The sequence below is a fragment of the Miscanthus floridulus genome, chromosome 1, assembly GCF_019320115.1.
Source record: "Miscanthus floridulus cultivar M001 chromosome 1, ASM1932011v1, whole genome shotgun sequence".
Classification (NCBI taxonomy): domain Eukaryota; kingdom Viridiplantae; phylum Streptophyta; class Magnoliopsida; order Poales; family Poaceae; genus Miscanthus; species Miscanthus floridulus.
Window position 1 is genome coordinate 40,917,780 of NC_089580.1, and position 57,468 is coordinate 40,975,247.

Below are 57,468 nucleotides of genomic sequence, written 5' to 3' on the forward strand. Positions count from 1 at the left end.
CCACTACCACTAGGCACTAGCTAGGTTAGCCACACACCTATATAATTAACAACACTAGAGAAAAAGATAGTATATGGCTGTTGCCTCCAACATGTTCCTTAACTTTTCGACGAGATAGATCAGCTAGCCGGCCTACAACCATGCATCGGCATCTAGCTAAGAAGCCTTTTCCGATGCACCTATACCATTATTACCATGTAATCCACATTTTACAACTAATCTAGCTTGTGATCCAGATATTCTTGATACGATTTTCAATGCACTAATTAACCTATTTTAGATTATATGAAAAGCTATCTACAACTTAGAAGTTTACAATAAAAAACTATAATAATAAGCCAGTTTCCATAATCTGAAGTGGATCTACATAGAACCTAATAAACTTTTAGATATCAAAGATCCAACCGCTATCTCTAGTAGAAGTAGATCATCCAGTAGTAGTTGACCTGACTCTAAGTAGCTCATGCATGTATGTATGCAATATGGATGCATGGCTTGTGGTCGATCGATCCAATCTTGCAGATGTCATGAATCAACTAGCCAACAACTAGAAAAGCTAATAAGATAGCCAAGGAACGCGCAGAAAGGAAGGGCAGGGACCAGCCTATCGATGTCCATCATCACTCACCATCAAACTAACTGCATGTTAAAAGTGTTGATCCAATCTTGCAGATCGCAGTTAGCCAATAACAGCCATGATGGAATGTCACTAAAGGCGAGTGCCAAGCAATATATGGGCAGCCATCATATCCTGTCCATGCATGCATACCATAAAGTTCGTTTCTATTTTTTCTTAAGAGCAGCCATGATGTGCCATAAAGTGATCTTTACAGATTTGTATAAAGTCTGATTCAACATTATGCACACAGTCCTTATAAGGTCTCGTTTGGTACGTCTTTGCTTCACTAATGAACACCCTTTTTTTTTCTTCGGCTGTTCGGCTCCACGAGCAGTTCCTTTGCCACTTTTCCCTTCTTTAGCTCTCTCTCTAAGCTAGTCGTCGGCCTCCGAGATGGTGAGGGTGTTGACTAACTCCAATGCCATGTGCAAGGCCCGCTGTTGTTGAGCTTCTCCTCAACGAGCTCCACCATTAGCCAATCATGCAAATAAAGCAGCATCATATTCGTGTGTTTCTTATGAAGAATTGAGGCATTTTTTTCTTCTGTCTAGGCCTCGTTTGGATCCATAGATTTAAATCCATTCTAATAATCATAGCTTAGACATAGATTAATTAAGCTAATATAGTCGTACGTGGAATATATTTGTATACTATTGTTGAACATATGGGAGACATACTTATGTGTTGCACTTCTACAGCAGCGGAGTGAGCCAAAGAACGTCTTATAAATTCGATGCAGAGTAGAAACAAAGCATGAGGATCTATAGAATCAATTTTCATCTCCCAACCCAAGAATTTAAGATAGACTTATATCTAAATGTTAGAAAGTTATGGATTGCCAAATTTCAAGCCAAATAGGTTGATCTATTAAGGATATTCTAATTTCTCTAAAATGAAAGGATCCAAACGACCCCTTATTTACTTTGGTTCTTGATTTGAATTTTAGCAGAGGATTAGTGCTACTGATTAACCTAGTCTAATGCATTTCTATGGATACGATGTCTGTTTTTTGAGTTTGTTTTGGTACGTTTCTGAATTTCTCCTCCAAAAATCTTTGATATTTTTAGGACTTAATTTGTGAATAGTTGTATTTTCTCGATGCATTTTGGCCAGAGTTTGCTCTCCCCATCTCCCAAATGTCAACCGAAAATATCAATGTGGTTTGGTAGGGTTTTCATTTGCAGACAATTGTTTCCGCCGTAGTGCATGGTTTTGGAGACCCTGCATCCAAGACCTTGAGGTTCTCCTCTTCCTTTTCCCCTTGCTACAGTTGTCCAGGGCGAAAAGTAGGCGACGCGCGTTTTCGGCGGCGATTTCGCCGGCCCCTTTCCTCTTCGGTGGCCGAGGAGGCGTCGGAGAGGGGAATGGGCCAGGGAATCGCCGTGCGGCTGTATATAGGGTAGGTGGGAGTCTACCTAGGTCCAGGGTTTGCTCGCCATCTACTGATAGCAGAGCTAGGGTTCGTCGGGGGGGGGGGTGTTCTTCTGCGGCATGCTTTTCCGGGCGGCGTTGGCGAGACGGAGGAGTCGACGACGCTGGAGAATAACTTCTCCCCACATCTCCTTCGTCCCGGCGGCGTTCTTCTCCGGCGCCTATGGCAACGTCGGGGAGTTCTGTACAGGAGTCCGGGGCTGGCGCTTCATCGTCTTTTCCAGGTGATGTTGTTGTTAGCCTTCTTTTGCAAGGATGTGGAGCTATATGTGGGTGTTGTGGTTGCTGGCCGGCCGGATCTAGCTCAATCCTCGCTCGGCGGCGGCGGTCGCTGGTGGCGTGCTCAGATCCGGGAGCTAGAGAAGTTGGGGTGCGGCCCCGGTCGATGGGTGGTCGCCGACGGCTTCATCCCGTTTCCCATGACGGGTGTCTACTTCGACTCCTTTCAAAGCCAGCGTGTGATGGGACTTTTCCAGCTCATGGTGGTGTTCGACTTCTTCTTCGCCAGCGGCGGCCGACGGCAGGGTGGTCGATCATGGATGGTTCGTGAAGCATCCAGGGCAATCGATGTAATTTTTTCTTGTTTAGGGTTCTTCGTGAAGATTGGCTAGGACAGTTGTCTCTGTATCCTATATGTACGTGTCTGTCTTTGTATGCACCCATGTGTGTTTTCCTTAATTAGAAATACAGATACGTATTATAAAAAAAGGGTTATTTAGATTCATGCCATTATAATTTTCGATGTTTGGAGAAACGACGTTACTATTCGTCTATTTTGAAGTATGTCATTACAATTCTTTGTTTCCCGCAAATATGCCACATAATACGTATGGACACGGCCTGGGCCCAGCTGCAAGCGTATACGAAGACGTATACTTCATCACGGCCTCTCTCTCATGTCACTAACACACGGGCCCTACATGTCATCTTCTTCTTCCTTGCCTCCTCATCTTCTCTTGCTGAGCGCGTTGGTGGCGATGGCGAGAAGTAGCAGCAGCACGCGGGTGAGCAGAGCTCGCGGCCTGGGCGGCGTGCGGAGGACGCGGCCGGCGCGGAGCGGGCGAACTGGGCGGCGCACGGAGCACGTAGTTGGGCTCGCGAGCTGCTTCAGCGGGCGTCCGAGTGCGCGAGCGGGAGCGGGGGTGCCGGTGGTGAGGCGCGAGCGGCCGTGGGCCATGTCTGCTGGCGTCTAGGAGAGGCCTAGCCGGAGCTCCTACCGGCCATGGCGTCGGTGTGGGAGGCCAGGCTCAAGGGGCTGCACATTTAGGCCAGCTGCTCGCCTGCCTCCTCACCGGCGCCGTCGACGTGCCCGTACCCATGCTTGGGCCAGCATCGGCGTGCTCCGAGGCGTGCTCATGTAGGCCATGCTCACCTTCGCGCGGCCATGGTGGAGCGGAGCTCCAGGCGCACGCGCTCGCCGTTGCCATGGCCAGCCGGGGGTGAGGCCGACCACCATCTGCGCGACAGCAGCCCCCCGGCCCCTGCACGCGAGTGGCAGGCGGAGGCATCGAGCACCCTGTCGAAGTACTCCTGTAGGTCATTCATAGCGTACAGCGACGACGAGATGCGCTGCTCCACCTTGATCCGCTAGAACTCAGCCATCTCGACGCCCTGCGTCGCGGCGGCGACCGGCTCCTCCGTGGTTCCAGCGTCTGGGACAGCGCCGTCGATGGCCATAAAGCTGTCCAGCGCCGGGAACTGGCCGAACGCTGAGTCAAACATCCATGAATCAAACTCCTCGGCGCCCGCGGTGGCGAACTCCGGCCGGTACACCTCTCCGGCGTCCAGTGCGCCGATCCGCCGTGCTGCATGGCCATGGTGTCGTCGTGCTGGAGCTGGAGCTGGAGTTGCTGCTGCTGCTAGAGCCACCACCACAAGCACTATTCGTGCTATTGCTATTGCTATTGCTTGTGGTGCGAGAAGGGGAGTTCGACGCCTGCTGCTTGGCGGCGGCGGTGGCGGCTACGGAGGAGCTCGCTGCGGCGGCCTTGACCTTCTTGATCTTCTTGTGGTGGAGGAGCCCACGGATGCGGACGGCGAGCGGGCAGTCGGGAGAGATGCGCGGCGCGAAGTTGGTGCGGGCATCGCTGCCGCGGAGGAGGCGGGCGGCCTCGTCGTAGGCCTTGGCCACGGCCTCGGCGGTCTCGAAGGTGCCGAGTCACATGCGGATCTTCTATGTGGTGTCCTTGATCTCCGCCACCCACCGACCCGAGGGGCGCTGCCGAACGCCGACGAACTTGCTATGGTTGTTGCTGCCCTTCTTCCGGCCCCGTGGCTTGGACGACTTGGCCTGCGCCACCACCTCCTACTGGTAGTAGTAGTAGTAGCTGCTCTGCTCACCCCCATGCTGCTGCTGCTGCTCGGCCACGTGCTGCTGCTTCTTCTCGGCATCGTCATCGACGCGGTCAGCAAGGGGAGATGAGGAGGGAAGAAAGAAGAAGATGACATGTGGGGCCCGCGTGTCAGTGATAGGAGAGAGAGGTCGTAATGAAGTATACGTCTTCATATACGCCTGTAGCAGGGCCTAGGCTGTGTCCATACGTATTATGTGGTATATTTGTAGGAAACGAAGAATTGTAATGACATGTTTTAAAATAGATGAATAATAATGGCGTTTCTCCAAACATCGAAAATTATAATGGCATAAATCCAAATAAGCCCCCCCACACACACAAAAAAAAAGGAGCCCATATGGCGTGGCCCATGGGGGCGCCACCCTCCTGAGCCTAACGAGCCAAAAGGCCGAACGCCCTTGAGCCCCAATTTTGCTCTGGCTGGCCACCATAGGCTAACAACAATTTTGCGAAAAATGACCCTTTATTTTACTAATTTCTGCATACGCCAAAAAGGTACACTGTACTACAACAGATTAGTACAATTTATGTTTTAAAAAGTTTCTTCATCCTGCAGATTCTTTCTGCATCTTTCTTGGAGGCATTATTTTAGCTTCACTTTTTTCCAAAAAAAAAAGAAACTATGTACCTTATGTATATCTATTTTTTGTCTAGACCTCCAAAATGCAATGACAACACTGTTATTTGCACTCTAGTCCTTGAGTTTTAAACAAAATTATGATGCATAATGTTTACCTATGCAAATATTTTTTGGGTGAATTAAGAGTTTGTATCGCAGTGTGAAATACCGCACTGATTTGATTTTATCTCATGGAAATTAAGTCTCCGTACCCTATGTTTTCTGGAAATCCACCACGTTCCATATGTTTGAGAAATAGCAATCCCACTGAGACATGCAATTTTTATGTTGTTTTAAATATTCCAAAGTCTCCTCAATTAAGCCACTTAGCGCTGCAAAGGCCAAATGTGCTTAATTCGTCAAGCAGAATGATACGCAAATTCCTCTAAGTAATTATCTTACCAATTCGATATAATATATAACAAAAGGTTTGAAAACCTTTGTATATTGAGCATGCACATAGTAACATCATAGCTACTATTGCATGATGTACACCGTGTTTATGACAAAAGTAATTATCATGAACATACCCAATAACAACTCTAGAATAATGATCTTCACCAATATTTTTTTTGTTATTACCTTTAAAATATTGGTCCCGTAGTTTAAGCGCCCTATTCGCTTGGCTTATAAGCCATACTTTTTCAGCCAACGAATAGTATTTTTCTCTCACAACAAATCAGCCAACGATACTTTCAGTCATGGCTTATCAGCCAAGCGAACAGGGCAAAGGTCTACGCTATGTTTGTTTTACAGGAATGCTATACAACACATGTGTGTTTCTTGGTTTGTTGGCACATGGATTTTGTGTCCGTCGGATCGTCTCGCGCGCGTCTGCTGGACGTTGGATGTGGTCTGCTGTCTTTGCCTCTGACCTGTGGACCTAGATGTTGGCGCTAGTTTTGATTTTTGGGAGTCGCGCCCGATTCAGTGGCGTCTGTCCCCCACCCCCCCCACCCCCACCCCATTTCCATTCAGGACTTTTTCCATTTCATTTCGGCTTCTTCCAGGCGACTCCAGGCGACGCGCCGCTCTCCTTGGGCGGCCGACCGGCGAGCTTTCCCTCCCAATCTCCCAGTGACCCAGTCCTAGATCTGCTGCTCCTCTATCTCCTCCGGCTCCCTGGCAGCCTCCCACCACGTGTGGAGCACCGGCTGCGGTGGCATTGGCGCTGGTGCATCCCCTTCTCCTTCCCTTCAGCACCACAGTGGCCCCCAATGGAGGAGCGGCGCACGCGCTGCAGCGGCAGGGGAGCAGCGTGCGCGGGGTAGCGGCGGTGGAGCAGTGCACCCTAGCGGTCGTCCCTTGTATGTGCTCGCTACATCTCCTTCCTGTTTGCTGCTCTTTTGCTCATGTGTGTACTCGATCCAATTTCTTAATGCGGCGTAGATTGTGTGGATCCATATGGTGAGGGCATGCACATGGATGGAGATTTGTGTGGGTGAGGTTCGAATGCGTCTAGGGTTTGTGCTATATTTTACTAGAGCGATTTTTGGTGAAGTTTTTTTGCAAATGGGGTGGTGTTCTGTTAGTCCTTATTAATTAGGGTTTGGTGTTAATTAGGGTTTGGTTTGATGGATTGTTCTAGTATTTGATGGGGTATTTGTGGTTGATTGAGGACAGGTAGTGGGGATTTGTTTAAAAACGAAAGGTCATAGGGGAGGAGACAACAAGATATAGTGACGGGGAGGGACAGCTTGATAGGGATTGTATCTTTCAAGTAAACAATCATGTACTGCTACTTACACTCATACCAAATGGTGCTTTTGCATATCCTGGTGGGGGCTTACATCAAATTCCTGGGGAATGCACAATCTGATGGGATGTAAGGTAAAATCGTTTAGTGGTAGTCAAAATTAAATGGACATGTTTAGTTTTGCTATGCTATTTACCTGTCATTGTTTGAGATCTTGTGCTTTCTTTCTTGATATACGCAACATGTTCCTATTTGGTGCCCATAGCTTAGGCCTGCAGTAATATTGTATTTGTTAGCCTAGCACTGCCTATGGGTTGCCGACTTGTTTCAGCTCATATGCTGCGGTGTTGTTTGCTACTTATCAGCCTGGTGGCTGTTGTGTGGATAGCCTACTGGGTACGTTGCGAGCCTTGCTGATTTCTGGCCTATGAGGCTATGATTGGCTATACAATATAAGTTATTAAATGTTTAGGTGCTGCTCTCATTTGTGTGCTTTCTTCCCAGTAGGTTCAGCCTTCCTGTTCCCTTTGACACATAAGTTTTGGTTGGCTCTGAGCTGCAATTTGTGTGTTGCTTACCACTAAGTCCAGTTCGTTCGTTCCCTTTGAGTTCATAATTTCAGTTTACCTGTGAATTTCTATATTGTCAGACTGTCAAGATTTATGTTGCTTTCTTTGATATCTTTGGTTGCTTCCTGGAGGTTGTTTGCCAATTTACAAGTTCATGTATGGCTTGCCTTCCATTCTTTTTTTGTTCATTTCAGATTCAGATACTAATTCTGATTTACAGTGAGTTATTCGATAACTTGATGAGTTTAAAATTTTCTTTTTGTATGGTACTGAACTTCCATCAGAGTACGGTTCTATGTTCAACACAGACCCCATCAGAGTGAGTTATTCTTTTTTTGCTCCTCCTACCTTCAATTTTTTTTCATTTGGCTTTTGTTTTTTAGTGTGGATTTACTTGATCATCTGGATACAAAACAAAACCTTTATGTAGCCTGCGCTTGTGTTGTGTTTAGGCCTGGCCAGTGCCTGGTGCTTGAGTCGATAGAATGTGTGTTTGTGATTTGCAAGTTTGGATTGACGAAGCAGCAGCTTGGTGTGCATGGCCACCTATGATTTGCAAGTTGTTTATTTAGCTCCTAATATTTACGCATTGCGATTCATTTCTCCGTGTCGTATTCACACCCCTGTGATCTGTTGGCGATTTTTGTGTGACATTTTTGTGGATTTTTCATGGAATATAGATCCTGCTTTCTACCACATTTGTCCGTGGAATATAGATTTGTGATTGGTTTTATTGTTGTACATCAAGCTTGTTGATGGCTAGTTGACATCCTAAATTTTTAACTGAATTTAGGTGCAGAGATCCAAGGCTTGGAGGAGGGTATCCACTGAAGGCTGTCAGCAAGGTAATAATATTGTTAAGCCTGCTTGTTGTGTGCTCGAGTGAAGCTTTTATTTTGATTTCATTGTTTCTGATCCCATGTTGAAATCAAAATAGTGAAACTTTATTTTGATTTCATTGTTTCTGATCCCATGTTGCAGTGAAGTTTTTGGCTCTGCTTGTGTTTTTCTCTTTTGTTGCTGATGATCAGTTGATGCTTATTGGTTTGTAGTAGTTTAATTCTTCTGGTTGGTACTTGGTAGTAGTAGTTCAATTTTCATGTATATTACTGTAATGTTGGTCATAGTCTAATTTTATTAGTAGTGAGTCCTATCTCGTCGTAGCTTAATATTTCCCTGCATATGGTGAACTTTTTTGGAGGATGGATTTCATGTGGATATCTAGTAATTATTGTAGCAAGTCCTATCATTTCTGTCTCTTGTATGTTTGTATGTACGGTCAAAATAATTATTTTAAGAAAAGTGCTCCAGTAATCCCTTCTCAAAAATTAGAACTGACCCTAAAGCATGCTTAATTGATTGGTTTATTTTGAATTACCTCCTGAGCCTGGCCCAGTCCCTTGCAATCCAATTCTTCACTTTCTCTTAGTTGTGGGGCACGATGGCTTGATCTGTGGATCAGACATGGCTGATAACCATGGTGATTCAATTTGGGACTAGAGCACTGAAAATTTGTTGGCCTACGAGGACAGTTTGTTGGACACCACCAGCAGATGACACTCTATGGTGGACAAAATCCATACTTCTGTTCACCTTTTGCCTATATGGATTTCATTCTTAAACTTCCTTTTACTTTGCCACTCAGTGCTCATTTGAGGCTGTGGTTCCAAGACTATTAGCTTATTGCAATCTGTGTGAATGAGTCAGTGACATTAGGATGTGTGCGCTAGAAACTCTGCCACCTGCATACCTCTGCACTCGCCAAAGAAAGCTGTCAACTTTTTTTTGGGGGGGTGGGGTGGGGGTGGTGAGGACCACAATGGGTTAGTGAGGATGGTTTCATTGTCGTACATCAAGCTTGTTGATGGCTAGTTGACATCCTAATTTTTAACTAAATTCAGGTGCAGAGATCCAAGGCTTGGAGGAGGGTACCCACTGAAGGCTGTCAGTAAGGTAATAATATTGTTAAGCCTGCATGTTGTGTGCTCGAGTGAAGTTTTTATTTTGATTTCATTGTTTCTGATCCCATGTTGAAATCAAAATAGTGAAACCTTGTTTTCTCTGTTCTTTACTCTGAATTTTAAACCGGGTATCTGTATTGGCAAGTGTTGGGTGATTGGGATCAGTTAACTTGTGTCATATTTGGTAGGGTTTCTATAGAGGTCACGAGCATATTGGCATATGCAATTTGAGTCTTATTTCTAAGCCTTGATTCTCATTCAGAATTGAATGCAAGACTTAAAGTTATTTTATTGGTTGCACAGGATATTTTTAACTTGTTATTTTATTGTATAATAGTCGTTTCCTGATATTAAAAAAACTGTCAACAAGAAAGAAATTTTAATTGATATATTGATGCCTGCTACTTTTTTGAACCATGAAGCTGTGACTGCTTAATTATGGAGGTAGAATGATGATGAACTAGTTATCTTGGTTATTTTTATCATACAGTGTTTAGCAATAGCTGAGGGTATATATGTTTGATTGTTTAGTGTGCTGACGCAAACTTTATAGTTTAACCTATAACCTCTGCATTAGTTCTCTCTTTTTTTGGCTGAATGGAGTATCAAAGAAATGTTTGTATTTTATGACAGATTTTGCTCTGTGAGGTCTGAATGAGTAGGTTCGTGTTTGTTTTGGATTTGTGGCTATGTTGACTGTTAACCAATCCGAGTGTCTTGCCATCGAAACTTGGTTTGTTGCCTGAAATTTGTGGAGCAATCAGAATAGCATATCATGGTATGAATAATACTGATGAACACATAATCATGTCCTATTAAGCATCCAGCAAGAACACATCTTGGTAGCCTACTGAAGTGAACCTTAAGCTATCAAAATCACGCCTCATTGGGTATTGTATTTCCTAAGATAGCACAAGGTGATGTAAAAACTGAAAGACTATTGGAATTTGTATCTCTTTATATGATTCTATTAGCATTGGAATCTAGATTGGTTTCAAACATTTTGCTTGAGTATCATTGTTTATCACACTAGATTATAACCTATTAGTGCAATAGTGCAATTATGGAATGTTGTTTTAGCAAAAATTTGTGATCTGTGATGAAATAAAAGATAGATCAAGTAATTTGATAGGTGATTGGGCCTTACAAAATTAGTCCTTTATCTTCCTTGTTCCCTTCCAATGCTTGTGATACGGGGACAAACCAATGTTGTGTGGTTAGTTTCTCACATTTGCCAATTTCTTACTCTGTTTGAACATGGTGGTGATACGGATTCCATCCTACTGTCATGGCCTTTCTAGCAGAAGAGGTTCTTTGATGATCTGTTTAGTTATCACATTTGACTGTAGTTACTTTTTCACTGCACAATACAACAAATTGTGCACTTAAGTCTGAAAAATGATTACAAGTTGGAGTAATGCATTCAAAGCGCTGGAGATTGGAAAAAAATTATAAGTTCAATACCAGTTGATGTTATCTATCCAAATAGTTGCCGTGATTAAGGACATGCTTGTTGAATATGAGAACATGCTTGTTGATGGTTGAATATGAGAAGGCTGCAATGAAACTATGCTGGACATGTAACTTGTGCTCCTTTTCCTAGAAGAATTCGCTATGGTTGAATATGAGAAGGCTGCCATGGTATTACTAACTCAGTTGTAATGGCTACACTTACCTTCTCATTAGTTCACTATGAGTAGTAATAGGAATAGAGGACATGGGGAGATTTGTGATGATTCTGTGCCGATAGTTTTTTCTAGTCTGAACCTGTAGTGTTAGCACAAAGTAGTGTAGAGCTAGTTCAGTTGTAATCCTGTACTTATGTTATTTCTTTATTTGTTCTGTAAGCTTCCAATATGTTGACTATAGCTTTAATATTTTCATCTTTGATCAGTTTGAGTTTAGATGGACATGCGCATGCGGACCTCATTCATGTCCCCCTGTTATTCAATCGTCAGCTCCTCGCGTTGAAAGGGAACCTATTTTAGTAGAGTTGCCTTTGAAAGACGACGATGTCTGTGCTATCTACTTGGTTGTCTTAGATATCAGAAAAGAGGACTGATGACGAAGCTGCTTTAGAGGCTGCCATGGAGACACTAAGGGTGCTACCTTGTATGCATGTCTTCCACTAAGATATGCATTTTTGAGTGACTTGGTAGCGATAAGTCGTGCCCTCTGTGCCGATATTGGTATCCTAGTGTAAACGATGGTGATGATGTTGAGTTGTAGTTTGGTTAGTTGATATTATAAGTATTGGTTTTTTTATGAATACCAGCTATTGCTGGCTTGTAATTATTATATTGAACTATGATATATAATATATTTGGCTCTAGTTATTCCAGTGATCTTAGTTCATTTTTTGTCCTAAAATTCATGTCATTGAGTTGTTTGGAGTTTCAGGTTATTTTTTAGGAAGGCTCTCAGTTATTTTTATTTGTTCTGTAAGCGTCCAATTACTTTTCGAGCTAGTTGTTTTGATTCTTCTTTTATTGGCTGCAGCTAGCAATGAGGTCATTAACCAATTTTTTTGTTATGTTATGTAGCCATGGATGATGATGAGTTTCTTTCTGATGCTGATTCTGGAAATGGTGAGAGTGAGGATGACTTTGCTATGAACTCTAAAGAAGACAACAACTCTGATTCTATGAATGTTGGCGAGGTACTAAGTTCACTTGATTTTGTTTTGTTTGTGCACCTTGTGTATTATAATAATATGATATATGTTGTTGCCTTTTTTAGGATCGAAACCCCACAGATGATGATATTGATACTGCTAGAGATGCTGAAGACTTTCAAGCATGTGCATGAAGCCTTATCTGGAGTATGTTCTGAAATTTAGTGTGGTGAAGATTCCTGTATTTAAATTGTAGCGCAATTGTCTGATATAGACTAGTTAAAAAATTCTTAGGCCTAGGGAAAATCATTTTTATGTTAATATTTTGTCTAGTACTTGACGTCTAGTTATCTAGGTACTATTGTTCTCTTTAAGGCAGAACAGTTGGAAGAATGATAATATATTTACACCCTATCTTTTGTAGTGTGATGTAAGCCATTTATTTGTTTTTTCTTATAGTTTGCTAAGTTTGTTGGCAACAAAGGGAAATCAAGACGGTCTGGCGTCCATACGCGTTCTGGAAAGGTAAATTCAGTACCTAACTAATCTTCTTTTTTGTTTGTCACCATGTTTACTGAATTCAGTAGCTTAACTAGAATTTTTATATTATTTTTTTGCATCGGTTTTCAGATTAACAGAACTGTCAGAGGTAGGGGTAAAGGGAAATCAAGTGCTGCTGCAAGTACATCAGAGAGAGCATCCTCTAGGTTCAATAGTAAGTATTTTGGAGAGATAATTGTCAAATTGGATGAGCATAAGAAGAAGATTATTCGGGATCAGGGTTTCGGTATCTTGCTAGAGTATGATGGTTGTTCTGCACCTAGAGGCTTTGTGCAGTGGATAGCAGATCAAGTTGATTTGAATTGCTGTGACATAGTTGTTGGAGGGAAAGTGATCCCCATTTTCTATAGAGGCAGTTCATCTTTTCTTGGGCCTTCCAATAGGTGGTGAAGACATTAGGGAAAATCATAATGACTCTACAAAGACCAAGTTTCTTTCTAAAATCGATGAGGCTTCTCTGCCCCTGATCAAGACCTTTGGCGAGAAGTTGTTAGGTGACACTTTGTCAGATGATGATGTGTTTCGGTACTTTATGGTTGTTGCTCTAGTCCACTTTTCTGTGTGCAAACTCTAAGTACTCTTCCTAGCCCATAGTACCTTGGTGCTTTGATTGATGTATCTAAGGTGAAAGAATGGGATTGTTGCAAGTTTGTGTTTGAATGGCTGTTTGCTTCAATTTCAAACTACAGAAAGAAGAATAGAAGCACTATTGGTGGCTGTAGATACTTTCTTGCTGTAAGTGTTTTTGTGTTGCTCCTTTCTTCTCTGTATTCTATTGTTTGTCGTGGATATGTACCCTATTTTAGTGATGTCTTTGAAATCTTTTGTAGGCTTATTATCTTGATTTTGTCAACTTTGGAAAACGTAATGAGCTCCCCCCAAATCTACCAAGGATCCTCTGTTCGAAGGGCTCGATGATTAACACATATGCTTCTTATGATCGTGTGTCTGGTGAGAAGTATGGAAAGCGCCCAGTAAGTGTTGTCTAGTTATATCACCGCCAAACTATGTGATGATTTCATTGTTTTTTAGTTCTCTTGTTGTATTACATGTTGTATTACATGACACATACATCTCTTGTTGTTTTTGAGATCACTGGCTGACTTGAATACATTTTGTGTAGGTGAAATCCATTGAGGACACTTGCTATGCAGAAGCATACCTACCGGCAGATGCTCATGATTCCTTTAGGAATACTCTGGATAAACATTGTGATTTTATCCAGTATAGAGGTAGGTGCCTTGTCCAGTATGTTTATGAGTATTCTTCTATATTGAAAAATACATGATTCATATGGTACTATTAACTTGACATTACAGGACAAAGATGCTATGTGCTGAGCTTTTCAAAAACCACTTGACAAGCCTTGGCTATAGGAGTCCCTGGCACACTTGTTGCCAAAATGTTCAAGTACATACATGAGCGTTATTGTCATGCCAGCTGACCCACCTGCTGAGGCTCAGAATTCTAATGCCAGAGTGGCTTCTCCAGCACATGATAATGCTGATGATGGAGGTGTTGATGCTGTGCCTGCTGAAGATGAAGCCCCAATGCCTTCTCCAGCAGATGGTATTGTTCCGGAAGATGTCTTGGATCCGAGAATGGCTGCTGTTAGAGGTAAAACTAGCTGTGAAAGAAGTTGATGCTGCTACTGGTATATGATGGCATTGTGGAAGATGTCCATCTCAAGGAAGAAGCTTCTATGACTGAGAAAATGGAATCAGATGGCTTATACAATGCTTCTGGTACTAAGTATTGTGCTGCTTCTTAGCCAACTGAGATTCTTCCTTCGACTAACTCATCTGGTCATGGTAGATGAAGTGTTCTAGTTTCATTTGTTTCAGCATTGAATTAACTTTTGTATATCTTGTTCATACTCTTTATGCATATTTTTCATGTGCAGAATCAGGTGCAATGAATCAGAAGAGGAAAAAATGCATCATCCCTAGTCAACTAAAATTCTTCCTTCCAATGACTCACCGGCTCTAGGTAGATGAAGTGTTCTGTAACATTGGTTCAACATTTAGTTAACTTTTGTATCTCTTGCTCATATATATATTTTTGTATATTTCAGGTGCAGCTTCAGGTACAAGGAATAGCAAGAGGAAAAGCAAAGCATCCCAATCTTCAAGTCCTGACAGTGTAGGCTCTATGAGTCGATGAAGACTCTCTACAAGGCTTCGCAAATCCCCCCTCAGTCGCACAAAGGTTGATAATGCTAGAATTGGAGGTACGGCGGACAATCCTGTAATTGTTGAGGAAGTCCTAGTGCAAACTTCTAAAGGTGCAAGTAAACAGTCTGAAGCTTCATCTAAAAGTGAGTATGTGTTTGTCAATGTTGTTTTTATTTTTGATGGATGACACTAGAAGCTGAATGCTTATCCATGTGATAGTGTGCTCTGGTCTTCTCTTATGTCTTATCCTGCAAGACAGTACTAAGGCAGTGATCAAGTAAAGGAAATATCCTACTGACTGGACTTGTTACATCTATTTTCCATTATTCAGGAAGGCAAAACAACTAGTGGAGGTGCTGCTCCCCCTCGATTCCTATGGTTCAGGAAGGTGAAGCAACTAGTGCAGCAGCTGCTGCCCCCTCGATGAGTACGGTTGAGAAGGCCCCAGGTTTGTTCTGCTAATGAAAAAGATGCTTAACAAATCTATGATATATGAACTAGGCACATGTTTGAGCATGGTCTCTGTGTAGGACAATCAGGAGAAGCGCCTAGTCCAAAGAATCCTATTGGTTATCTGAGTGGTCATGGTCTTTGTGGAGTGAAGAATGCCCAAGCTGCTTCAAGTGCTATTCCTCATGTTTCAGATCAAAAAAGTATCCCCTGTAGTTCAAAAGAAATTGAATTGGATGAAAATACAACTCCTGCTCTGGATCTTAATGGTTAGTACCTATTTTGTAGATTGCATTCTCTTTAGCAGTAAATTGCACTTTTGAAATTCTTAACGGTTAGCAACTTTTTAGATTGCACTTTTATTAGCAGTAAATTTCACAATTGAAATAAAGCAATTATGGTATTTGACATGTGCAATATCCTTTGTTGTCACCTGTAATTTTCAATCTTCTTTATCCATTTTCTTTTTTATTAACCAGGAAAAGCAGCTGTTGAGAAACCTTGTATAAAGAATAAGGCTCCTTACTTTAATAGTCCTAGCATTCCATCTTTTAGAATGTTTGAATCTAAGGATGATTTGGGAAATTATGTTGAAGACCCTAAACTTGTGGCGTCCTGTTGGTCCATTATCAGGTGCTAGTACAGCTTATCCTATTGATCGAGTGATATCTAGGATTCGACGTGTTGTATCCAATGACATGCATGAAAAAGTCAATTCTGTGGTAATATGTTTGTAACTTGTTTTTTTAATTCGTGGTTGTAATATGTTTGTCTTATTCACTATACTATAGCACCTGATTTATTTTCACTTTTTGATAGGTTCAATCTAAGAGCAGCTTCTACTTCCAATTTAGCCCTGGACCAGAAAATTAGACTTTTATTGATTGGATGAGTTCTAATCCATTTGGTCCAAGCGGTAGCGTGAGCAATCATGAAACTGTTGAGACTGAGAGAAATGACAATGTTGAAACTGTAAGCTTGTTCATTAGATTGGATCAATTTTGTATTGTGACATATCTTGTGATCTCTTTTATGTAACTAATATCGTAGTATTTCTTGATTAGGATCTTGTGCGTATGGAGTCTTTACCTTTTACTAAGACTCCTGAAGAATCAATTGCTCCTGTTCCTCTAGCTGAAATCAGCCCTTCTGGAGTACACAATTGTTAGTAGTTGGGGCTGCTCTCAATCATGTAATAGCTAGTACAAGTAGTTGTAGTAGTATCCATGCTCTAGTGTACCATAGCGGTACTAGTGCTGTATATATTGACAATAAAGGCAATAGAAGCATTTCTATTGTCCCCTTCTTTATACCTCTTAGCCGTGTTTGTTTGTGTGCTTGTTTGTTAGATATTTGGAGAATAGAATGAAATAGTCTGAACCCTATTATGTCAATTTTTAGTTTATGATTTTCAAACAACTTTATGTTTTTTCTTGATTTTGCAGGCACCTACACCTCTTCCTATCCTATCGAGGTGGGACTTCTATTTCTGCAAAAAGTATGGGAAGCAATGGTTTATCAGACGACTCCTGAGTCCTTTTCAAACCAAGGTCCTTGGTACTCTTCTAGTGCAAAGTTGGTTGTTCATCGTCCTAGGAGGACAAGTGATCCCAAGCAAATACAAGTTGAGCCCTTATATGATGCCTCATTCGAAGATAATAGTCTCCAGACTTGAAACTGACATATATGAGGTTGTTTTGAAGATGGCAGAAACTGAACATTCCAAGTAAGTGTTCAATGTTTACAACGTCCTTAGCGTTTTCACCACTCTTGAGTACACTTGAATCAAGTAATTATGAAATGTTTTCATTTGTTTTAGTCTTGCTAGTAATCGATTATGGGCAAGTGGTTGTGAAATTAAGTGCACTTGCAAGTTCTCTTAAGCCTCAAGGAAATGGTCCATTACTTTGTAGTGAATGCTTTGTGCAGATTGTTATTCCATAGGAAACACCCTAAGAATTCTTACAAGCATTATTTATTCTCTAAAGTTGGTGTAAGTGTCATTTGTTTCTCTTTTTTTCTCAATTACATGTGGTAACTATATCAAATAAAATAATATTGACCAATCTGTTTTTGTAGGACTATTTTATTGGAAATCACGGACCCTAATGATAGCAAGGAGAAGGAGCTATATGATAATGCAGTGAAATGCTTTAAGGGTGCTGGTCGTGCAAGGTCATTAGCATATAGCCAATATGTGAGTAACACATCCTTTTAGTTTTTTAAGCTTTAGCACATATGTTGTGTGCATTATAGTTGTGCTAATAATCTCTTCTTTTTCATTTTGTGTTATTTTGTCAGCTTTATTTTCCAATTCTCTTCCATGATTGGTGGTATGTGGTTGTTGTGTATATCACTCGAAGATTGATTGTAATATTGGATTCCTGTACTCTACATTTTGGAGCAGACTCACATTTCCATAAAGCTGTCCGTGATGAATTTGTAAGTAGCAGCAACACATGGATTCACATCATTTTGTTTGAATGCAATGTGAAATTTTATTCACATAAGGAAAAAAATATATCTACACCGTAATTATTTTCTCTACCTGCTTTTAGATACCAAACTTGACCACAGTCTGGAGTGAAGTTGTTCAAATTGACTTTGGGTTCCATGGATATGAAGTTATCTATGCAGATGTACCTCAACTAGACTAAGAAGTAGGTAGTGTATAGTCTTTTTATTTTTTTAGATCATATTCATTTTGTGTGGTGCTTATAATATTCTGTCTTGTCTTTCTCATATCTTGTTTCAGCTTTAGCAATGATAGTGGTATCTTTGCGATGAAGAATCTAGAGCTTTGGGAGCTAAATGTCTATTTGATGGACAAGTTTTCTGAAGCTGATATTGGGCATCTTCGTATCAAGTACGTCAATGACATGATTTTCAATGAATACAATAGTTCTGATGATGGTAGATCTAAAGTGATGAAATATGATGCTGAGGTAGTACTAGTTGCAATGTCACTTTGTGTATTGTTCCATCATGTACTCAATTGATTTTTGTTTCTAATATCTTTTTTCTCAGGTCTACGAACAAGTACTATAAGAGAGCATGACCTGCGTGTTGTGTTTGGATCTTGTGTTTAGGTTCCTGTCATGTAGTGTGTAGGTTCATGTTATGAGTGCATGGTACTTTATAAAGAAGCAGCTATGTTGATGAGAATAGTTGGTGCTCAAATGGTTGTAAATATTAATCTACAGTCAAGAGGTTAAACTAAAGTGAATGATAATATTTGGTACTATTTGCATCTGCAACAAGATGCATGTTTTGTTTGGATGTTTGATGTTAACTGTTTGTTTACCATTATACTAAGTTTATGTCTTTTGCTGGCTTGAAAGTACATAGTTGTTTTCCATGCATTCCAGACTTGCTTTCTCTGTTAGTGTGTCTTTGTTGTCCTCTATGTGTTAGTGTAGTAACATTTGATAGCAAAGACAAGGACAAGCATGAGGTTTGTGGAGGTTCCTCTTGTTCTTCTAAAGATGACGGTCTGATCCGGTTAGTGTGTGCTTTCTCTATTTTTATGTGCTACTCGTTTGTTATTCTATTATTGAGCACAGAAGTATTGCTTGTTACATCATCTGCATTTGTTGGTGTGATATGTGCTGCTCATTTTGTTCCACACCAGGCACCAAACCATCAAGGGCGTTTGGATTGCCAAGGCTGTTGGGATCGAGCCACTGTTTGGGAACATTTCAGTGGAGAAATGGCTGCAAGTACAACTTTCACCTCTCCTCGCTCTCTCTCGTCCGTCCCCTCCAGGTCCAGCACATCTTTCTCATCAAATTGTGTTTTCCATGTTCGACATTACTAATTGACTATTGTGGTCCTCCCCCTATAGTATGTTATTGTGTTCTCTTGTGCATTGTGCTTTACCATGACTCATCATGTGCTGATGGGTTGCCAAATTACAATTTGCAAGTACCTAATTTTCTATGTACTATGGCATTTAACCTATCAAGAAGAAACTGGACTGTGTTTAGCAATTAATAGTACTTGGATTGATTCACATGCAACATTAGTGCCGTTGTTAATTCTCCTGTAAGGAACTAAGGATCTTTGAGACTCAGGACTACTATACTATGAATAATGTTGCCAATAATATGCCATGTGGGTGATTAATGCATTTGGTTGCTTGGAGCTATACATGTCCCTTCGCCAGATTAGTCACTAGTTTACCACTCTGCTTGCTTGAATACAAGCAACTCATTTGAGCATCCATTATTTTTAGTGTAGTTAATTTGGTTTGAATTAATCATACCTGTTCTCTGTGTTGGGCAAAGATTTCCTCCGCGTCAACTTAAACTATACATAGTCAGTCATTTATAGTTTTCACAGATTTGGAATTTCTTATGTTTTAGGTTTACCACTGATGGGCAACTGATTACTATGGTTTTGCTAATGTTATCTATCGCTTATATACTAATATTTTATTCTTTTAGGATGATACAACTTTCGAGAAGCAGAGTGCTCTGTTTGCTCTTGCAGTTTTCAGACATTGTTATGATAAATTTGTGAGTTTCTATTTCACATATTACTACTTTACTAAAAGTTAAAATTTTGGTGAGCAGGGAGATATTTAATTATTATATGATCTACAGGTGGTGTCATGACATTAGGCGAGAACATGCTGCTAATAGGCCTCTTTTGAGAACATTATTTCAGGTGATACTTCTCTTACAGTGAGACACTGTATTCCTTTTCTCCCATGTTTAGTCACTTATTATCATTTGTCTCTTTATTAAGGTCTTGATGCATTTATTCAGCCCTCGCAAGACGACACTGCTACTTGTTATCCGTGATAAAACAAAGGTTTATATAGTTCCAGGGACTAAGTCTAGTTTCTTTCTCTATTTCTGTAGTTTGATATTTTCAGTTTGTTTGACTTTTCTCGTGCTCTGATTTTTTCATGTATTTGCAGACTCCACTGGAGTACCTAACACAAGCTCTCAAGGAGGATATTGAGAAGGTGGTAATGCTTTATTTTCTGCTTACCTGCTTTCCTCTTTGTCATGTCGCAATGCTCATCAATCACTGTCTTTTGTTATCAGATATGGGACTCTATTCAGAAACCAGAAGCTTACAAGGAAGCAAGCGCTTAGTGATTTCTTCAATGTCGGTGCATCAGTTTTCTGAAAGTAAGGCTTTCATGCATCAACTGACTCATATTTTCTACAATATAAAGGCTGGAGGTCACCTGCTCTATCGAGTTATGAAGAGAAAGAAGAACTATTTAAGGAGTAGGTAGACTGGACATACAATAACTCTATTTTTCTCTCTTCAGTGTATTCCCGTTCCCTTCTCTTCTCTATTGGATGCAATTGCATTTGTTATGAAATTTTCATCTTTAGTGGAACTTATGAGTTCAGATTTATGCATGCCTTATTTCACTTAATGATACAGAAGACATTTTACTAGTACTATGTCATATATTTTTTTCCTTGCGAGTTGGACAACTAAGGCAGAGGTTTTATCATTCAATTGCACCAGGTGGTCTTGCAGCTGATAGAAGAGGTGTGGTACCTGCTTTGGGCTTCTGTCTCAGTGCACTGAAGATTTGGAAAGTAATACAGTGAAAATAAGGACCTTAACCTTCCTGCTCACAAGGTTATTGTGCCATTATTTGCCATCAATGCTACAAAACTAAAGTAGTAATAATTTGTGTGTGTGGACATGTCGACACTCTATATTTGAAATGTCACTTTTCTTGTATTTTGTCTAGGTCATGGTTGCTACTTGTTCGATGTGAAGAGATTGCAAATGAAAAGCTCAAAAACTTTTTGTCCAATAAGGTGACAATGTTCTTATGTCATTCTGTGTTATTGTATTTGTTTGATTGGCTGAATGGGAATTATTCTGCTCTGTAGGGTTGGTTGGAGCTAGATGCAGCTATAAAATCTGGTCTGTCCACCAAGCTTCGGAATGAGGCTCAGTGCTATTCTCGACTCTTATCTATCAGAGTGGGTGATCTAACTAATTAGCATCATAGATTTTCTCATAGGAAGTTAAGATAAACACAAGTGGCTGCCATGAATCTGTGTGTTCAAAACCTGAATTTGCTAGATTTAACTACTTGCTTCAGTTCATTCTCTTGAGTCTATGGTAACCTGCCCACAATCTTGCTCTGTTTTGAGGCTCTCAGTCCTCTGTTACATACCTGCCCTTCCATGCACCAGTCACCTTGAATTCTGAATCTGAATACCACCTGGTGTTGTGCTCCTACCATTTATGTTTTGTCTTTATGTGGTTGTTGCAATCATTGATTTCTTTAGGTAAGGTTTTGCAAGTTAGGATACTTTGAACTGTGAAGTTGTTGCACTAGGACAACAACTGTGAAGTTGTTAGGATACTTTCACTTGTCTTTCTATGGTTGTTGAGTTGTTTGTTGTGATTTGTGCCAACACACACCTATTTTTTGTCCTTGTCCTTCCATATAAAAAAATTGTCTCTTATGATTTGTGCTAACACATCTTGAAATCTGTTAATTGTGATTTGTGTCAACACACACCTCTTTTTTATCCTTGTCCTTCCATAGAAAAAAATTGTCTCTTTGTGATGTGTGCTAACACATCATGAAATCTGTTATTTGTGATTTGTGTCAACACAGACCCCACAAAGTCAGCTCCTCCTACCTTGAAATATTCTCTCGTGTGTTGGTTAGGCCACTACTGTCCTAGGTCCTAGATCGCTTGGCATGTTTTATATTCTGTAAGTCTATATGGTGGGGGTAGATAAGTGGAAGGAAACTGGTAAGTATTAGCTATCTATAGAAGTTGAAAGTGGTATGTTACTATTATTACCTGCTACTGATGAAAACAAGACAAATATAAAATTTCGGTTATACAATTGCAATCACCGATAATATAAATTACAGATATTGGGCACTGTAATTGTAGTTCTTAGCATGTGTAATTTTAGATCTAGGCATAATTTAATTTAATGTTTGTAACATCCTACTCATTACTTAAATTACATAAATATATTAGCTACTTAAATTTTGCTTCTATCTGCTGATCATCGTGAATTGCTGCATGTCTTTGATCATCGTGTCCTTAGTGTGTTGTGGCTTGAGAATCAGCGCTACCATTTGATGTTTCCTTCCTCTTCTTTCTTTTTGGCTTCACCGGGGAGCCTACAAAACATTATTAGTTCATATAAATAAGAATTTTTGCATTTAGATTCAAATTCTATTTGTATGTACTTAAATTCTATTTGTATGTCCTGAAATTTTATACCTACACTGTCTGTGCCATTTATTTTCTTCTTTTTCTTCTTTTCTGCTGCCACTAGTTTCTTCTTTATTTCTTCTATATGTGTCTTCATTCTGATAGGTTTAGGTGGCCTTCCCTTTCTCTAAATTCTTTCTGGATCATCTATTTCAGTCTGTGGATCTCCAGCTTGTGCTGCTATAGTTTCTCCTTCTTCATTTCCTTGCTGGTCATTTTGTGCTTCACCTGTTTGCTGAGCAGATAAGATTCTATCTAAATTGATTTTCATCTTGTCGAATTCTGCCATAAGGTATTCCATGGCTTTCTCATTTTTGATCCTTTTGAATTGAGTATTGTTGATCTCCTGGATAATATGTTAATCTCAACAATGAGCTTGTTGCAACTGTTTCTTCTTCTTGTCTTTCAACATGTACCTTCATATCATTTTTTTCTCCACCTTGTCTAAGAAGTATTTATCTGGAATTGTGCTGATTTCCTTTTCAAGTGACTATTTTTAGGATATGAGAGCAGAGTATCCCATCTTTGCTGAATTTTGCACATATGCAGGTTAATTCTTCTTCGCCTTCTGTTAGGTCAGTGTTTACTGTATATCTCCTGAACCTATGAACCTTCCTGAATCTGGTTACTTTTTTTGCCACACCTCAAATGTTTTCCCATCTTCAGTTTCCCTATAGTTCAGCCTTGATGTTGCCTTCAGTTGTAGCTAGAACTTTTTGAATATATTTCTGTTGTATAGCTGTTGTGCCTGCTGCTCTATTCTATAGCCTGAATATAAATTCCTTTGGCCTTTTCTACTTGCTATAGCTGTCCTCTAGCCTTTCTGCTCGATTTATGGTATCAACAATCCGATTGTACTCTTTTAGAAAGCTGATGATACTATAGGTTGGCCCTATATAGTCTTTGAACCTCGCATTTGTTGCCTCACTCCTGGATGTGGTCTGTACGAAAGGGAAAGAAGTCATTTTTGTAGTAGACCAGGATAAACCTTTTCCTCATTTCCCATATTTTAGAAAAGTAGTGATTCCCTTGAAGGTTTCTTTCCTCAATCATTCTCTTCCAAAGTCGCTCAAGTTCTTCCACTATTAGACTATTGTTCACTATATCTTTGAAGTCTTCATATAGTCCTTCGTTTGCTGCAAAGACCTTAACATTCTTATTGTAGCATTTGGTCTTTATGTGGAACAAGCAATTTTAGTGCTTTGTGTTTATGAAGACTTGCTCTATTGCTGATTTCATCGCCATGTCTTGGTCTATGATGATCGTTTGAGGGTGTTTTCCTCCCATTGCATCAAGGAAAGTTTGAAATACCCACTTAAAAGTGTCCACTGTCTCATCATGCAGGAAAGCACATCCGAAAAGGCAACTTTGCCCATGTCCTGTGATTCCAACAAATGGTGCAAAAGGTAAGTTGTATCGGTTGGTCATATATGTCGTGTCAAAACTTACACATTCTCCATAATCTGCATAATATTTCATAGAAGAACAGTCTGTCCAGAACAAGTTTCTCACTCTCTTGTCCTCATCTAAATCAAACTTGTAAAAGAAAGACGGATCCTCAGTTTGTTTCTTTCTGAAATAATCCAGTACTTGTGTTATATCTGATCCTTTAACTTCTCTGTTCAGCCTTGTCCTGTAGTTGCTGATATCTTTCTTTTTCATCGGTAGAGCTGTAAGCCCCCCTCTAAGATACGATATAATAGAAACCATCTTCCTAGTCAGGATATTGTTATTGTTCAGAGTCTTGATAAGTCCTTTTTCCATTTCTGTCATATACTTGTGACCAGAAAATAGCTGATCCCTGTCTCTAGGGCATAGCTCATGATTATGCTCCAAATCAAGAGTTTTAACCTTCCATACACCTCCTTCTTCTCTCACCATCATAACACAAGGACAATCTGACTTCTGCTGAACATTTGTTTTCCTTCTCCTTACCGATTTCTGTAACAGAACCGACCAATTATACGAAATTAAGTAAGAAAATCATCCACCAGAACAGACGATTGAGCAAACTTAAGCTCATATAATCCGGTAGTCCGTGAAATCACGAAGGATTTCAAACCAACTCGTGTCCCAGCCATGATCGTAATAAGTTTAGCGGTCACCATCACATATTACATAAAAGTTCGAAATCTCAAATACATCAGAGTTTCAACATAGTTATTACAAAACCAGTTCGAATGAAAGTAGCGGAAGTCATTTGTTCAAACCACACACACACTCACGCGGAGTTTAAATATAGTGCCAGCGAATGATCATCTCCAACAAAAGCATCAGATGAGACGTAAGGAATGACCATGCCCATGGTCCTAAGCATCACCCATCGTAGGATACAGGCAGTTGATACAGTAGCCATAATACATCTGCCCATCTGCAACAAGTGGGAATAAAACCCTGAGTACGAGAAGGTACTCAGCCAGACTTACCCGACATAACCGAAAATAATTGACACCAAGGATTATGAAGGGCTTTATAGTAGGGTAGCCGACTCATTTGCAAAAAGAAGCATTTTTAGCATTTCAAGAACCTTTCTAAAAGCATTATTTCCAAGTTAATTATTATTAACCTATCAACTAGAATTGCACCTATACTAGAGTAAACATGTGATTAAGCAGATAATGATAACCAATGATCATTAAACAACTTCCATACTGTCATATTCACTATAACTGTCCAAGTGTTCCATAACATTTACTACGATGAAGTAACTCAAGTCAAGTGCTCACTATCCAGGAGCGATGGCGATTCGAATCGATTCCTAACCAGCTGGTGATTTATTCCTTACACAAATCTCACTCACCCGCTAAAGTGAGATATTGATCACTGAGTCAACTTTCCAGGAATCTCGAGTTTGCCAGGAACCACATGTACCCGGGGGCCGACCGACTGCACTTTGGCCTTATCATCCCGCCCCCGTGTCCTACCACACCTACTTCGGCACAGTGCGCTGCGGGCAATCCACTCGGCCCGAAAAATCTCCCAGCTTCATGGTCGGAAGGTACTTTATCCGGCCAGCTAAATGTAAGGCATGCGTTCAACATGACTCGAGGCCCAACAACGGTCGGTCCTTAATCGACACAGACGGAAACACTACAGTCCAAAACTCTGCAAGTCTCCGTCCGGTCTCAACTTCATTTAACACTTAGTTATACCATGACTTCATAGTCATCCAAGCAGATCCAGGTAACCACCTATAGCTCGCAGGTGACAGGAAATCACCCGACTTCTACCGGTCTAAGCCAGCTAAGCATTGACTCGACTGCGGATACCAGGGTAACAAGGATATAGTATAACAAAGGTAAGCAAGGTATAATGCAGCAACGGTTGCAAACAACTCCCTGAACGTAATGCATCAATTAAAGTAAAGCATTTAATTAAATCATTGCAAACCGGGAGAAAAATGCTCCGGGGCTTGCCTCTCTCGAAGGAGCTCGGGCGGTGATCGGGGCACTCCGGAAGTTCCTCAACGTCCTCCTCGTCGGCTTCTGGCACTTCCTGCTGCTGCACCTCGAGCTGCTCCTCGGGTATGACGACTGGGTTCTCGGTTTGCGATCCTGTATGATGCAATGAGCGTAAGTGATTATGCAAACGGTGCATCGAAGGAGATGAATGCGATGGATATGTTTAATGCAAGGTAGTCAACATCATCCAAGAAACTATACTACAAGCACATGTCATCTACTGCATCCTCTTCTACTACTAATATGTTGAGTTAACATATCTTATGAAATGCTTCAAAGATACACCAAAGCTTTACTAATTTCTTAATCACACTTAAAGCAACACTTGCTTAAACCCTAATTAATAATAGGTTTGAATAGCAACATATATTTCTGATGCTCCTAAAAATCTGAGAAAATTACAGTAGCATAATACTACCCTAAACAGACTACCATAAAAATTTCATGGCATTTGGATAAGTAAACTATCCTACACAAAAATGACAAGCTATAGCATAAAAATGAGCATGAAATTACTTTGTACTATGAAAAGTGTCAACCAACAGATTTAGTATTTTTCCTAAGTTCTAAACAGTCAATAATAACTGTACAAAAATTACCACATGCATGTTTTATACAAATTTTGCTCTCTAGCAAAAATAACAAAATTCAGCCATTAAAGGTACTTGAACTACACCTCAAAATTTTCCCACAGCACATGCATGAAACATATTTTTCCTAGGAAGTACATTACATAATAAGATTAACAAACTTGAAATCATATTTTTCTGAAGCCTATAGATTTTTCTACATATTTTTTCAAGTTATCAGCAATATCCATGATTAAATAAAATCCTACAGAAAAATATCCCAAAAATGACATGCAATAATTTTCCCAAGTAGATCTGATGATAAGGAACCTAGCAAAATTTGTTTCAACAAATTTGGAGCAAGTTTGATCACCCAAATATTTTTCAAACCATTTCAGATTTCAATTAACAAATAATAAATGGAAATCAATTCATTTAAGAATACTGGGCCGGCCCGTGGGGAACAGTTGGCCCACGGCCACAACCGGCCTGCGCGGCCCGAGCGCGAGGGAAGGAAGACGGCCCAACAGGGCGTCAACCCACGGCCTGGCTCGGCCTGGCCAGCCGAGGCAGGGTGCCTTGCCGGGGCGCGCGCTGGCGCGACGGCGCGGCTCGGCCAGCGGCCGGCGGCCATCTCCGGCCACGGCAGCGCAAGCGAACGAGCGCAGGAGGTGTGCGAGGCAATGGCGAAAGTGAGCAGGCAGCCAAGCACGGCTGAGAAGGGGAGGAAGAGGACGCTCCACGGCGGCCGAGCACGGTGGCGCCATGGACGTCGGTGGCGAGGCGCGGGGAAGCTCACCCAGGGCTCGGAAGGCGGCGCAAGCGCGAGCGTGAGCCGAAGGGAGGTGAGGCGGAGCTGCGGGCGCGGCGAGGGCGGAGCTCGAGCGCTCGGCTCTGGAGGGGGAGAAAAGGGAGCGCGGGCACGAGTGAGCGAGTGCGCGAGCACCAGCAGGTGAAGGCGGGCGCGTGGGCACGGTGTCAGGCCGTGGCTGCCGCGCGGCGGGCGACGCCGGCGCGGAGTCGCCACGCGGCGGGATTCCTCTGCCGCGGTCGCGGCGTGGCGCTGCGACGGGCGCGCGAGTGCGGGCGAGCGGGAGAAAGAGCCGGCGCGCTGGGCTGGGCTGGGGCGCTGTGGGCCGGCACGGGAGAAGCGCGAGGCGCGCGGGTGGGAGGCTGGCTGGGCCGGCTTCGGCTGTCGGGCCAGAAGCGAGGCGGTGGCCCGTTAAGGAAAAATGAAGATTTTCAATTTAAATTTTCAAGAGATTTTCAATTCCAGTTTTTCAAATCTCATTTTGAGCAAGAAAATGACATCTTTTGAAAATGGACCAAAAATGAAAGTTGCTTAGAATTTAATTCCCTACAACTTTGCTTTTATGACCAAAGTTCAATTCTATCTAGATTTTAAATTATAGACTCAAAGTTAAATTTTAACTCAAAACCCTAATTTTGGGAAATTACTTTGGAAGCAAAATTTTTGAATTAATTTGAATACAAACCTTGCTTCAAAAATTGTGCTAAATAATTCTAGATGATTTACAAGCATAACCAATAATTTCTACTCGACTAGCAAGCAAGAATCAGAGCAAAACAACTCTAATAAGTGTATGCATCATTTACTTTTCACAAACATGTTTCGTATGTTTTGAAGTAATGTTTCAGTTGTTATATGCAAGATTATGCAGGTATGATTAGGATGCTTGATGATGCATGATATGTATGATTAGCAGTGCCTAAATGTAGGCATAACACCGGGGTGTTACAATTTCTTTCCAACATCCTTGTCTACTTCAGCTTCTTCTTGCTCTAAACACTTTGGTTCCTTTTCTTTTCCTTGATGAGTGCATCTCATTGTCACTTTGACTACCTTATTATTTCTCTTTTTACTTTGAGTTCTTGTCGTATGTGTTATGGCAACTTGAAATCCAGCTAGGAACGCATAGAAGTTGAAGAAATGGTGAGCATCATCCCTATTCTTAAATTCCATCGATAGCTGTGGGGTGTACTTGCTGTTGATTGGTGCATTATTGCCTTCAGATGCTGCAACCTGCTCATTTTTTATGAATTCTTCAATCTCTTCCTCCGTTAGTTCCTGGCTGCCATTTACATGTTCATTTATCATCTGTTACTGTTGATGTAATATCTGAACTTGTTGGTTCTACTGCTATGATCCTCAAGTCATTTTCTCTCATTGTTGGTTGGTCATCTTGATTTTCATGCTGCACCTGTAAATATATTAGCAACAGTCTTAGTTTCTGAGTAATGTCATTTATAGTACAAATATTTTTTTTCAGTGTGGACTGAAATAGTTGAAGAGATCATTTTTTATGTACCTCATCAATGTCCATATTATTGAATACATTAGTTTGCCAATGGTATTGTTGAATTTCAGATCTATCATCATCAGCTATGCTTGTCGTTGCTCCATCATCATCAGCGACGATTGCCATTTCTCCATCCTGTTTTTGCGAAGATAAGTTTTACTTTGATGCCAGTACATATTTGTATTGCTTATAAATGTGATCAAATTGGCTCAGCTGTCAGTATCTACCTCATATGATAGCCTTGACTCTGATATTGACCAGCCAGTTTGTGGTCCAAAGATTCCATCCAGATCTTCAAGTCTCATATTCTATTTTATTTGTTTGATAATGAGAATGGTTACCATTTATAATATAACACAACTAGTTTGACAAGCATATATAATATAGTTTTACCTCATTCTTGTCATTTCCAAGTATCATCTTTGTTAATGATCGTTGCATCTCTTCATGTTGCTGCACAGTTTATAATGAAGCATTGAAATTAAAGTAATGTTATGCTGATATTACATTGCACATATGTGTGTAATTTACATATGTCTGAATTGTAATTTTTGTGTACTGGTATTATAAATTTTACCTGCGTATTCCAGTCAGTCTGATTATCTTCCTGAGAGTTCCTGATCTGTTCCATCATAAGTTCAGTGTAGCCTCCCTGCATTGAAATATATTTTAGTCAAAAAACAACCTTCTTATGTTGGCATTTTTTTATTCTAAGCAATAATTTTGCTCACCTTTTTGTATCTGTAGGTATTTGAAAGGTCACTGAAACAATTTGTGCCTGCAAATATTTGGTAAGGAGCTGACTGCAGTTCCTTAATTGCTTCTTGTGACTTCACTGATGTTGGATAATCATCACATCTACTTGTTGTGACATACATATTATTCTGCTTCATAAAAAAAGCAAGTAGCTGAGTACTTACATAGCTTTTCATTACATCATTGAATTGTGTTTCTTACCTCTAGTAGTTGATCAAACTCGACTGGTGCTTGTATTAGTTGCATTAGGGAAGCAATTGAAACCTGCAAGAAAATGAAGAAGCCATTAGTTCTCATTTATTTATTGTTTGTGTCAACTGTTTTGAATTAGGAGTAATTTTACATCATTGTTGCTTTCTTCTTGGTGAATCATTTCCTCATAATTCTGAATATGATATTGTGCCTCTGATATTTCCTACTGCTTTGTTCTTCTTTCTAGATTCATATTCTGTTATAACATCCAGATTTCATGTTTTGACAGTTAGAAGGTTTCTCATCATTACATATTCTATGCATCTAACACACACAAGGAGATTGGATTCAAATTATCGGTGTACTAACCTTGGCTGTTGAGGTTTGTGGTTTCTCTTTGATCTGATCTCTGTCCCTTTGCCCTGCTTTGCGTGTACAAGTTGCATGAGCCGGATCTTTAAATTGTATACATGTACAGTATAATTGCATTAGCAGCAAGTACAAGTTGCACTATGTCAAACGTGCAATTTCCTTATTTTTGTTCTGTAATTTAATTACAATAGTAATATAGCAAATGCATAAGAGATATATTTATAATTTTAGTTGAGGATTGCTGAGTGGTGTGGCTATGCTTGTCTTGTACAGGAACATCACAATAGTCCTAGCAGCAGCTTGGCTGCTGTTTTCAGTTTGGCCCTGAGTTCTAGAAGCTACTGCTCTGCATCTTCGATTGTCCTAAGGAGTTGCTTGTTCAGTTTTTAGGTGTGCACCAGTACCTTAGTTGCAATTTTCCATCTCTTATGCAACTAGAGCTAGCTAGCTAGTAGCTTTTTGATGAACAGGGACATGATTTAGAGTGACTTGTTGATGTGGCTGTAGAAATACTTTTAGAAAATTGGCCTAGAAAATTCGATTTGTGTGTGTGTGTGTTTGATTTCTGCTAGCTACATGTGTGTGTGATCTCATGCTCTCAGCTTTGCACTATGCTCTTCGCAAATAATTGGTTGACGAACTAGGGTGTGATCGAAATAATTGGCTAAACCCCCAAGTGTTGGACCTGCTTCTTGTGCACACTGAGCAACCAGGGACACGCCCTGCTGTTGTAGCAAGCACAAGCAAAATGTGATAATATTTTCCTGTTAGCGTTGTTTTTTAATACTTGTTCCTGACTGAGTAGGCAATGTTTAGGAATAGGATTATTCTCAACAAGTCAACATTGCTTGCAGCACCACTTGGTCTGTTTGTACATGCAATGTGATAATATCACCTGGAAAATGAAACTAGTATATGTAGATACTATCCATGTGGATAACCTTATATTTATTTGGTCTGATGTTACAGGTGTTGCAATTCCTCTCTGGTCAAGGTTTGACTTCATTAGGTGGTAGTGGTCAGGTAGGAAGTGATGGTGGCAATAGCAGTGGAGCTTCAAGAGCGGCTGTGAAGGAGAGGTCAGTCTGATACTATAATTATTTGAGGATTGCTTTCTTGCACAAGTTGTGAAGTATTGTTATGTTTTTGGTTTCTTCCTGTGGTGCTATCAGATTCAGGTCTTTCGATGTGTTATTTGAAGAGATCTACCAGAAGCAATGTGGCTGGTCTGTTCCAGACACTAAGCTACGTGAGTCACTAAGACTCGTAGTTGCTGAAATCCTCCTGTTGCCTGCCTACCGATCTTTCATAAAACGTTTTGGGTATGCTGCTCTGACTCCTTGTTACTTGTCGAAAGTTAACCTATGAGCCTAGGAATCAACTATTTTTTCTAAATGATACCTGCAGTATTCCTTCTGCTTCATGTTCGTGGTGCTTAAACATATTATTTTCTGATCATTTGTAGGCCTCTCATCGAGAATAGCAAAGCACCTGGAAAATACGTGAAGCACACTCCCGAGCAACTCGAGCTGCTGCTGGGCAATTTATTTGAGGGGAAACAAGAACGCGCTTGATAGTTTGGTACCGCAACAATGATGTGATGTCTTTTCCATGGATCTACATTCTCCGAGTCTTTGATCTGAGTTCCTATTGTTTTTTGTTGCTTTTTCAGAAAGTAGATTCAAAAGATTGGGATACTAACCTTTGCTGATGAGGTATGGATCAGTCTTCTAGTTCTTCTTGAAATTTCCTGTTCTTCTTTGTAATCTGATGTCTCCCCTTTCCCGTGCCCTGCGTGAGCAGAGCAGAGGCTTCCCCCACGCAGATCTGTTTTGGTTGGCTTCTCTCCTAAGTCTTTATATTCCTATATATTCATGATTTTGGGTTTTTGTTATGGGCTGCTACTGTTAAATGGGTCAATTTATAATTTTAGTTATATTCTTATGTATTCATGGTTTTGGGCTTCTCTTATGGGCTGCTGCTGTTAAATGAGCCATTTTGTCATTTTAGTTAATGGGCCAACTTTGGTTGCACAGAAATTATAACAGATTTCCTTTAAGTGGGCCTTCTTTAAAAACGTGTGGGCTACCTTGTGCTAAAACACATGGTTTCTTCTCTCTTGAAAATCATGTGTTATGCAAGCAACCAACAACCATGTGCTAGCTTATGCTAAAACACATGGTTTTTTCTCTGTTACAAATTATGTGTTTTGTAGCTAGCAAACAATCATATGCTATCTTTTATTGAAACACATGGTTGTTGGGTAGACAAACTCTTATTTTAACTATGGTGTTAGGCACGTCGACGAAAGCCCAACGATTCAAAGATTTGGCGGCGCCGGCTCTACAACATGCATATATTATGCTGGAAAAAAAAAACTAGCAAATCCGGCTACCTACTGCCTATCTCAACTGCGCGTCAACGCGTGATCGCCGGCGAGCCACACTACTTGGATGGAGGCATGGAGCTGGAGACCACCACGGCGTGCACGCCGGCCGTCCTGGATAAACAGCTGGTGCTAGTGCGTGCATGTCCACGTCAGCTGCTTTTATTTGGAGTTTTTGTGGCGTGTTGCCGCTTCTTTGGATAATAACCGCCCAAGGCCTTGTTTAGATTGAAGATTTTTTCAACCCGATGAATAGTAGCACTTTCGTCTTATTTGGTAAATATTGTCCAATCGTGGACCAACTAAGCTCAAAAGATTCATCTCGTGATTTCCAACTAAACTGTGCAATTAGTTATTTTTTTTACCTACATTTAATGCTCCATGCAAGCGGCTAAAAATTGATGTGATGGAGAGAGAGTGAAAAAACTTGGAATTTGGGGCTCATCTAAACAAGGCCCAAGTTGCTTTCATTCAGCCAATTAACCGAAGAACACAGGGAGCATTTTGCGAACAGGTGCACTCGGTGGGCATTTATACAGCTCCACTTCACCAGAGCACCAGAGCCCAGACTCCAGACAGAGAGGCCATGGCGTTGGACGAGTCGTTCAAGAGGCCGGGCACCGTGCCGTTCAAGTGGGAGGTGCAGCCGGGCATCCCCAAGCAGCAGCAGCAGCAAGACCCAGCAGGTGCCCCTCCATCGACTACTCCGAGGCTGGCGCTTCCTCCCGCAGCCCGGGTCGGCACGCTGGCCCCCGCGTCGTGCCGGCGGGGCTCCTCGTCGGTCGCGGCAGCCCCGCAGCCATCGCCGTCGCACCGGCGGTCCATGTCCGCACGCTTCGCCACGTCGCTGGCGCTGATGCCCTTGCCCTTCACGCGGCGGGGACGGGGAGGAGGAGGAGGACGCGCCGGCGTCGCCAAGGACGACGCCGCTGAATTCTGCCTGCTGTACGCCGAGAATAAGATCGTTTAATCTTTACGTAGATATATAAGTAGAAATCAAATGTATGTATGTGATCCTCCGATACTCGTATATGAACAGTCGACTTGAACAGAGAGAATCCAGTGCGTACTAGCTGTGGATGATGTGGACACGACACGTTCCGTGTTCACACACGACACGCTCTGGCGGCCGTAAGCACGTCGTCGTCGTCGCCTTGGCTCGCCCGGAAGCGCGTCGAGTGCCCGGCTCCGGGCCTTTTTCTGGTAGCGCAACCTAGGCCGCCAGCCCAGCCATGTGCATGGGCTCTCAACACAAGCCTTTTAGAGGCCCAACCAACTCTAAGCTGAGGACGGTGGACCGACTCAACTCGGCAGTTAGGGTTGGTGGACCCGCCCAGCGCTCACCGTCAAGCAAACGAAGCAAGGAAGAATACGGGTGAATCTCAACTTGACAACTCCTGTAATATTCTATCCTTGAATTGTTGTTCTGCATGCAATGCTCATTCTGTCACCAGAACTGCAAAATCTGTTATCACTTCTATTTTTAGCTATGTTAATTAACATATCTCCGGCACGGTCACGTGTTCATCACTCACTCACTCACCAGCACTTTCCAGTTCTCACCGACTTCACTCCTGTGTTGGGCTGGGCAGAGACTGGGTGTCAGCGCTCATTGGGCTGTCAGTTTTGTCCGGGACGACCCGTCATTAACGCGTTCGCTGGGCCCGTCGGGAGCCCCACAGGTCCAAAAGAGAAGTGGGTCTGGTGCCTCCAAGGCTCCAACGCACACCGTCCACACTACAGCACAGTGGGCTACTATACAGGTACCCCGGGTACAGGTAAACAGAACATGAATGAGCCCTTGTTTAGTTGGATCTCAAAATCCAAAAAGTTGCTACAGTATCTGTCACATCGAATGTTTGCGGCTCGTGCATGGAGCATTAAATGTAGACGAAAAGAAAAACTAATTGCACAGTTTGGTGGAAAATTGCGAGACGAACGTTTTAAGCCTAATTAGTCAATGTTTAGACACTATTTACCAAATAAAAATGAATGTGCTACAGTAGCCCCAAAATCCAAATTTCGCGAACTAAACAAGGGCTGAATCTCCTCCCCTTGCTGATGCTGCCTACTGTACATGTTTCATCGCTCCAATCCTCGGCTCTGTTCGGCAGGACTTACTGTTGCTATGATTGATTTATAGGGCTGATTTGTTGCGTGAGAAAAATACCATTCCATGGCTGAAAAAATAGGACTGGTTCTGGCTTATAAGCTCAAGCGAACAGAGCCCTCGACTGTTGACTACAGTAGCACAACCGCATCTCAAATATTCCTGGTTCTTGCATTAATACTTTGAGAAGAGAGAAAAAGAGATTTGTTTGCTGTTTTGTTCATCTGGCAAACTCTCACATTGGAATCATGCACCGCAAAGATAATATACAAATACGAACCAATTGCATTGCCAATTGCATCGTAGGGCTTCACACAGTGCCAGCAGGGTAGGTAAGATCTTCTACTTGTACAACAGAACCAACTCCTAACCAAGAGTCTGTTCGCTGGTCGCTTTCTGGGCTAATAAGCCCGGCTGGTGCTGGTTTGTTGGGAGAGAAAAACACTGTTGGCTGATTGATAAGCCCCGACTAAAACACGCGAACATGCTGCAAATTAGCAACACTGCCATAGTGCCAAATCTGCCAACTAAACTAAAATGAGCAGCAGCTGTCCACTTCCCACCGCCTGATCTCAACAAAAACAATCATCTCACCAATCGCCACCAAACACATGAAACCTGCTGTACATACTACTACTACTATGGTGCATCAGAGATCTCCAGTGCTAGTCACTAGTCAAAACTCGACGATCTGCTCCAGTAGCCGTCGGCCGAGGTGTCCACGGTGCGCTCCGTGCTGCTGCAGTGCGACAGCGTGTCGTCCTCCTCCACTCCAAGAAGCGCGAGGTTCAGATACGACTGCATGTTCACGTCAAGGGCCGCTGCCGTGGCTTCCTCGTCGGACCCGTCAAAGCTGGCGGTGACCTGCGTCCTCGCCCAGCCGATCGTCTCGTCGTCCCCTTGGAGGAGTTTCAGCACCTGGGTTTGGTTTTGCAGGGTGTTTGGGGTCAGAGTTCTGCAACGCAAGCCATTTTTCTTTTTATGGAATTGCAAGTCGACTTCCATGTTTTCTTACCAGTGACATTTCAGGTCGAGAATGAGAAGATGTTCTCGTGCAAAGCGAAGCAGCGAGCGTCATCCTCTCCATTTCATCGCAGTCGTAATCGTTCCCCAAAAATGGATCAACCAGTTGTTTAATTTCTCCACTGGACAATAAAGGCTTCGCCTGTTACCAAGAACGACTACATTATTATTATTATTATTAGAAAAAAAGAGAGAAGAAATAGCTGTTTTCTCATGTGCAGCAGCAGTTATCATAGTACCGAATCTACTTTAATATCATAACATGTACTTAATAACGAATTAATCAGCAAGCAACATGTGGATACAGTTTTGTTGTTAGGGCATGTTACTGATCAAGACAGCTTGCATAACAAACAGAGAGTTGTAAAGCACTTACCCAACCGACCAGGCTTTCTTGACCCTTTGCACTTCCTGGTGTAATGGGTTTCCTTCCTGAAATAATCTCCAGTAGAACAACTCCAAATGCATAGATATCAATCTTCTCGTTGACCTTCCCGTACGAAAAATATTCGGGTGCCATGTACCTGTACAAGAGTAGTTTGTTAACCACTACAGATTTGTTGTTTGCTAACATAACAGCAAACCAGAGCCCAAAGATTGATACAGACCCGAAAGTTCCGGTGATGTCAGTACATGTTAGGTGGGGAGTCGAAGCCGACACTCGCTTTGCTAACCCAAAATCGCAGAGCTGAAATTTCCAAAAGGCAATGATGTCACAACCAGAATTAACATTGACAAATGGTGTTACTAATGGTTGTTACAAAAATCACAGAGCCGGTGTTTCCAAAAGGCAATGATGTCACAACCAGAATTAACATTGACAACTGGTGTTACTAATGGTTGTTACAATGCATCACTGCTTACATATCAAGCTAACTAATTAACCCACATGTCTCACATTTTTTCCTTACTTAAAAAATATATTCACTACATAGATCTAGATTGTGGGATGCATGAACTTGTGTCCTACTTATAGCTCCAGGTTGAATATTTACCCGTGCCCCAAAATCCTCTGAAAGGAGGATATTTGAAGACTTCACATCTCCATGGATCACAGATTGAGTCACGCCGCCAAGATGGAGAAATTCAAGTGCTCTTGCAATGTCGATTGCTATCTTAATTCTCCTCTCCCAGATAAGAAAATCCATGTCATCATTCTTTCCTGAAGATCAGTGACAGTTACAGATAAGAGTCCAGCTAGCAAGAAAGTTAATGACTGAAGAGATAGTTATTGGTTACATCTTGAAGCTTACCATGAAGAGCTTTGTCCAAGCTCCCTTGCGGCATGTAATCATATGCCAACACAAGGTTGCAGTTCTCGAAGCTGAATCCCCTTAGTGCAACAATGTTCTCATGTTGCAAGCTGGTTACAATCTCAATCTCCGTAATAAACTCATGTATTGCATCAACCGATGGTTTCAGAATCTTTATTGCAGAAAATGTTCCATCGTCGAGTCGTGCCTTGAAAACTTGACTGGTTCCACCCTTCCCAATTAACATATCTGCATCACCTTGAAAGAAAGTTAAGTTTTTGAACTTGTTAAAAGAAAAATGTATACCAAAGTACGCTGCTGTAAGAGGGAATTACCAGGTGTGTAGTTGGCCGTTGCAAGTTTCAGTTCTTCATAACTAAACAACCTACAAACTGAAGAATACTTCTCTCGAAGTGATTCCAATTCACTGGGAGGCCATACTACATCATAGAAAGCGAAAGAAAACATTGATACTGGCTCAACAGCTGTAGTGGATTCAGTTTCAGAATCACAGTTCAACCTTGGACTTGCATCCGATTTCAATGATTTGCCATCTGGGTGGACCGAACTGTATCGGCTCGGAAGTCTCATTGCCCATTGAACCATTGAGTTTTTTGCCCATTCCAAAGATGAACTCCTATGATGTCTAAAGATTCTTCTATGGAGGTGACAGCGGTCAGGTCTTCTTTCTATCATCCGTCTCAGTGACATCGGAGAACTCGAGGGTGTTTCAGCATTTCGTGCAGTGTCTTTCGGTGAGTCCTCAGCTTCCGTGGATACAGCAGAAGAACTCCGTTCAGTGGTAGTCATGCTAACCGAGCCATCCTTCTTAATAGGTGATGTCTCTGAGTTCAGATTGATATCACTGGAGAAACTACTGCTACGCCTAATCATACCTCTTATACCAACAGAACGTTTGGATCCCCCAGAACTCCTACCGGGTCGTCCACTCCTCGGCAGCCGGCAGTACAGATCACCATCTCCTTCCAGTGATGGATTGGCTGGTTTATCATCTTTTTTATTTGCATTTGAACGCTTAGAATCACCAGTACTCCTGACTGAATGGCCGTTCCTGGGGGGCAATAAGCAATATAGCTCCCCGGCCCCTTCGGATGGAAGATCCACTGAATCATGGTCTTGCCTACTAGATGTACTTGCAACAGAATCGCTACTTCTCCCAGGAAGCACACAGTACAACACACTGGCACCCCTACCTGGAAGCTCGGCAATCTCATCTCTCTGTTCAACAATTGGCTCTTCAACCTTGCTACTAGAAGGATCTGCATCGATCTCAACCTGACCCGTTGACAAATCCGCAGGGACCACGCTTGAGACCAGCTGTTCGTCTTTGATGGTGTCCTCCAATTCACTTCCCTTGGTGCCAACATCACGCGTGGTGTCACCCTCACCACCATCTTTAGGTTCTTGTAAAGATAGTGTGCCCCCTTTAGCCTGACGGGCTTGGAAGGGCACTACACAATACATCTCATCATCACCACACGGAAGAACATCTGCTGAGACCTTGCCTGAATGGACACTCGACTCTCTCCGGAACTCGATCTTGCCATTGCTTACGGCAAGGACCGCACACTTTGCGGGCAGCTTCTTTGCGCAGTACTTTGCAACTGAATGCGAGGACCTGAAGAATGCAAAGCGCCATTTACAACAGGGCAGTGGAGGTAATGATAGAATGAGAAAAGCTTATATAGCTTCCGTAGTGGAAAGCCACTGAGCATCCAATGCTGGTGGCACTTTACTTACGAAATCGCACGCCTCTTCTTGGCGACGCCGAGGACAACCTTGGCGGCCCCAAACAGGCTGGCCTCACGAACTAGCGCCTTGCGCACCGACGAGTCCTTGCAAATCTTCAGCTTTAGATTGATCTGCGCAGCACGCACCAGGATAAGTTACAGAGTACTACTAGTACCCAGAGAAAGCAAGAAATTTCAGGCGAATTCACCGCAGCGGCAAAGCCACGGGAGAATAATGGGGGCAAAGGACTTCAATCCGGTACAAAAACAAAGCGAACTTGTACTGGGTCATAGAAGGCAGGCCATAAATGAAGTGAAAATTGCATCTTTTTTGCACGATAAATGTAAAAAAGCCAGGGCAAAAATTGAGATTGTGCCAAAATTTAACCAATCGTACGCCCGCGTGGAATGAGTATCCGTTAGCCAAGCGCGAAATGGAATCAGGAGAGGGAGGGAGCCAAGGCGAAGAGAGAACGCGGAGCAGAGAGCAGCGACCTGCTTGAGGTTGCAGAAGCCCTCGTAGACGCCGAGCATGGCCTCCAAGTCGACCGCAGCCGCCGCCTCCGCGGCGGACGCCAGCACGACGTGGACGGCGACGACGCGGTCCAAGGGCGCGGCCACATTGACGAGCACCCAGGTGAGCAGCGCCCGGCTCTCCGCGTCGTCCGCGCGCACGCCGACGACCACCGTCCTCCCCTCCGCTTCCGCCTCTGGCGCCTTCCCCGAGCACCCCGCCTCCTCCTCCTGGACGACCGCCGCGGCGTCGTCCATGGCCTCGGCCGCCGCCGGCGACCCTTGCTCCTCCGCCTCCTCCCGCTGCTGCGACTGATGCGTCGGCGGCGCCTGCTTCTTCCTGGACGACACCTTCATCTGCACGGCCGCGCGGCGTCGCTCGGCGACTCACAGGGCGGGGGCGGGGGCGGATGCAGCGGCGTGCGTGACCATGGGCACCCCTGCCCCCCGACCCGTGCTCTTGTCCTGTGGCTCGGGCGCCGCGTCCTGTTCCGTTGGACCGGTGCTCCTGCCTGGCAACCGTCGCCCGCCTCCTGCCTGCTCCTCCCCCTCGCCGCGGGCGCCCTCTTGTTCCGTTGCTCGTCGTTGCTCTGTGTGTGTGTGAGCGCGTCCCTCCCTCCCTCCCTCCCTCTCTCTCCGCCTGGGAGGTCGCGCCGGTTCGTGCCCGTTGCTGCCCGCCTCTGGCTGGCTCTGTGGTTTCCCTCTCTCTGTCTCCTCCGTCCTCCCTCCCTTGCTTCGCTTGCTTGCGCTGCGGCGGTTTCTCTCTCCGACCATTTGGGTAGGTTGCCAGCAACCGCTCTTTTCACACCGTTCCGTTGCGCATTTCGCCTGCCGCCTTTTTTTCCCCCTCTTTTCTTATTTTATTTATTATTACGTACACTACTGTACACATACAGTGTGGAATCCGAGTATTTACGTCAGGATTTGTTAACTTTTCCGGATGTTTTTTTTTGACGAGTGGTGCACGTGGTGAAAAGGCGTGTGGCATTAGCGGGGGCACTTATCAGATTAAGGCGTCGTTTTGCAGGGTGTAAAGTCTTGATATCACATCGGGTGTCATATGGGGTGTCGGATGTGGTATTCGGGTACTAATAAAAAAATAAATTACAGAATCCATCAGTAAACCGTGAGACGAATTTATCAAGCCTAATTAATTCATCATTAGCACATGAGTTACTGTAGCGATTTATTGTTAAATTATGGACTAATTAGGCTTAGAAGATTCGTCTCGTAAAGTAGTCGCAATCTGTGCAATTAGTTATTTTTTAGTCTTTATTTAATATTCTATGCATGTGTCAAAATATTCGATAGGATATGATGTAAACTTTTGGGGATGAACTAAACCTTGTTTAATTTTAGGGTGTAAAGTTTTAGGATGTCACATCTGGTGTCACGATAGAATCAGGAAATGACCATCATTAGATCGTTAACCCTCTTCCAAGATTGTAATAACGTAGCGGTTAGCCATCGGTAATAATCTCTTGTGCGGCTTTGACAGGAAAATGTGCTGATGCCTGTGCTGCTGCAATTCTGACAGGAAAAGTACTAATCGTCTCGTGTAGGAGTAGCAATTATTTTGGTCAAACCTGACGGGTGCCGCGTGTAGACGATGGCTACGGTAGTATATGTTCGTTTGTATTTGGCAATTAGTGTTTAATTATGGACTAATTAGGTTTGAAAGTTTTATCTCGCGATTTCTCACCCAACTGTGTAATTAGTTTTTTTATCTATATTTAGTACTCCATATATGTGCCGCAAGATTCGATGTGACAGCTTAGGGTGAAAATTTTTGGAAACTAAGGGGGTGTTTGGTTTCTACAGGAAAATTTTAGTCCATGTCCCATCGAATATTTGGACACATGCATGAAGTATTAAATATAGACGAAAAAAATAACTAATTGCACAGATTGTGGTTAATTTGCGAGACGATTTTTTAAGCCTAATTAGTCTATGATTTGACAATGTTGTGCTACCGTAAATATGTGCTAATGACGGATTAATTAGGCTTAATAAATTCATCTCGTAAATTAGCCTCCATCCGTGTAATTAGTTTTATAATTAACTCATATTTAGTTCTCCTAAATAGCATCTGAACGTCCAATGTGACATGGACTAAAATTTAGTCCAGAAACCAAACACCCCTAAGCTAATGGGGACGAAAAGGTCGTAGCAGGTCTACGCTGGTCTTCGTTTGCCTTCTTTTGATTGGATGGATGGATAACCTCTGTTTGGATGGATAACTCGCTGGTCTGGTGACTCTGGTCAGACCATCCTGTGGCTGCATCTGCAAGTTCTTGTATAGAGGATGGAATCAATCAGAAATTTTGCATTGCTGCCTTTTCTCTTACTACTACATCTCTTCAATTCGTAATTTTTTAAAAGGAAAAAAAAGAAGCAAAAGGAGAAGGAGCTCACATCTGTTGACAAAGCCATCAACACGATAGCACTGAGCTTCTAGACTAAAAGCCTTGTGGAAAAAAAAGACCTTCTGGACTAAGAGCCTGTGTTCCCACCGCAGAGTATATATTCAGCTGGGCTCCAGAGAAAAGAAGAAGAATCGAAACGAGGATTCAGCCACAAGCACCATGTTCCTTGTTGGTTTCAGTCAGCCCAAACCAATCAGTCAACAGTGTTTTTCTCTCACAACGAATCAGCACTAGCCAGCTCAAACCAGCCCAGAAACTAACCAGCGAACAGACCGCTTGTCTGCAAAGTCATGCTGGTTAGTGACTCAATTTAAAACCCGATGAAGAATCGAAACTAGCGGAAATGGTCTACGCTACCGAATTAGCTAGCAATAATTCGTTGCAGCCTTGCCTTGACAGCAAGGGCAGGCTATGCAAATTCCTCTGTCAAGTCAAGAAAGAACAAAAGGGTAAATACATACAGTATGACCAACGTAGCTAGGTAGCTGTCGCCTTAATTTTTTTTTTAATTTATCCATTTTACTATGTATTTAGATATATTATTATATCTACGTGTATAATAAAATAGATGTACTAAAAAATCAAAGCGACTTATAATTTAGAACGGAGGAGGAAGTAGGTCACTAGGAGCAAAGTGTCAGGACCAGTGGACCGCATCAGATCAACTAACGGGAAGCAAATGGTAACCACAAACTGCTTGCAATATTAGCGGCTGAGCGGCCCTAGCTACACGCAGGGTTCAAAATTTCGGCGAAATTTCGCGAAATTCGGTAATTTCGGTGGTGGCCGAAAGAAAAATCCGAAATTTTGTAATACACTAATACATGCGTTATATAACTTTAGACTCAATTTTTTATTGTTTATATTGCATATTTTTGTATTCAATAGACGTGTAGTCATAAATCGTACTAATATTTGTTTAGATTTAAATGTTTTTTTAGAAAAAAAACATACTTATGTGCTAGTCTCTAAAAAAAATTCGTCGAAATTTCGGCCGAATTTCGCGAAATTCAATAGTTTCGGTGGTGGTCGAAATTTTTACAATACCGAAATTAAAAACCCTAGCTACACGTAAACCACTTCCACTTGCCTCTCTATGTGAGTGTGACGGTGTAAGAGAAAGAGAAATAAACCGATTGCCGGTACGTGTATATATGTGTTGTGTGCCCACAAACTAAACGTACCACTGTCGACTGAATGATCATTAAGGACCAACTTAGATCAACTAAGGTTAATAATTATTAGCCAGAGCTAAAAAATTGCCGGTGCATGTTTGAACTCCGGCTAATAGAAGCGTGCATCCCTAGCAGCGAACTGTGTCCTTATCAGGGGGTGTTTGGTACGGCTCTTTCTAGGCGACTTTTATGGAGGAGTCAGAGCAGTTTTGGAAGAGCCATAATTTGTGGCTTGTCCAAAACGGTCGTGGCTCCTCCAAAATAGTTCTGGCCCCTTTGCTTTTTACTAAAAAATGGCTCCTCCATATAAACGTTTGGCAGGGCTCCTCTGGAGGAGGCAGAGCTGGAGCCAAAGAGGAGCCTTGCCAAATAGACCCTTAGTAACTAGCTAAGGACGTAGCTAAAAATTACTCTAATTATTGACACTTCTGTTTAGATCGATGGACCAGAGTAGTTAATTTATATCTGCTACAATGGAATCCAAATAAATCGTAATTGTGCTGGATGATCGGAAAAGATCGTAGCACATACACATTATATTCTCACTGTTTTTTTTTTTGTTGAGGCAAATGTAGCAGTAGTATAGTATATCCATATATAGGCGCAAGGAGCACAAAATAGTTTATGAAGAAGTCCAATAACTCCCTCGACAACTTTGAGTCTTTCACTTGTTTCTAGATTGTTGTAGACTAACTTTTCATTTGATTAATTTACTATATCTTTGGTCTGATCGATCCCTTAATAAGATTTGTCTTTTTTTGCTTTCCAGGTGCAAGCTAAATTTTAAGTTTCTTTTTTCTTTGGAGTGACAACATATACAAGCAAGTTATGTTTTAAAAAAAAAACTGTTCCTTTTTCGCAAATTTTGTATATCTAGCTAGGTCTAGTTTGTTATTATACTCCTATTCCTAAAAAAAGTGTCACTTCTTGAGAAGTCAAACAATTTTAAATTTGACCACCTCAATATGAAAGAATACTAACATATTTTTATACCAAACAAATATTATTACATTAATTATGAAATACATTTTTATAGCAAATATATTTGGAGACATAAATGCTGATATTTTTTCTATAATAAAATAGGTCAAAATTTAGAAACTTTGACTAGCTACTGCTATATCTGCTCCATCGCAAAAGGACTGTACTTCTCATTTTCGAGTCAAATAACTTTAAAGTTTTATTAAATCTATAGAGAAAATTGAATAGGCATCATTAGATATGTATATTTTCTATATTAGATCTAAATTTATAAACTTAGTCAAACTTAAAATAATTCGCTTTCATTTTTTAACTAAAGTCTAGTAGGAGTAGTACAGCAGCAGGCAAAGGTTGGAACAAAATGGCAAGGACCACGTGAGTGAGACAGAAGGGGAAACGGCCGGGAACTATGCTTGCAACAGCAACCCTGTGGCTGTGGGCGTGCGGAGGTAATCCACTAGTCGGTGCATGCATACGTGTTTCTGGTGTGCCCACGAAATACCACTGCAATACGGCCACTGTCACGTCTCAATGCCGATGGATCGGATCCATATACAGGTGCATGTGCAATTGGGCACACGAGTAATCGTAGTAGGTGGCATCGCATTCGCATGGCTCGTGCCGTGTCTCCTCAGCGGCCTCGCAACTGATCGTACTCATGTTTATCGTGCTTAAGAGCAGACGGAATAGCTATTTCGGTCCTCAACTATTACTCGACGCTTAATTTTGACCCTGGGCTTTTAAAACGGTCGTTTTAGTCCTCAAACTCTACTCTTAGGCTCATTTTCACCCTAGAACTATGAAGACGATCGTTTTAGTCCTCAAGCTTTACATTTTGAGCTCAATTTTATTTATAAACTATCAAAGTGTATTTTGTTCTTTAAACTTTTATTTTCAACTTAACTTTGTCTACGTTGTACGTGGAACGCTGTACTATTGCACATGGTTAGCTCCAACACCACCGACGATTGGAGATGGAAAAATAATATTCATCCAAAGACTCTTTTGTGGCCATTAATATTTCTAAGCTGTTATTTTTAATGTTACCTTATAATGGTACCATTTATATATATCCGGCTAAATGGTATTTGTGGGAGCAATTACAGTTGCATCGAACACTATTTATTCTTTAAAAATACATGGATATATTGAAATAATAGCAGATCTATAATTTTAATAATTTATGGATGAAATTGTGCCTAAAATATAGAGTTTTCTTTTTGAATAGACAGAATTGAGTTTTATGGATGAAATTGTGTCTAAAATATAAAGTTTTCTTTTTGAATAGACAAAATTGATTTGAAAATAAAAGTGAAATGCACTTTGATAGTTTATGGATGAAATTTAGCCCAAAATGCAAAATTTAAGGACTGAAATGATCATTTTCATAGTTGTGGGTTGAAATTGAGCCTATAAACTAAAGTTTGAGGACCTAAACGGCCGTTTTGAAAATTTAAAGATGAAATTGAGCCTCGAGTAATAGTTGAATGACCAAAATGGCTATTCTGCCTTAAGAGTACACATGCACAAGCCACGTGCACTTATATATTCACTCCTAGTTTGTGGGTTCAGTCTGGCCGGCTAGACTATAACTCAGATGACTACCGAGCTAGCTAAACCTAATAATACGTGACGTATGTTCGGTGACGGCTTAAGAATCTAAACGCCATGTTCGCTTGTTCGTACTTTTTAGCTTGTTTTTTATAGCCAGAACAGTGTTTTTCTCTCACAACAAAATCAGCCGGAACAGTATTTTAGCTTATTTTTTCAGCAAAGCGAACGGTGCCAAAGCCTCTAGTGTTGCTCCAGGGACGGCACAAACCCTGCATCTATCTTGCGTCGACACTAACACTATCTCTAAATGGACCAAAAACAAGCTTCCACTTAACCCACGACACCTAGGAGTACCATTGGGTGTGTACAAGACTATTTTCTAGCCTAAGGTACGTTCACTGCAAACCATGCACCTATCTTACGCCAAGATTTACACTGTCTCTAAACAGACCGTCTAGCCCTTGGTCCATACTTTCGAAGCTGGATTAACAGGCTTAGGCCTTGTTTGGATGTAGTCGGATTCGCATCAATCCATTCCACTCCAGTCTATCTCAACACATGTGGGTTGAGGTGAATCCAACAACATCCGAACAAAGCCTTAGGGTGTTAGGCCAGGTTTGCTTGTGCAGTGTCACAGCAATTGGTCGGGATAAGGCAGTCAAGGCTATTTCTTTTCTAGACATATAGTGATGATCTAATTTACGGATTGATATATAGCCACTAAAATGTGTTGGTTTTCTTTCTTTTTTCTGTTGGATGCAATGTGTACTTTTTTAGGCAGACCAGAAAGTGCTTTGATTTCTAGATTTTTGTATCATCATAACGTAATGTGTTTGAAATTATAATAAGATCTTTCTTTATTATCAAGCAAAAATATTGTAGCAGCGCACACTTGTGGGTCCCAATTTGAATTTAATTTGTTGCCAAATAAGTTAGCGATCGTTCACAAAGTGCGTGTAATGAAGGAACTGACAATCTCGAAAGCCCACTAGATGGCAAGCCTTTTCAATTCGTGTGAATTAAGTGGTTAGCTAACCAGCGTGTTGTTCATTCACGTCCTTAGCCAAGATTAGGCAAACGGTGCACGTAATGGCCTAGCTAATGGAGCTTTTTTGCTGTACTTATATTGTTGCAATCAGTTGCACGTTAGGGCTTGGGAAATTGATAAAGGTTGTTCAATTATGGCGTACAAGCTTAGCCCTAATTAGTAATTACGTTATTTCCCACACGCTGACACACACGTAATGACCTCACTAGCACTTGTGTTAGTTCAGTTTAAAATGCACGGTTATAAAAAAAAAGAAGTGCTACCCATCATAAAAAAAAGTGCACTAATTAGCTATGGTTCATGCATCCATGCGTAAGAAGAACTTTACATTTTTCACCCCTGATGACCACACCGGCCAGCAACGGCTGTATAGTGAGGTCTGAACACGTGTGTACATGTATGCAAAGACCTTCTCTGCTGCCAACTCACCACCAGTGGTTGTGATTTGGATTTGCTACAGCGCCGTGAAACAAAAGACAATTTTCGCAAAAAGAAAAGGGAGGGAGAAAAATCTGAAACGTACTGTATGAGTATTTCTTTCTTTTTTTGCCTTTTCTATTTATGGATATGGATAAGGAAAAAAAAAACAAACTGATTGGTTGCAGGTTGCAGTGCAACCATCCACGTCGTCGACTGTAAAATACTCCTTTTTTTTGTTTATTTACCTGATTTTATGAGGCTGGCGTACGGCGGCGGCTAGCAAAGGCAAGACGCAATGCGAATGGGAATGGATGGCGATAGCGATGGCCGACGGCGACTGCACGGTGGGGTCATGCCATCCAGCAGCAGAAGCTCATGAGGTCAGGCAAACGGGAAACAACACATGCAAGCAACACCACACCAGCCCTGTGCTGTTCGTAGGAGTACTACCGGTAATTAAGCACCAAACCACTTGTCGGTGCATATGCGTTTGTGTGTGTGCGCGCCCACAAGCTACTCAGCCTACTCTAAGTGCCACTGGTCCATCCAATTTATTTTCTATATTTAAGTCTAAATAATATTAGCAAGTTTAGTCCAACCAGTGAAATAATTATTACTTTATTAGTTAACTATTTAGCTAATAATTAGCTAAACTATTAGTCAAACTTGTTTGGTTTTAAGGAGCTATTTTTTCCATAGTTAACTATTAGCTATACGGATTCAAACAAAGCCTAGTTCAGGAAAGCATCACGTAACTTTTAGTTTACTTGCATTGCATTGGGACAAATATAGTTTTGTACTAATACTATATCTATATCTGTATCTATATCTATATATTCGTCATCTAGGATTCGTTAGGATGTTTTTTTTCCTTTTCTTCATGAACAGGTTAAAGGGTCATGGCACAATCGAGTGTGTTCTAAGATATTTTGTTTTCTGTTTTGTATCTGTTAGTGTTAATAGCTAACATTTAGCACGTAGAGGGCAAATAACTAATTGATAGCATTTTTAGCAGGACAGTTAGCTAACCTATTAGTTGAGTCCCATTTGGTTCCTGCATCTAATAGTTAGCATGGGAAACCGGTTAATAACTTTTTATTAGCTATCCAGGTACATTATTTTGAGCTATTAACTGTACTGTTAATTAGATTGTTTGGAGTATTAATTTCAGCTCTAAGTAAGTTGCATAGATCTACGGATGATGTCTTCTGTCTCCCCCATGAACGATTCTGCTACTCCTGTTTAGGCCACCCCAGCAATCTTTAGGTCTTGTTTGGGTGCGCATGTATCCATCGTAACCCACGTGTGTTGAAGTGGATTGGAGTGGAATTAAACTAAGTTTCATTCTAATCCACTCCAACACATATGAATTGAAATGGATACATATGTATTCAAACGAGGTCTTAAAGAGGAGAGGACACATGATCCATATAATATTTGCTAGACCACAATGAACAATGAATAATGATATATTTGCTAGCAGTGAGAAAAGAGAGTGATGGAATGATCGATCCGGTGTTGCTCATTAAGAGTCAGGTCAAGAACGCCCTTAATGATAAACTATGAGCTTTACAATTAGCCACGACTTACAATATGGTTTGGTAGGTGTTTGTGAACAAGGTTGCTTAATTATTGCGTACAAGCCTGTGGCAGAACCGCCCGAAATAGCACGTTTTTGAAGGCGTTCGTCTTCCACCAGACACTAAGCACTCCGAAAACTGGCTACATCGGACGGTTCCATCGAGCACACCCCAAGAAAGAACTCGAATAATCCACATTTTTTCTCCGAGATCCAATAATGAGAACGAGTTTATAATACTTAGTCCATTTCATACAACAAGAGTTCTCAGAAATATATTATTACAATACCAAATTTAGAGTGCAGAATTTAAACAGTTGAATTAAAATAAACATCTATCGATAAGATACAAGGATCCGTCTGTGCCCACCAGAAGAATCCTCCACACAACAACTACTTCTCAAGCTGCACCTACAACAGGGGTAAATAAACCCTGAGTACACAATATACTCGCAAGACTTACCCGACTAGTGAGAATAATTTTTCGACTCTAAATGATATGATAAGCATTATGGTTTGCTGGGTTTCCTTTTTGCAAAAAGCATTACTAATAGTGAATCATTATGTACGTTTTTGTTAGCAGCCATGATTAGTTCATTAGCTAACCATTCTATGTAAGCATATGTTCTACTTTCAAGCAAGAGTTGAGCAATCAGGTCCATTCTTTCCCTTTCATCTTTCAGTTCTTACTACGGTGCTAGATCGTAGACAAGTCATATCGTATTACACGGCGATTCGTGAACCAACGTAGCCCAGGAGGGTACCCCGAAACATACACCCTGCTTGTACCCCAGGCACAAGCAGGACCAACCCACCACTCTCATGTCAAGGGTTCTAGATCCCCGTCCAAACTTGGACTCCAAGTCCCCACACCTAATTCTCGGACTCAGTGTGGTGCTTAGACCTCCACCATCTCCGCCTACAATCAGTCGGTCCGGAAAGAGTCGGAACCCACGATAAGAGAGCAATGAGCCTTCCCGCTCCTATAAGCAAGTATGTGCTCAGGATAATAAGCCTATGACCTGACTAGAATCCGATACAACGGCCGGTCCTTAACCAACACGGACAGAGAAAAAAATGTAACCAAGCTATGCCCTGTTGGCCGCAGGACACAACCCATTATACCCACCAATACCCTAACCATATCCCTGTCTGGTCTCCATTTCTTTTTACCATTTTATCATGAGAGTGATAATAATAATCACCTATTGTGAGTAACGACATGTTACTCGCGCTACCGATAGCCTAAGCATAGCAGCTACTCGACCTATGTGAGTAGGACTCATAGGTAGGTTATCTCTGCATGTAGTTTCAATATAAATCCTGTAATGTAAATGCACATCATATATATATATATATATATATATATATCCAGTGATCATTCAAAATAAGGGTTATGCACCGGGACTTGCCTTGGGCAGGCGGGGTGTCAGCTCAGTTAGTCTATGGCGGTTTCAGGATCTCCTCCTATACGAGAACCTCCTCGTACTCCTTGATCACTTCCTCGAACTCATGATCTCCGATTGGTCACAATCTCCGCTAACTCGTTCTCTACATGCATGCGATGATGATGCAACACTTAGTATTACGACAACAGCAACTCTTAAAACAACAATACATCTACCAAGCTACTAAGCTAACTCTAATGACTAAGATGCTAAGCAACCCATCCTTTCCACTAAACAGGTATGAAACATTCAAGTATTATCTTAGCAACTAAAATGCATTTCTTCTTTTATTAACAATTTAATGTATATTAAAACAAGGAGCACCTAACTACCTTATTTCTCGGTCTATTCTAGGGCCTCAAAAATTACAGTGAGCACATAATAATACAATGAACCTACTATAAAAATTTCATGGTCAAAGCTATTACCAATTTACCATAAAAATTTCTACAAATACTAATCTAAATAATACTAAACACTCGCAATTGATTTAATAGGCCTCAGTATCAACTCAGTCACGCATAAGCTAACTATGCCATCAGATAGACAACATTTTTTGGAGCTCAACAAAAAAAATTTCATAATTTTTGGACACCTATGCAAATTGATATTAATTTTTGAAATCCAGTTCAGAAATTAAAATATAAAGCTATTTCTAATTCCTTAAGAAAAGGAAAAACGAATTCCACCCGCGCGGCCCACCACCACGTGGACGTGGCCCAAACGCGCGCGCGGCGCGCGTGCGCATGCGTGGCCCACGCACACAGGCCGACCCACGGTGGAAGGGAGCCCGTGCGCGTGACACTTTTGCAAAAGCACCCTTGCTCTTCCTAGTATTAACGCCGCTCTTATACACACTATTCCTATAGTCGGGTCCTTTGCCAAAAGGCCCTCGCCTCCAATCATCTTTACATCTGGCTGGTCCCCAACACCCCCGTACTCGCTGGCGTGGCGTTGGTTGGCATGAGACCGCCACGCTAGGCAACCGGGGGCCCCTCCGACTCATCTAGAAGGCCAACCCCCACCTAAAGGACGACACGCAACTTCGGCAGTGGTTGGACAAGCCGGGACATAGTAGAGTGGCCTCTCCATGACGACGAGCACCCTATGGCAGCGGCAGCCAAGTTTCGGTGCGCTACGGCCTTACAGAAATGGTAGAGACAACGAGTGAGTACCAGTGACTCACCACAAGCCTACCCATGGAGATGGTTCGACCGAAGATGCCCCGAGCAGGGCTGGCCACGTGCGACAGTGCCTTCCGATGGCGCTCCGCAGTGGCACGGACACATCAGTAGCGAAGTAAGGGCGGTAGCGGTTGGACAAAAGCGCGCAGGGCGAGAAGGGAAGCAGTGAGTGTAGTGGCGCAAGCAATTGGACGTGGGTGGAGGAATTTAGGCCTACCCTCGGTCATGGCCAGGATGTGGCCTTAAGGGCACACCGAAGGGAAAACGCCAAATTGGCGCTTGGCTGGGCCGCCATTATGGCTGTGCGGGTTTGGTTGGCGATAAGACGGGAGGGCAAAAGTGCAGGCGCCAGTAATTGCTGAAAGGTGACCGCCTAATAGCTCACACGTGGGTGTGACGCGACGACGAGAACCGAGGAAGAGGAAGAGAGATGGTGCGGTAGGGCACCGCTCGGCTAGCCTTGGCGGCAAGCGGTCGATCGGACATGTGGCTACGCCTGTGCCCGAGCTACGCGACACACGACCAGACCACGTGCATGTGTGGGACGGATAGGCATGGCGTGGCCTACGCAGACGCAGCGCCATTAAGGCAAGGCGTGAGCGCGACTGAGGCATCCCACATGCACGCGAGGGCAAGCGAGCGACTGCAACGCAGCGTGGCAGTGAGAAGGCAGTGCAGCAGTGCACGAATCGCGACGATGAGGTAACGATGCCGGCATGGCTCCGCTGTGGCACGGGTGGCCACACAGCGGGGCAGCACGATGGGGCAGCGTGGTGAGCCTACAGTGCACGCCCGACGTCGCAAGCGACAGCAGCAACAGCCCCACACTACCGAGCTAAGGCAGCCAGGACAGGGCAGCCGAGGCCAGCCAAGTGCGGCAGCGTGCACGCGGCCGAGCTCAGCGATGCCGAGGCTCCGCGCGACGGTGACCACGCCCACACGTCTAGGCAACCGAAACAAGTGCCGTGCACGAATGTTAAAGCATTCAACACGACCAATAGGTTGCCCCTAAACCTAAACCGTCTTCACCATGCTCAAGATGGTACATGACACTACCAAATCGAGCTATAATACTATACCACCCTTTAACCTAATCTCTCACAATAAATTGCTAAACATAGCAATATCTAGCTGCCAGCAGACTTGAAAATTTTGAAGTTTTTAAGCTGGATTTGATTTCCATTTGCGATTTATAAGCTAGTGGACATATTAGCTAGTAATATCATTTTTCAACCGCAAGTATTTCATTGTCATCTACAAAATTTGTACTTCAAACTTTATTTAAGTATCGCATACATGTTCTATAACATTTTTGCTTAATAAAAATTGGTTTTAAACCCTAAGTGATATAACATGACTATCGAATCAACTTTCGTTTCGTATTTTAGTTGATCGTTTTGAGTTACAGAAATTGATGCACACACTTTATTACATGCAGTAACTTATAAACATAATGCTCATGACATGTTTTAGTAAATGATTTATGGTGTATCACCAAGGGTGTTACAAAGCCTAGCCCTAATTAGTACCTTGCCCACAAGCACACATACAGCGTTATCAGTTCTGTAGTATACTCCTTCCATTCCAGACCGATTGTATTTGTACATTTAAACCAACTCAAATTTTCATAGTAGCAACATTTATGTGAACAAATATGTTAACTAAAATATATTATGTGATTAATCTAATATGATAATACTTATATTTGGTGCCATAAATTTTAGTTTTTTTTGTATGAATTTGCTCGAATTTAAAGTTGTTTGGCATAATATCGAATTAGACCTTTTTTGGACGTTGGTAAGTGCAGTACCCAGCAGCCCACACCGCCACATGCACCTTCCCTAAATTTTTTACAATTTAGCCCTTTTTTTTGAAAGTTTCTCACAAATAGACCCCTGGCGGAAGAAATTCAGAAAATGGACCCTTAGCTCAGCGCCATTGATGCTGGCGCTGAGGTAGGCGCCAGCGTCTCTAGCGCCGAGCTCCTAGGCATGGTGGATGACATGGCAGGGAGCTCGGCGCCAGTCACTCTGGCGCCGAGCTCGGCGCCAAGATCTACGACGCTGAACTCGGCGCCATAGCGACTGGCGCCGAGCTCCCTGCATTTAACCCCGGCCCAACCTTCCTGCCTGAGTGTTCTTCCTCTTCTTTCTCCTCCCTCTCAGGTTTTTTCTCTCCCCACTTCACCCTACCTCACGAATCGACATATTGGACCTTGAAAAGCTTGGTTTGATTCGTAGATCTTCGAGAGCAAGGTATCCTCGCTCTCCTCCTAGTTTTTTTCGCATCGATTCAGTATATATTAGTCGGATTTTTCAATCTAAGAATCGTCATCACTTAGGGTTTCATTGTATCCCTCAATATATCTATTATACAACCGTTGGATGATGCCAAGGCGTGGAAAAGGCTAGCAAACCTAGGCGCATGTAGTTATGTTATGGGTTCATTGTTGTGCATCAAATGGGAAACCCTAGGTTTAGGATTTAATGTTAACTGCTTTTGTTTCTTAGAACGAAATTGGTTGTATTATAGTTATGGTTCTCATTGACATTTATTTGTGATGTTTTGATTTATGTTTGTTAAATTACATCCGTTTTGTTAGATGCAAGAAATGTTTCGGGAGGAGTTTTGGCGAAAACAGGGTCGTCCTTGAGAATTATACCCCAACGCGTCTAGCAAAGATGCCCCCGTCCCTCCAAACCTCCCTGTCCCTAATTGTGACTGTGGTTTCCCGGCCCATATTTTTCAATCGAAACATCTGGACACAGCGGCGCGTTGCTTCTGCACATGCAGTCGTTTTAATGTAAGAAATTGTTTCCACTATCTTTTTTCTTTATTTGTGTAAGTATGCTACTAATATTTTGTTGGAATCTCATTGTGTAGGACCATGAGAGGTGCTTTTTTCAGTGGATCAATGGTGCAGACAAGTTTGATCCTAGGTACCTCCTTTTCGACGATTGGTTTAGAGGGAGACATCCACGTGAGCACTTCAAGCGGTGGGTTCCACCCCCCCTAACCCTTCACCAATGACAGCTAAGGAGAAGCACCTAGCCATAGTTAGACGACTCGAGGAACCTCCTCTGTGCGATTGCGGAGATCGAGCTGTGATAAACCCTAAGAATACGTTGGAGTTTGTGTGTCCAAACAAGCATGAAGTAAGTGCAAAGTGTATATGTTTAAATCTTGAGCTATATATGTTCATGTACTAATGTCTCATTATTTAGGTGTTTTCAATGGCGAAGTGTCATTTCAAGGAATGGTTGTATGGTCCTAAGAACCAATGGCCGAAAGAACCGCGGAGGGTTAAGGAAAAGAAGAAAGATAGGATAATCTACAAAGCACCTCCTGTCATGTGCGAATGTGGTGTTAAATCCAACTATGGCCTAGTCCCTTCGGAGCTTGGAATAGGCCATTATTGCGGCCATATGATTGAGTATGATGAGGTTCGTTATTTTTGTGGTAAACATAGAATCATATTTTGTTTCTTTTGGTAAGACATATATGATATAATATTTCTTTTGAACAGAGCACTAGAAAATGCAGGTGGGAATGTTATGATGGTCAAGCTAAGTTCTTGGATAAACTGAAGAAGAGGCAACTAATTGCATGAAAGAGGGGATATGGACCTGACTACGTCAACCTATTCGTTAAACATCACAAAGAAAAGATGTATGAGTTTGCTAGACAGCGCGGTATTTGTAACCCGGTCGATGTTGGGCTTAACAAATGGGGATTGGAGAGGCGGATGACGTTAGTGGAGAAGAGAGCAAGGAATGAGGCAATGGAGGAGACAAGAGTACAGATGCAGGTCTTGAACGAGCATGTTGCTACATCATGTGCCAGTGAGTGCTTGAAAGCCTTTTTTCGTTGCCTGATTTTAAATGTAATATAATCGCGTTGCTAACTGATTGCATTTTATACATGAAGGAATTAGTTATAGCGAAGAACATGCCGCAGAGGTGGCTCATGCAAGGTATGAGGAGAAGAAGTTAGATGAGCATAGATTGCGAGCTGGTCGTACCGTTCAATCACCGATTGTGTTGTCTGATGAGGGGGACGAGGATGAGGACGACACTGACAGACTGAGTGAGCTCATTGCTCTAGCAGAGGCGGGCATGTAGACACAGGAGGCTGAGGATGACACTAGCAGACTGAGCAAGCTCATCGCTCTAGCAGAGATGAGCATGCAAGCGAAGGAGGCTGAGGATGACACTGGTAGACTAGCGAGCTCATCGCTCTAGTAGAGGCGGGCTTACAGGCGAAGGAGGATGACGACGCGTTCTTCACTTAGGTCGTAGTGGCCACAGATGAAGCGGAGGCCTCTTACTACAGGCGACAGGCAGGTCAGAGCAATGTAGATGATCCTAGCCACAACAACAGGGTTGTGGTAAAGGACTGATACTCGGATGATGAGTTGCTTACTCAGTATGTTTCAGACTGAGGATTTGAAAGTGCATTTGCCCCTATGTCTACTATCGGCACGTACTTCTAGTATTAATATGTTGTGTAATGTGGCATAGTATTAAACTTTTCATTATGTGGTTGTTTTCATCATTTATGGTCTTAATATTCCGCTTAATGATACAGACGTATTGAAATGTGAACACTTGCTGCAAAAAAACCTAACAACGTACGGCATTATATAAATCAACACATGAAACACATGAAATGACATGTGACTACATGTACCGAACCTGGGTACAGAGTTTCCTTCAACTAAACCTAATATGCCTTAGGTAATTAAACCAAACAACAAACTCATAGATGTGGTATGTGAAAAAGATAATGCCATCCTAGTAGTGTGGCCACATAGCAAATTGTGTTGCACCTTCTCCATAGTAGCCTCTCGTTGTTGGTGATGGTGGTGGTGGGGGTGACGGGGGAGGCCCCTTGTTGTTGTGGTTAGAGTAGGTGCAATATGGATCATTGCAGAGTGCCTCCTGTGAATCGGCACCATTGTTGTTGCCGTCCTGTCCGTCATCCTTATAACCACTGCTAACTTCCCTTTCTAGATCAAAGATATGGTTATTTATAGGTTGAGAGAAGGAATAGAGGCCTCTTAGTGTGCCATGTCAACGATCCATGTGCCTCTTCACCTAAGCCCTTGGATCAAACAATAATAAGATGGATGGTGGAGATAGAGTGGAGTCGTGCTTCCTTGCATGCCAGTACTATGTTAGTGATGTGATAAATCGCTGTTGTCCCTGTATCTGAAAAGTCTATTTTTATTATCTAAAAAGCATAGAATCATTCACTGTTGCTTGGTAACCCTAGATTCATCTACAAAACATATGTACGATACGTTTGGAATATACACTTTCTAATAAATTTATAGTTAATCTGTGTACTACATTTGTGCCTTTTTAACAGTGTAGTATGATTATTGTTTCATAGAAAAAATTCACAAGAGTTTCCCTTGTTTTAGGAGCATCCACAGTTATAAACAAAGACATCATTATATATTCCAAATATTTAATCATCCAAGCAGCAAAATGCAACCACAACGAACATCACAACCAACATAATATGTCCTGCGCAGTCCAAATAGTCCACAATGTCCATACAGTCCCAAATAGTTACATAAAAGTAAATACAAAATCCATAATAGTGCATACTAACAACTACCACATCCCTCACTGCCTCCTACTCTTGCCCTTACCCTTGTGACCAAGAGCGCTTATACCTGGAGTGTAAGGGTCACGCGGACAGCGTCGCCTAGTGCTTAGAGGTGGTGTAGGATGAGTCGAGGGAGCGTCATGGAGCTGAGAGGGGCCAAGCTCCTCATGCCTCCTGTCCACGTCGTCGTCGTCGTCGTCTTCCTCGTCCTCATCCCTGTCCCCTATAGCTGCTTGACTAGAGGAACCCAAGCCTCCTCTGCCTACGGAAGGAACGTACACATCTTGCGCCATGTCTGTCCTGCAACCACAACGACCAGTCGCATAGCGTAGATGACGTGATAGCCTCTGTTGTACAAAACTATGTTAACTGAAAGAATCTAACGTATTAATGATATGTTTGAAAGAATATTTTTAATCTTACATCTAGGAAGCCAAGTATGTAGTCGTTATTGACTCTCGGCCGAACACACTCGATCTCTTCAACTAAGCATTTGAGTGTATTGCCCTACAACAAAGTTCTCAATAATAATACTTCTGAACAGATAGCAATAATAATACTTCTGAACAAAAATAAGGCAATTGGCTTACCACTCTGTCCAAGATCGGTCCTGCCTCCACCCGCCTTCCTGCACGAGTCGACTGGTCGTACGCCGTGTCTTCATCGTTGGAGGACTTGATGTCGGCGTAGTCAGCTTCAGTCCACTATAGCCTTAGCCTACAACGTGTCGCACGCTGGTACCAAGCTTGGTACCGCCTAAACTCACGGTTCATGTGCGGTTCGTTGTTGTCGTCCACGTTGTCGTGCATCTCCTCCCATTCCTCAATGAAGGACTGGTGGTGCCTCTCCCAGTCAAAAATCTTTTTGTTCCTCTCGCGATCTAACCTGCACGTTTGTCATCGTTACTTGAATCCATGTATATGTCACCATATTAATAGAAATGGACCATCATTATGAGACATTTGAAATATCAAAACACTTACTTGTGTAAGTCAACCCCAATCGAGAACAAAGCCATAGGCCAAAGCTGTCTCACTCCAAATTGGCGTGCAA

The 57,468-nt window shown here is 42.2% G+C and overlaps 2 protein-coding genes and 2 pseudogenes across 2 annotated transcripts; 1 reads left to right on the forward strand and 3 right to left on the reverse strand.

Annotated features, from left to right (window-relative positions):
- Window positions 1–3,418: 3,418 nt before the first annotated feature.
- On the reverse strand, window positions 3,419–4,556 carry LOC136455279 (ethylene-responsive transcription factor ERN1-like; annotated as a pseudogene).
- A 17,848-nt stretch (window positions 4,557–22,404) lies between these two features.
- LOC136455290 (uncharacterized) lies at window positions 22,405–29,560 on the reverse strand (annotated as a pseudogene).
- A 3,339-nt stretch (window positions 29,561–32,899) lies between these two features.
- On the forward strand, window positions 32,900–33,988 carry LOC136480428 (uncharacterized). Its single transcript, XM_066477973.1, has one exon. It carries the CDS (start codon window positions 32,921–32,923, stop codon window positions 33,302–33,304), a length of 384 nt encoding a protein of 127 aa, XP_066334070.1. The 5' UTR covers window positions 32,900–32,920; the 3' UTR covers window positions 33,305–33,988.
- A 505-nt stretch (window positions 33,989–34,493) lies between these two features.
- On the reverse strand, window positions 34,494–39,647 carry LOC136480438 (uncharacterized). The gene is made up of 9 exons (XM_066477979.1): window positions 38,967–39,647; window positions 38,482–38,603; window positions 37,056–38,359; window positions 36,721–36,969; window positions 36,463–36,629; window positions 36,076–36,155; window positions 35,844–35,991; window positions 35,460–35,609; window positions 34,494–35,362 (listed from the first exon to the last, which is right to left on the reverse strand). Exons 1-9 carry the CDS (start codon window positions 39,339–39,341, stop codon window positions 35,117–35,119), a joined length of 2,841 nt encoding a protein of 946 aa, XP_066334076.1. The 5' UTR covers window positions 39,342–39,647; the 3' UTR covers window positions 34,494–35,116.
- Window positions 39,648–57,468: the final 17,821 nt, after the last annotated feature.

Excerpts from the sequence above, each read along its gene's own strand:
- LOC136480428 (XM_066477973.1), top strand. The coding sequence starts at position 32,921 with ATGGCGTTGGACGAGTCGTTCAAGAGGCCGGGCACCGTGCCGTTCAAG.
- LOC136480438 (XM_066477979.1), bottom strand. The coding sequence starts at position 39,341 with ATGAAGGTGTCGTCCAGGAAGAAGCAGGCGCCGCCGACGCATCAGTCG. Across the intron at positions 38,360-38,481 it reads AAGAAGAGGCGTGCGATTTC|GTCCTCGCATTCAGTTGCAA; the intron begins GTAAGTAAAGTG and ends TGCATTCTTCAG. Across the intron at positions 36,970-37,055 it reads AACGGCCAACTACACACCTG|ATATGTTAATTGGGAAGGGT; the intron begins GTAATTCCCTCT and ends AAGGTGATGCAG.